This window comes from Aegilops tauschii, chromosome 3 (assembly GCF_002575655.3).
Source record: "Aegilops tauschii subsp. strangulata cultivar AL8/78 chromosome 3, Aet v6.0, whole genome shotgun sequence".
Classification (NCBI taxonomy): Eukaryota; Viridiplantae; Streptophyta; class Magnoliopsida; order Poales; family Poaceae; genus Aegilops; species Aegilops tauschii.
Genome location: NC_053037.3, coordinates 425,691,548 through 425,763,636, shown reverse-complemented (window position 1 = coordinate 425,763,636; position 72,089 = coordinate 425,691,548). Strand labels below are relative to the sequence as shown.

General features: G+C 45.8%; 2 protein-coding genes and 1 pseudogene across 2 annotated transcripts; all 3 read left to right on the top strand.

Moving 5' to 3' along the window:
* Positions 1-8,639: 8,639 nt before the first annotated feature.
* Positions 8,640-9,512, top strand: LOC109768743 (uncharacterized). Its single transcript, XM_020327475.3, has one exon. The coding sequence runs from the start codon at positions 8,764-8,766 to the stop codon at positions 9,268-9,270; it is 507 nt and encodes a 168-aa protein (XP_020183064.1). The 5' UTR covers positions 8,640-8,763; the 3' UTR covers positions 9,271-9,512.
* Positions 9,513-14,468: 4,956 nt separating this feature from the next.
* Positions 14,469-15,322, top strand: LOC109768742 (uncharacterized). Its single transcript, XM_020327474.4, has one exon. The coding sequence runs from the start codon at positions 14,486-14,488 to the stop codon at positions 15,143-15,145; it is 660 nt and encodes a 219-aa protein (XP_020183063.1). The 5' UTR covers positions 14,469-14,485; the 3' UTR covers positions 15,146-15,322.
* Positions 15,323-20,906: 5,584 nt separating this feature from the next.
* Positions 20,907-21,427, top strand: LOC109768740 (uncharacterized; annotated as a pseudogene).
* Positions 21,428-72,089: the final 50,662 nt, after the last annotated feature.

Below are 72,089 nucleotides of genomic sequence, written 5' to 3'. Positions count from 1 at the left end.
AGGAAGCAGTCCTTGACCGCAACATTCAGAAGCGACAGGGTGTGAACACGCGCGCCCTCGCCCAAGAGTAAAACCGGGTGATCTATGCCATGGTCGGACTGCCTCCCAAAGAGGAGAAGGAGGACAATGATGGGTCACACAACTCCGGCGATGAGCAAATTCGGTTTGATGCATGTTGCGTCTTTGAGCCCTTGTAACACCCCGCATGTAACTTGCCATATTTGTAACTCCGACTCTTGCCATTTCCGGCTATGTGTTATGATATTCCCTCCGTTGTCGGGTTGTCTTTCGTTTTGTATTTTGTCATGTCATGCATTTTCATATCATGTCATCATGTGCATTGCATTCGCATACGTGTTCGTCTCATGCATCCGAGCATTTTCCCCGTTGTCCGTTTTCCAATCCGGCGCTCCTATCTCCTCCGGTGCACCCCTCTTGTTTTCTTTCGTGTGCAGGTGTCAAACTTTCCCGGAATGGACCGAGGCTTGTCAAGTGGCCTTAATATACCACCCGGAGACTACCGGTCAAGTTTCGTTCCATTCGGAGGTCGTTTGGTACTCCAACGGTTAACCGGGCATCCGCAAAGTCCATTTGAGTATCCAGCAAAAACCCCCTCCAAAACTAGCCCAAAACCCACCAAACTCTCTTCCATGCTCTAGGTCGTTCGATCACGATCGTGTGGGCGAAAACCGCACCTCATTTGGAGTCTCCTAACTCCCTCTACCTATAAAACTCCATCTCCCCCGAAAAACGGAATCGCAGACGAACCCTAGAAATTTTCCCTCCGCGCCGCCGGACAACGTCCGCCTGCCGACGGACACGTCCAGATCCTCCACCGCGCCGGCCCGCTCGCCCCGCCGCGGGCCCGCCGTCCCGCACCGCCGCCGCCCGACGCCCGACGCCGCCTGCCCGCGCCGCCGCCGGCTCGGCCCCGCCTCGCCCCGCCGCCTCCGCGCCGGAGCCGCGCCGCTCCGCCGCCGGCCGGTCCCGCCGCGGCCGCCGGCCGCCTCCCCGCCGGCGCCGCGCCACCGCCGCCCCTCCGGTCTCCTCCTTCCCCGCCGGTGCTGCCTCTCGGCCCCGTCGTCGTCCTCCATCGCCATCGCCGGCCAGAGCCCCGAGCGCGAGCACGAACGGCTCGATCCGATCTGGTATTTTCCCCCGTTGACTTTCTCGCGACCCCAAAAATCTTCCAAGTCCTCATATTTTTACAGCATCTTGCTCTGTTCGTGATGCGATAACTTTTTGCATGAAGCTCCGATTCGCGCGTGTAATATGTCAAATTGTTCGTCTCGTGATGCTATTCATTTTTTTCAATTGCATCATATTCATTAGAGGTCATCTTGATGCCCAAATCTCTGTTAGAAGAGGGCTAGTTGTTGTTAATCTCTGGTTCTTAGCAGAACTTGGAGATTTGTCATTTTTGTATCATTTAATCTGTGCATCTTTTGGGTATGAGCTCTACATGTGTTTTGAACTATGCCATGCCATCTTTCCACTGGTGTAGTCCATGTATTTTTGTGATCTCTGTGGTGACTAGCACAAGCATGCAAAGTAGGCCCCGTAATATTTCTGATTTCAGGGACTTAGTGATTTCTCTAAGTCTTTGTCTGCTGTAATTTTATTGTCATGTAAACTTGATGCTACAGAGAGATCCATGCATATTTTGGAGATGTTCAGTAAGGATGTTTTGTAGCTATTGTTGCAATTGATCCACTACTGCAATTGTTTGCAATTATAGAGTGCCATAGCATGACTCAATCTTGCTCTACTTTTGCTATAAAATATTTCTGGCAGATTCTTAACATGATATGCAATTTTGCCAAGCTTATTGTAGTTGATTCATACATGCTATGCAATTGTTCTTTCCATGGTTAGCTTCATAAACATGCCATCTTGATGTAGGTATGCTTGGTTTGTCATGAATTGCTCTGTAGTGAGTGCATCAAGCTCACAAAGAGGCCTACATATTAATATTTCTGCCATGCTCTGTTTTCTGCTAAGTCTGAAACCTGATAACGGAACTTGCTATGTTTACATGCTTGCCATCATATCCTCTGATCCTTTTTGGCTTATGGTCAGTAAGGGACTTTTGTCATGTGCTTTTAGTAGAACACTGCCATGCCTTGTTTTGCTATGTTAAGTTCCTGTAGCATGTTGATTTCGTGCTCTAAACATTGCTACCTGATGCTGATTTCTGCCATGTCCAGTTTTTCACCAAGTCTGTGAACCTGTAATCTTTTGCACTTTTGCCATGCTTGTTTGAGCTTGATATGTTGTGAACTAGTCGTAGCTCAGTGTTCATATTTTGTCAAGCATCTCCTGTAGATTACTGTCATGTGCTTTGTTGCTATGTTGGGGTGCTGTAGCATTGTTACTTGTTGCATTTTAAGTGCTATCTTGCTGTTTATCGCAGATTAGTGTCATTCTTGTTTTGCTTGCCATTTGCAAACCGTGCATCCGATTCCGGTGATCTTTATATCGATTTCGACCGAAATCACCTCATCTTTACAGTGGCATGCTTGGTTTGCCAAGTTACTGCCATGTTCATCATTTTCTTTCCGGAGCTCGCACATGCATCGCACATCATATCTTGCATATCATACATGTTTTGCATCATGTTGCTTGCGCATTTCTCGTTGTTGATTGTGGTTCCGTTTGTTTGTGTTCTTGTCTTGGGTAGAGCCGGGAGACGAGTTCGTGAACGAGGAACCTGTCGAGTACGCTTACGAGGATCAAGATTTCGACAACTCTGAGAACCTTGCAGGCAAGATGACCACCCTCGAAATCACTTCTATCTTTGCTTTGGTAGTTGTTCGCTCTATTGCCATGCTCCGCTACCTATCACTTGCTATATCATGTCTCCCATTTTAGCCATGTCAGCCCTAACCATCCTTTCCTAGTAAACCGTTGTTTGGCTATGTTACCGCTTTTGCTCAGCCCCTCTTATAGCGTTGCTAGTTGCAGGTGAAGTTGAAGTTTGTTCCATGTCGGAACATGGATATGTTGGGATATCACAATATCTCTTATTTAATTAATGCATCTATATATATTTGGTAAAGGGTGGAAGGCTCGGCCTTATGCCTGGTGTTTTGTTCCACTCTTGCCGCCCTAGTTACTGTTATACCGGGATTATGTTCCTTGAGTTTGCGTTCCTTACGCGGTCGGGTGATTTATGGGACCCCCTTGACAGTTCGCCTTGAATAAAACTCCTCCAGCAAGGCCCAACCTTGGTTTTACCATTTGCGACCTATACCTTTTCCCCCCGGGTTTTCTAGAGCCCGAGGGTCATCTTTATTTTAAACCCCCGGGCCAGTGCTCCTCTGAGTATTGGTCCAAACTGTCAGTCGCCGGTGGCCACCAGGGGCAACTCTGGGCTGGCCTATCGGAAGCTTGGACAATCCGGTGTGCCCTGAGAACGAGATATGTGCAGCTCCTATCGGGATTTGTCGGCACATTCGGGCGGCTTTGCTGGTCTTGTTTTACCATTGTCGATATGTCTTGTAAACCGGGATTCCGAGACTGATCGGGTCTTTCCGGGAGAAGGTTTATCCTTCGTTGACCGTGAGAGCTTATGATGGGCTAAGTTGGGACACCCCTGCAGGGTGTTATCTTTCAAAAGCCGTGCCCGCGGTTATGAGGCAGATGGGAATTTGTTAATGTCCGGTTGTAGATAACTTGTCACTTGACCCAATTAAAATACATCAACTGCGTGTGTAGCCGTGATGGTCTCTTCTCGGCGGAGTCCGGGAAGTGAACACGGTCTGTGTTATGTATGACGTAAGTAGGTGTTCAGGATCACTTCTTGGTCATTGCTAGATGACGACCGTTCCGTTGCTTCTCTTCTCGCTCTCATTTGCGCAAGTTAGCCACCATATATGCTTTTGCCGCTGCAGCTCCACCTCACTACTCCTCTTTCCTACAAGCTTAAATAGTCTTGATCTCGCGGGTGTGAGATTGCTGAGTCCCCGTGACTCACAGATTCTACCAAAACAGTTGCAGGTGCCGACGATGCCAGTGCAGATGATGGCGTCGATCTCAAGTGGGAGTTCGACGAGGAACGTGGTCGTTACTATGTGTCTTTTCCTGATGATCAGTAGTGGAGCCCAGTTGGGACGATCGGGGATCTAGCTTTTGGGGTTGTCTTATTTTCATCTGGATTTTGACCGTAGTCGGTCTTTATGCTTGTATTTTGGATGATGTATGAATAATATTTATGTATTGTGTGAAGTGGCGATTGTAAGCCAACTCTTTATCCCATTCTTGTTCATTACATGGGATTGTGTGAAGATGACCCTTCTTGCGACAAAACCACTATGCGGTTATGCCTCTAAGTCGTGCCTCGACACGTGGGAGATATAGCCGCATCGTGGGCGTTACAGCCCTACTTCCACTACAAAGACGGAAAGGGCGCCGGCAAGAGCAAGAACAATCTTGGATGATCTTTTTTCATAGTTAGTATGTGTTGAACATGTCAATTTCTTGGTTGTTTGATGACATGTGTTGATGTAGTAGCCGGACGCTTTGTGGGCATCATAGAGATAGTTTACGATGCATATGGTTATATGAATTTGAGGATTTCTAAATGAGGTACCCTATTGTGGAAATGAAAATTTAAGGTGTGGCCGGTCGTTATCTGTGGACGCGAAAAGGCGGGGCTTGTTGTATCTAGTTGTAGATGCTCTTAGGGAGATGCTTAGTAAAATAAACCGAGTTTTCTTAAGCACCGATCCTTATTTTCATAGGAGATGTGCCTATTAAGCATCTATTCTCTATAAATAAGTGCTAGTTCCTAAAGAAAAAATAATTTATTTCTTTAAGCATATTGCCTAAGCACAAGGCCTTAGGCATCCATGCAAAGATGATAAACATTTGGGACATGACCGCAAACACCAGGGCTGTTCTAGACTGACACATCTACTACAGATAATCTGGATAATAAAAAAATTCATGCTTTTAAAAATAAAATTGTCATGCTATATACACAAGAAGGTGCCATAACCATTATACAGTTTTTAATGTATGACGGGACCATCTAGCCTGGCCCATGCAACAGAGGAGGCCATTGTACTTACAATGGAAAGCTTACGACATTTTGGTTCCTAAAGAAGCATGGCAAAAATTCTAACGACAACTTTTCTAATACTTGCACGGAAAATTTCAGAATTATTTGTTTCTATTTCCCTAAAAGAGCACACATTCTTAATATTTTGTAGTGCTCACATGGCAATTTTTGCAATGCTCAGATGGGAATTCATGAAAAAACATCCCTACTATCTTTACACCATGAAAAATATATTTTTTGTATAACTTTGCGGGCAAAACTAGATAGTGGACCAAGGCAACTTCAATTTTTTTTGTTATGCTTTTCATGTCATGACAGATTCACTTCCCTATGTTTTCTTAAATGATGACAATTAATGGCATGGAGAAAATCGTAGATTGTATACAATAAATTTGATGAGCTATGTTCCAAAAATGAATTTGCGATGGTAGCCACAAGTAAAAATGCCCTGGTCAATACAATAATTTTTCCATAAATACAATTATTGAAATGTAGTATAAACCTTAAATTGCCCATGGCAGAAAAATCGAAAAGTTTTGCCATGGCCAATTTATAGCTAAAAAGGAAGTAAATTTTCATGTAATGAACAAATATCACGAATTCAGATGACGTGGCAGAAACATCTTTAATTTTTTTGCCATGACATGTCTATATATGCATTACAAAACTTAAGTTGGCATGGCAAAAAAGACATTGTTTTTATGCCATGGTAGCTATATAGATGTAGAACAACTATGTAAGGTGCCATGCCAAAAACATATTGAAGTTTGCCATGACTATTATATAGATGTAGTACAAAGCTTGAACTGCCCATGAAAAAGGTAACATAAAATTTTGCCATGTAAAAAAATATAGCTAAAAAACCAAGTAAAATGTCATGTCACGTACATAGTTGGAGGTGAATAAAACATCATAAGTAGTTAAAGCCAAAAAATCACGATATAAAAAAAATGACAAATGTGTGTAAAAATTACCATCACACTACTTGCCATGATGTTGAGAAAAAACAAAGTATGGCAATTGTGTATCATGATATGTACGCAAATACGTGCTATCATACTCTTAAAAACAACGCACGTCATGGAAACTAAAGAATTTTGTTCTTTTAAAAAAGATGGCAAATTTAGGATTTTGTTATGGGCACATGACAAAAACTTAGGAAATTTGTTCTCTTGACAAATTTAGGTTTTTTCCATGCTACAAACGAGACATTTGCCACATGTTCAATAATTGCCAAGGTATCTATTAAAATTGCCATGGTTAAAAAAATAAAAAGATAACTTGCCATGGTAGCTACAATGATAAGTACAATTTTTTGCATTTGGCATGGTCCAACTCAAAAAAGAATACCTGCATTTGTCTTGGTCTGATTCAAAAAGAATACTTGCATTTTTCCATGGTCTGATTCAAAAAAGAATACCTGCATTTGCCATGTTAACATGTCGATATATGTTAAGGTGCCATGGTGGTATACTATTTGTTTTAACAATTGCCATGATTAGAAAACACAATTCGTTTCGAGAATTGCCATGGGATACCTATAATTTTGTTTCAAGAATTTGCCGTTATTTAGAAAACATAATTCGTAAAATTGTTGTGTCATAGTTACATCTTTCCCTAAAATTTGCCATGTGATGGGAAACATGATGTTCCGAGTTTGTTGTGTGGCTCATAGAAATTCTTTCAAACTTGTCATGTTATAGAGAAAACAAATTCGTTGACGAATGTCATGGACCACTACAAGACATTCTCAAAAAGATCGCCCAAGGTAGATACAGTTCAGTAGCGTACACACTACTTAAACGCTTCAAATGCTATTCGCAAAGAAAAGAAAAAAGCTTCAGATGCCATCTTCCTGTCAGACCCCCATGTTGGCGTGCCGCCGATGCCGGTAAGGCGAACCTAACCTAACTGAACCAGAATAAACCTAAATAGCGAAAAATGAGAGTATGCTCCCATGCTGACAGTACTACTACGCTTCAGATTGCAATCGATACTAAGAAAATGATGAGACAGATAAGGAGAGGAGAAGAGAAGAGAAAGTGCCGCATCCGCCGGCTTAGCTTATTCCATGGAGCTCCATATCCGTTGTCTCTCGGATGGTTGTTGGGAGGCGGCGGCACGACCCTGCTGGCTGCTAGAGAGGGACGAGGCGAGGCTGAGCGGGATGAGGTCGGGGAAGAGCTCGGGCGCGCCGGCGAGGAGGCTGAGCCGATCCGTCTCGGTATGGAGGGCGAGCTCATAGTCGGAGAACCGGTGTGGGTCATCCGGGTGCTTCATCCACGCGTTGAGGTTGTCCCGGAGGCTGCGCTCGAACCCCAACAACAGCCGCTTGGCCGGTAGGGGGTCCAGCATGCCGAGGCCGTCGGTCGCCACATGCTCCTCCTCCTGCTCCGCCCGCTTCCGCTTCTGCGAGGGTGAGGTGGCCTCGACGGTCAGCGGCGGCCGGCAGGTGCGCGCCAGCAAGCGAGACGGCCTCGGCGATGCGCCCGAGCGTGCGTTTTCTTGTTGTGTGTGTGTGCTGTTTGTGTGGCGACGGGGATGGGAGACGAATGAGGCGTGAGAGCATCTCCAACAGCCGCCCAATGCGCGGCGCCCAAAAAACGGGTTTACAGCACGCAAGTATTTTTGCTAGAAGACGTTTGCTCCAACAAGCGCTGCAAATATGCTGCGCGCGCGAGTCCGGCGGTCCCAATCAAGCGCTCCCATCTGCAGCAGCCGAGAGTTTGCAGCGCGCACGACCAGACGCACTAAATATGCTGCGCGTGATGCCTTTTTGATGCGCGCGCTGCATTAGTTATAGCGCGCGCGCTTTTTGTACGGCTGCTGGAGACTTCAAATCGGGTCTGCGCGTGCTAAAAACAGTTTTTATACCGCGCGTCGCTTATATAGCGCTTCTGTTTGGAGATGCTCTGAGAAAAAGAGCTATACAAATCAGATGGTACATGCAGTCCGACCTGTCTCAGTGGAATGGTTCGTCAATTCCCGTCATGCAGCGCCCTGCGCCGTTACCCCGCTATACCGGCCAAGGCCCATATATTAACTATCCACATTTTTAAACCCACTCAGTATTTCCATGATCAATTAATATCATCTGCATGTGGGCGTTGTACCACTGGTCCACGTACCAGGAGCAAGCGAGCTCGTGTGTACTAACGCCGCTCTTCGGTAGAAAAGTTTTATTGGAGTAGTACTACTATACAAGTATATATTTGCTGACGTCCAAAAAAGTATATATTTGCTGATCCTAAAAAAACTACTACTATATATTTGCCGGTAGAATTGTAACAGACACGCAAAAAACGGCTAACATGCACGTATGGATGCACATACGCAATGATTTGCTGGATCAAACATACGCAGCGCGTGCGAGTTGGCCAGCCGATCAACTTGTCGCTCAGCCCTATCCTCCAAAGTCAAAATAATTGCCGATTCTGACCATTTCCCTCTTATCCGCCGGTACATAAATCTGCGGCCCCACCGGATATATATGAACGCCAGGGCAAAAAGGTCAACACCAAGCGGCGGTGTACGCGAACGGAACGGGCAACGTCGACGGATTAGTGGAAGCGTATATATATCACGAGGTGATCGAGGTGCCATTGTACACTCTCATCGAGTTCAAAGGCAAGCTATAGCTCTCGATCTTGTGTTTCTCTGTGAGAAGCCAGCCAACACAGCTCCGGCACGCAGACAGAAGGATGAAGAAGGGTGGCAGGAAAACGAGCGGGTGCTTCTTCTGCCTCGGCGCGCCGATGCGCGCGCTGTCGAGGGCGTGCGACCTCTACGTGAGCGGCATGTCCGGATGCGCGCGCCGGATGCCGGCGGGGGCTGTCGTGGGTGGTCGCGGCTCGAACGGCTTCGGCGGGCCGGCCACGACCATGCACATGCGGGCGAGCTCGGACCGCGCGGACGACCTTGTCCGCGCCGCGTCGAAACAGCGCCGCGTCGCGCCCGAGCCGGCGGACGTCGGGGCAGCGAAGAAGAAGGTCCACCTTAGCCAGTCGCCGGCGGCCGTCCCGGAGCGCAGGAAGCGCCCGGTGACGATGGTCACCATCGCTGAGGACGGGCCGTGCGAGTTCGGCGCCTGTCCGCTGAAACGGCCAGAGCAGAGGAGTCGCGGCGCGGCGGTGGGCGGACTGGCCGCGCGCGGCGGTGGTTTTGGTGCCATCAAGGTGGGGAGCAAGGCATTCGAGAGCCGACCATGACGCGTGCGTACAATACACGCGGTGATAAAACTTAGCTTCTTTCTTCTAGGTGTCCATTGATTGATTCCACTAGTTCTCTATCCCTCTTGATCACTTCTTGTTGACAGATTTTTTTTTAAAAGATCAGATTTATTATAAAAATTACATCAAAATTCCGAAAACCACGCAACGACCACTTACTGTGAGAACGGATGCAAATAGAACTATCTCCAATCTCTCGCAGGACGCGTCGTATAAATGCTAGCTGGTCACGACGTTGTGGTGATGGAGCAACGGTTTGAAACTGGAAATGACCTTGCCTCATTGGTCGAAGAGAACTGAACTCTCACAAGATGAGCCCATATGTAAAGTTTCTCTCAAAATGTGATGAGCCAGTCACTTTACTTGTTTTATGAGCACATTGGTCAGTCTGCCATTTTTCATCGTAAGGGCATGTACAATGGTAGCATCACCTTATAGCTGCTCCATACTACACATAGATAAAGCAAACATAGCCATGGTCATTCCACAATGGAAGCAGCACACATCCCTTTTTCTTTGTTGGGCCCACATTCAACCTTTCTTGTCCCACATCCTCTCTTTACCTCCTTTCTTTTTCACCTTGGCCAGCTGCTTTTCATCGAGGAGACCGGTTCCTCTGCAAGATCCCGTCTCTCGGTAGCCTTTTTCTACCTAAAGTCTGACTCGTGCAGCTGCGCGAGCACACGCGCTCCAGCCGTCAGATGCGGTGATAGCGACAGCTAAGGGGACCGCGTCCCATAATTACGGAAGAGATACTAACGCGCATGCATGTGCTGACACACTCTTTATTCCGTTTCATTTTTAAAAAAAAGTAATAACTTTTCAACCGAGCGTCGAAACAAAGATCCGTTTTCACCGTTAGGTTTCTCGCGACGAGATCTTCAAAACTAGATCCCATATGAGCACGTTTTGATAATTTTTAAAAAAGAAGCAACTTTGATCCTAAACGAGGCAACTTTAGTTTTAAACATAAGCAACTTTTATTAAATTATATGTACTAATGAATTTATCAAGCAAGTATGTCATATACCACTTAGAAATCACGGCAAATAATATTTTTGACCGTATATGGGCAACTAAGCATCTTCGGCAGCCAACTTTGGTGATGACAACATATTTTTTGATAGGATAGTTGCATGGATTTGCCAGGACAGTTGCTTGGTTTTGTTATTGAAATTGTTTGTTTTTTGTTAAGATGGTTGCTTGGTTTTGTTAGGTCAGTTGCTTGGTTTGCTTAGACATTATGCATTGTGTGTTTTGATAATGTAGTTGCATGGATTTGCCAGGACAGTTGTTTGGTTTTGTTAGGATAGTTGCTTAGTTTTGTTAGGACAGTTGCTTGATTTATTAGGACAATCGATTGTTTTTGTTACGACAGTTGCTTGGTTTACTAGGACAGTTGCTTGGTTTACTAGGATAGATGCTTGGTTTGTTAGGTCAGTTGTTTGGTTTTTACACAAACCAAGATGATAAGAAGTCATATTAGACAAACAAGAAGAGTTGCTTACTGATAACACTAAAGTTGCCTATATACCACACAGAGTTGCTCAAAAAAAAGTTCATCGAAACCTATCCATATGGGATCTAGTTTTGAAGAACTCGTCGCAAGAAACCCAATGGTGAAAACGGATCTGAATTTCGATACTCGAATCAAAAGTTATGGCTTTTAAAATTTTTTGAAACTCAAATTAATGCATGCGAACTGATGTGGCAGAGCATCTTCCTAATCATGCGGGGGACAGCAGAGTGTGATTGTTTTCGCGCGCGGGTGGCTGATTTTCCGTTTCTGGCTGTCTGATCGCGCGCGGGTGGCTCCTTCCTTGTCTGGGAGAGCGCTCGGGGCTGCGATCGGGCGCCCGTGCGCCCGCGAGCCACGTCACATTTTCTAATCCATGGAATCTAGGCTGATGTGGAGTCTGGAGCACTAGTCCAGCGTGGCCCGTTGGCCATGCCCTAACGAGGCCAACACAGTGTGCGGCGTGGGGCCCATACTCGTTGATGTTGTAGGAAAAAAGGTTCACAGACAACACATGGGAGGGCTTCGCTTTTTACAATACAACCCTTAAGTTTAATCCGAGGGGTGGTCTTTTGTAAATAGACATTAGGGGTAAAAATCCTCAATTATCTCCCCGCTCTCACTCAAATCCCTAGCTCACATCACTCTCACTCCGCTGTCAAATCCCTTGCTTCAGCCCCCGCAAAAAAATATCCCTTGCTTGAGATGGAGGAAGAGGATTGGTCACGGAGAATAGGGAAGGGCACATCTTTTTCCCTGAGGAGTTCCATCTTTTGTGAACAGACGGACATTAGGGATAAAAATCCCCAATTCTCTCCTCATTCTTACTCAAATACCTAGCTCGCATTGCTCTCACTCTGTTGCCAAATCCCTAGCTTGAGATGGAGGAAGAGAGTTGGCGGGTGAAGAATAGGGAAGGGCACGCCTTTTTCCCTGGGGAGATCCATCGTCGCGGCGACTGGATCAGTGGTCGGAGGCTGCCTCGGAGTGGTAGTCTTCGTCGTCGGAGGGGGCAGAGGATAGGGTGGCCACAATGGAGGGCGTGAGGCATGACATTGCCGGGAGTTCATGCCGCAGCGGAGGATGGAGTGGGCCGGCTGGTTGGTCAAGTGATGTGCGGTAGGCGGCAGGGGATATGGACTGGCGGCCAACGGATCGGAGGACCAGTAGTGCTTTGGCTCGCAAATGGGTGCGCATATCCATCCAGTAGAAGAAAATACGACGGCCATGACATGGTTATTTTTTAAAGGTTTTTTTAGAAAGGTTCATTTTCTTTTTTCAAGAGTACGCCAAAGACGTACCATATTTTTTATAGAAAAGAGCAAGACAATTTACAAGAAGATCCCATCATCGCAAACGACGGCTAGCTCAAACGCCAATACCCACACCTATAGAAACTACAAGCTACTCTCTCGCTAACCGGTCTAAACCACCTGCTCCTTCTTCCACTCCTCAATCTCATTGATGATTTGGTTCATCAATTGTGTTGGGTTTAGTTGCTGTGTGATCCTTCCAAACACCTGGGTGTTCCTCTGCTTCCATAAGGACCAAGTGATGATGAAGAGTGAGTCAAACCCTCTCCTCTCTCCTATTGAATCTCTGCCTGGCTAATGTCCACCATTGCACTAGTGTGTTCTACGAGGAGGGGGCTTGTACTTCCAGTCTGAAGTTATCCAAAATGGAGTACCACGTCTCCCTAGCTAGGCGCACTAGATCAGAACGTGGTGATCAGATGTACACACTCCTCCAAAGTCCACATCTCCGTCTGTTAACGCTTCCGTCCCTAATTGCTTTGCTTAAGATTGATGTGTAATTTTTTTGACAAAGAGTGAATTTTATTAGCTCAAAATAGAGCATCTAGAGGATACATAACACAATGAATAGACATCCGGCCTCTGCATAGCTAGGATACACACAGACACACAAAAAATACGCCAGCAAAATAGCAAAGTCAGATAAGACCAAAGCTATGCGTAGGCGAGAAAAAAAACTCAAAGCGATTAGATCCACGATCGGCAAACTATAACAATGACCATATCCGCACCAATCATTTCATGAGATCACACGAACGACGATGTTCTTCAACAACGCCTTCAGGAAGGGAGGGGCGCTCAAGCGCCTCCGTCACCGGATCCAACCACTTAAAACCAGTTTATAGGTTTTCACCCTGAAGAACCAGTCTGAGCGTATCCGAGCAATACCTTCAACAAGGTAACGATGTAAAAGCATCACCATTGCCAGGTATATATAACCAGCTAGAGTCAAACCTAGGTTTTCATCCCGGAGCTCGAGACCGAAGTCAATCATGCATTGTCACCACCACTTTTCCACGATCTAGCAGCTGCATGCAATATATGGCCGCAACCACTGCACCACCATCCTCTGCATCAAGCCGTCATACGTAGTTTGCATCTTGCCCTGAAGTCACCACCGGATCTGAAGAGAGGAACTCCACTAAGATCTTTCGGTGGCCACTGCAATCCCGCGGTGAGGTCGACGCCGCAGACCGGAGTGGTCAACAAGGACAAGGGGGCCAACATGTAAGTCGCTGCATCTGCCACGGGGTAGGCGACGCCACCATTGCCGGCCACCGTTGCCGGACCCGGACAACGCAAGACCATTGGCCTGCTGACACCACCATGGCCTTTGAAGACGAGGACGAGCGGATGTCAACCACCTTAGGGCCTCGCGCCAACAGCCCTCCATGGCCGGATCTAAGCGAAACGACTCTATGGAGAAGGCAACCAAAGAACCGGATGCATCCCGCATGGATTCCTCCAACCATCACAGGAAGGATCTGCCGCTGAGAGGAACGGAAGGATGAGAAGATCTCCCGCCGCCACTGTCGGCCGCCACGGCTGTGTCTGATGCATCCGACCGACGGCGAGGAGGAATGAGAGGACGAGCCTGAGGCGGCGGGGTTGGGCGGACGCCCATGTCACCCAAGCGAGCGACGTGGGGGCAGTTGCGATTTTTTTCCCTGTGTGTAAATGTAACATTTTCAAAAAGAAGAAAAGGAAGAAAGGTTAATTTTCAAAGTTGACCCCGAGAAACAAGAACAATTACAGTCCTCCAAAGTGCACGTCTCCATATGTTAACGCTTCCGTCCCTAATTGCTTTGCTTAAGGTTGATGTGTAAATGTAATGTAATGGTGGTGTGTCCGGGTCGTCTGCTTTCTCTTTGGTCCTCTATATGCCAAAATTAAGGGGCAAGTTACCCACCAGAAAATATAAAATAAAAAGGAAAAGTGATGGCAGCTTCTATCAGGAGACATGGCTTACTATAGCAGACATTCGAAACAGTAGACGTCGCTGTCTTCCAATGGTTTACGTGCGTGAAACGAGCAACGGTAGAAAAGTTTTATTGTATATTTGCCGGCCGAATTGCAACACACGCACGCAAAAAACGGCCAACATGCATGCATGGTGGTATGCACATACGCAAATACGCAATGATTCACTGGATCAACAGATGCAGCGCGTGCGAGTTGGCCAGCCGATCAACTTGTCGCTCGACCCTATCCTCCAAACCCATGGACAAATTCCCGCGAATCCATCAAAATAATTGCCGATTCTGACCATTTCCCTCTTATCCGCCGCTACAGAAACCTGCCGACCCCACGGATATGAACGTGAACGCAAAAAGGTCAACACCAAGCGGCAGTTTACGCGGACGGAATGGAAGCGTGTATATATCACGAGGTGATCGAGGTGCCATTGTACACTCTCACAACGCAGCCAGCCATCGAGTTCAAAGGCAGGCAATCTACAGCGCTCGATCTTGTGTTTCTCTGCGAGAAGCCAACGCAGCTCTGGCACGCAGGCAGAAGGATGAAGAAGGGTGGCGGGAAAACCAGCGGGTGCTTCTTCTGCCTCGGCGCGCCGATGCGCGCGCTGTCCAGAGCGTGCGACCTCTACGTGAGCTGCATGTCCGGATGCGCGCGCCGCATGCCAGCGGGGGCGGTCGTGGGTGGCCGCGGCCCCGGCGGCTTCGGCGGGCCGGCCACGACCATGCACCTGCGGGCGAGCTCGGACCGCGCCGATGATCTTGTCCGCGCAGCGTCGAAACAGCGCCGCGTCGCGCCCGAGCCGGCGGACATCGGGGCAGCGGAGAAGAAGGTCCACGTTAGCCTGGCGCCTGCGGCCGTCCCGGCGCGGAGGAAGCGCCCGGCGACGATGGTGACCATCGCTGAGGACGGGCCGTGCGAGTTCCGCGCCTGCCCGCTGAAACGGCCAGAGCAGAGGACTCGCGGCGCGGCGGTGGGCGGACTGGCCGCGCGCGGCGGTGGTTTTGGTGCCATCAAGGTGGGGAGCGAAGCCTTCGAGAGCCGAGCGTGACGCGTGCGTGATAATACTCCACCAGTTTTTTCATTGATTTCTTCTTGTTGTCTAAACAGTTCGATAACGATCGCAAATCAGCAAATGGACCTGTCCGCGATGGCGCGACGGTTTGGAAATTAGAAATGACCTTATTTGAACATGTTTTTCTCTATCTCTATCTATACTATTTTTTTAGGTATCTTTATCCACAATCGATCAACTTAATTTACTTATCTTCTGAACCAATTTCATTTTAATTTACTTACCAAACTTCTAATCATATAAGGTAATTCACGGGCAGAATTTAAAAAACATTCATTTACACAATCGCATTATTATGGACAGTTAAATCACAAACTAACATATACTAGAATATTTATATTCCGTTGTAACACACGATCATTGTTCTAGTAATCTGAAAAGACATAAATCCTACGCAAGGAACGTTCTCGGTATGGTTTTCCAGCGTGATTTAATGCCTACCATTGGATTTGGCCCGTGACGTTGTGCATACTGGGATGTGATTGTTGCATGACATGGTGAAAGAAACTCCGAGCCAACATTCCGTGGTGCAGCCCTCACGCCGTAAGCAAGCGTTTTGTAGGATGTGCAGCTGCATCGGCCACGATAACGAAGTTTTTTTTTCTTTTGAGAAATCGACCGCGAAGATGGGGTGACCGCGTTGGGGAAGCTCCCTGGGCGGCGGCGGGAACTAACCAGGCCTTGGGCTCCAAATGGGCCTCAATGTGAGCGGCGGCGGTTGTGATGTTGCACATCTTTTGAGTGGACAGGTAGAGATGAAATTTTTGTATAAAAAGATCTCTACTACTTAAAAAGAATGTAAGGTTTCCATTTCAGCTTTCTTTTCACCACCCTTTCGTCATACCTTCCTATTTCTATCTATCTACTACTTAAAAAGAACGTAAGGTTTTCATTTCACCTTCCTTTCCATCACCCCTTCGTCAAACCTTCATATATGATAATCAATCAACTTAATTTACTTACCTTCTGAACCAATTTAATTTTAATTTACTTATCAAACTTCTGATCAAAATATAAGATAATTTACGGGGAAAATTTGATGAACATTTATTTACACAATCACATTATTATGACAGTTAAATCACAAGCTAACGTACTAGAATATTTATATCCCGTTGCAATGCACGAGCATTGTTCTAGTAATATGAAAAAGCAGAAATTCTACACAACGAACGTTCTCTATACGCTTTTCCAGTGTGATTTAGTGCCTACCATTGGATTTGGCCCGTGGATGTTGCACATACAGGGATGTGATTGTTGCATGACATGGTGAAAGAAACTCCGAGCCAACATTCCACGGTGCAGCCCTCATGTTGTATGCAAGCGTTTTGGCGGGTATGCGGCTGCATCGGCCATGATAGCAAAGTTTTTTTGAGAAAAAGATCGCGAAGGTGGGGTGACCGCGTTGGGGAAGCTCCCCGGGCGGCGGCGGGAACTAACCAGGCCTTGGGCTCCAAACGGGCCTCAATGCAAGCGGCGGCGGTTGTGATGTTGCACATCTTTGAGTGGGAAGGCAGAGATGAAATTTTTGTCTAAAAAAAGGCGGAGATGAAATTTTCTGAAATCACTGATTAAGACGTATCTCTGGTAAAAGTCACTCCATCTTTTCTCTGATGTTGACAAATGATACATTGTGTGTGCGCCAGTAGTCGCAACCTGAGATTTTTTTGGTGGAATCATTTTCTTAGAATGTTTTATGTTTTGAACCATGCATCTAAATCACGAACCGTTTTCATTGTTTTCTCACGCCGATATCTTCGAAACTAGATTTCATATTAATAGGTTTCAAGAATTTTTCTCACAAAAATAATGGAATAAAAAAAATGAAAACCAAAAAAAATAAACAAAACAAGCCAAAACCTAGAAGCACGGTTGTACTTTTTCAATTTTTTTGGAAGCACAAATGTGATTTTCACTTTTTTGCGAAGCACATGCTTTGCTTATTCAATTCCAAGGAAACACAGTTGTGCATGTTGCGGAAGCGCGAGCTGTGATTTTTCCTTTTTCGGGGAAGCACAATTGTGTTTTCAAAAGTTGTGCTTTTCTCTTTTTCGGGGAAGCGCAATTGTCCTTTACGAGAAAAGCATAGTTCTGCTTCTCATGCAGCACATCTATGCTTGTCTTTTCCTTTTCGAGAAGCACATGACTTGCATTACTCTTGTTTGGGAAGTATAGTTGTGCTTCTTGCAGAAAAATACTGCTTTTCGAAGAAAAATCCTAGTTTTTCATTCAAGAAAAAACCAGGCAAACACCAAGAAGCCAAACCATGTAAAGCCCGAAAACGTGTACCGAAAACAATCGAAATCTGAAGGTACAGACAAGCATGCGACATGTGAAGGCATCTAGACGCACCACTTAACACGCTCTCAGTCCAGAAAGTGACACTTATGGGAGCCCCCCAAGGGTAACCATGAGTTAGTTGCTCCCGGAACTTTCATGCTTCAAATAGTCGCCAGATCACACAAGCGAAGGAGATATGGGCCAGCCCATTTAGAGCAACATGTGAATTTTGGTTTTTTCTAGTTTTAGGATCCTGTTTTTTTGTTTTTGTTCTGGTTTTTCCCCTTCTGTTTGTTCGGTTTTTCTGATTTTTTATTTTCTTTTGTTTTTGTTTCCTTTTTTCAAATTCCAAAAAATATTCAATATATATTAAAAGAACAATTCAAAATTTCAAAATTGTTCACGTTTTCCAAAATAATAGTAATTCGAAAATTTGCTCGCATTGTCTAGAAATTGTTCATATATTCAAAAAATGTTTGCTAAGTAATTTTCTCATTTTTAATTTTTTTATTTTCTCCAAAAAATGATTGCGTTTTCAAAATTTGTTCAATATTTTAGAAAATGTTCACAAATTCAAAATATTTACGATTTAAGAAAATATTTGAGATTTCCAAAAAAATGTGTTTTAAGAAGTTTTTACATTTTTTGATAAAGTACGAGTTCCAAAAAATATATTTCATTTTAAAAAATCTCGTTTGAAATTTCAAAAAATGTTTGATGTGTCGGTGCTGATAGTTTCAACGTTGCTACACTGCCCAAGACACTGAAGTTCATCGCATGACATTTTTAGGATTTTCCACTGTTTGCGCTACAGAGTGCCACTCGCTACTGGGTCGGCCCATTGGGGAACCACATGTATTGCATGCGTCTATTTTAAACAAAGTGTCAAATAGGAGCTCCCACCACATATGGCAAGTTCTACGTGCGGTCTGGCCCGTGCGCACGACCGCTTGAGTGCATGTGGCTAGGCGCAGGGCACGGGAGGGGGAGGGTGGGTGGCAGCTCACAAGACCAGGAATATATAGGGAAATAATCCCTATCGGGATCCTCCTTTCTCGAAGGGACAAACAAGTCTAGTGTCGGGATTGACCGGGTTCAAATTGCATGGTGCCCATTTCAGGTACTAGGACTTCAGGATACGACTCCGACTGGCTCTAGGAGTTCAAGGTTTAAAATAGACTTATCATTGAAATCAATCTACAATGCACCAATACGTTACTAACTGCAATAAGTTTGAGATAGAAGAGAAACAAGACTTGCCCATAAGTGAGTTTTTATCCTTCGTGAGGGTTCCCCCGACCTTCTCCTTCACATGTGGCTCCGGCTGCTAGAGAGACGAGGCAGGGAGGCCTAGAGTCCCTCAAATATATGCATATTAGCGTAGGTATCCCGTGTTTGGTGTCGTTAGCCCTAAATAAAGTGACATGCAGACATAGTGAGTGCTTTGTGAGTGATTATGCCCCAGCGGAGCTTGAACTCTCCCTCATGAAGCTTTATTCTGAATCTGGCCTTCCACGACAAGCTTTATCTTCCAGAAGTTGTCATCGATCTAAGGGATAGACGAGCTTCCAGTGAATTCGTTCCCTCCCCCCATCGTCCATCGCACAACGTCGACGTTGGCCGGAGTTGAAGACCCGTAATATCATATGTCTACAGTGTGCATCGAGGCGTTCTTGGGTTGGCTGTTGTTGGAGTATAATGTCCGGCCCTCTCCCATAGTTCAGACTTTTGGATGAGTTGGCTGGAGCATGAATTCAATATGGTATTAGAGCCAAGAGGTCTTGAGATCAAGACCCTGCCAACGCAGTATTAAATAAAACAATTCTGGAGCCTACATCGATCCCACGTCTAAGGACTAAAATAGCCTAGACGTGAGGGGGAGTGTTGAAATATATTGCCCACCTCCCTCCATAGTTCGGACTGATGGGTGAACAGGTTAGGTGCATAAACTTACAACCAAGAGGTTCAGGGTTCAAAACCCAGTAAACACAATAAATAATTGCGGCCTGCTACCGCTTTCGCTGAGTATAATGTCCGGCCCTCTCCCGTAGTTCGGATTTTTGGATGAGTTGGCTGGAGCATGAATTCAATAGCTGTTGGCTTGGCACCGATCTGATGCACCTCTTACTTGAACCTCCAAGATAGGGATGTCCCAACCCTTGTTGCCCATAGTGGAAATTCATAGCAAGTCTCATGAGCACAGTCCCAAGAGTGATGACAAGGTGATGTTTGTCGGCATCGCCGGCTCCACTGACTCTGACAAGGTTGGCATCGTCACGGTGACTCAATTGTACTATTAGTTCTGCATCCAAGGACCTTTATGCATAAAGGAAGGACTAGTGCCTAATTTTATATTTCTATAGGGTCCTTGCAATGGATGTGCAGTAACCACTCTACCAAGTTCCTTGGGGACCCTCCATGATGTTAAAAAGGAGATGCATTACTTACTTGCATTGCACAAAACACCAGCGCTAAGTTCTTTATTACTTTTTTTTGCGGGGAATAACTTGATGACTTAACGCGACCAGTCTGTCTATTTTGCTTAAGCATTATGTATTGACATGACGGTGGCGGGGTTATTATCTTGCTATTTTCACTTTCTCTCTTTCTCGGTTGCCACCATTGTCATTAAAAAAATTGCCACCATTGTCCATTTCCAAAGAAAAATGCCACCATTGTCAGAGTTAACGGCTGACTGACGGCCAGCGCTTCTGTCAAGGAACACGATTAGTCAGGAAAAAGTCGCTATCTTTCCCGTGGTTGCTCGCTCGCCCTCGCCGGAAATCCTGAATCCTGAAATAATTTCAGGAATAAATGCGAGCACCAGGATTTGAACACTGATGGCCTGGTGATACCACAGTCCCTTTAACCATCTAATCACAGGTTGGGTCGCGCCGACTGGTTTTGTTAACAGAAAAACAAATGATATCAACTCCGGCTTACATATGCGTGCACCCGGCAACAATGGATCACCCGATGCAGCGCGTCTGCTCTCGTGGGACTTGGCCGGCTCAACTCCCCTATCACCCTATGGCCCCAAAATACATCACATACATGTGCATCCTGACCATTTCGCTCTTACCGCCGGTATTAAAACCCGCTTACGCCATGGTTAACCGAGCAAATCTCTAATATATTCAAAACCAGGCATCTGGACTGCACAAGCAACCCGGTGTGAACCCCATCATCGGGTGCTCGATTCTCAACCCAGAGATAACGGAGACGTCCGTCGAGTTGGCTCTATAAAGAGCAAGAAACCTCGACGACCTAGCTAGTACTCCCTTCGTTCGGAATTACTTGTCGCAGAAATGGATATATCTAGACGTATTTTAGTTTTAGATACATCCATTTTCGAGACAAGTAATTCCGAACAGAGGAAGTAATACCAGTAGCGCTCCGTCCGCTCCGTCTGTGTTTCATTGTCGGAAGCAACCTCCGCGCTCGTAGTACGCAGCAGATGATGAAGGACGGCGGCAGCCAGGCGGGCGGGTGCCTCTGCATCGGCGCGCCGATGCGCGCGCTGTGGCGGGTGTGCGACTCCGCCTGCGACCTCTACGTGCGCGGCATGTCCGGGTGCGCCACCCGCGTGCCGGCGGGGGCAGTCGCGGGCGGCCGCGGCTCCGGCTTTGTCAGATCGGCCACGACGGTGCACCTGTGGACGAGTTCGGACCGCGCTGACGACCTCATCCGCGCCGCGTCAACGAAGCAGCGCCGCGTGGTGACGGCCGATCAGCCGGCGGATGTCGGGGCGGCAAAGAAGGGCCGCCTTGGCCCGGTGGTGCCCACGATCGTGCCGGCTCGGAGGAAGGGCCCGGCGATGGCGACCATCGCCGAGAACGGGCCGTGCGACTTTGGCGCCTGCGCGCTGACGCCACCGGACCTGAGGAGGCGCGCCCCGCGGTCGGCGGGCAGGGCGCGCCTGGCGGTGGGTTTGTCGCCGTCATGGCGGGGATCGAGGCCTTCGCGGCTCGATCGTGACGTGTGCGTGCAAGACGCGCGTAGCGGCTGTGTACAAACCTAGCTTCTAGAAGTCCGGAGGTCGATTTCACCCGCGACACATTTTCTCTCACGTTCTCGTGATTTCTTCCTGATGTATAAACAGTTTGACAAGCGCAAATACTATTGTAACTAATAGAATGCCTGTGCGTTGCCACAGGCCAACAAATGAATTTATAAACAATGCCCATTTTCATCTCCACAAACGAGCACGTTGCTTGGAATATTTAATCATCACAACACAAATACAAACATCTTTTTTTTCCCTATTCTTACAAACACCACACATCCCTCTAGCCGCTCTTTCCTGTTGATTTAACTTGTCCTCAGTCATCTTTTTTGTCCATACATAATTAATCCACTTAATTTATTGCCCCTTGACGCTTCTCGATACAACATCTAGATAACAAAAAACTACTCTACAATTTTTTATATTAACTATCATGATCCTAACATATAAATAAAAATATTTGAACAAGAAATGAAGGTCCCATAATATAATGCTATACTCTCTAAATCATACATCCCATCTAGACGTGAGAAGCGGCAACACACACACACACGTGAATAGCGGTGCCCCTGCCAGGAGCGGCTGCATCTCCCCGGATCCATCATCTTCAACTTCCCTCCCTAATAATTCCAATTAGAAGAGAATGGGTCATGTAATTATAATTTGTAAGAATAAAGCTCTCACCTGATAAACCATAAATCCACAATTCTCTCTCCCTCTCTCTCCCCTGTAATGCCCCTGCCAGAAAAGAATGGGCCATGTAATTATAATTTGTAAGAATAAAGTCTTGCTGGTAAAAGGGAGATAGTGAAAAACACAAAGTCCTTCAATACTGCTGCCCCTAGCATAACATGGAGATATCTGGATTATAAGCAAAGGAGAACAATTAAGGAAAATGAATCACCAAAATGTGTTCATGCAAATTCTCCTTACAAGAAAGGAGGCTAGACCAAACCAGAAATGTATTTTGAGCCGAGTTAAACCTCACCAAAACCATGCCCTCTTACCTTGGTTAAACACTCTCCATATATAGGCCCTTCCTAGCAGCCAACACCATCTTGAAGGCACTTTCAAATGCAGAGGATAACTTATACCAAAAGCAACAATGGAGCCACCCTTTTATTTATTTTTCCCGTGGCAATAGGAGATGCAGACCATCAGTTGCATACATGGAACATAAAGACTAAAGACACCTATGTACGATTACCCTTGTACTGGAGTCATACGAGTCACCCGACAAATGTCAAGAAAATAACAAATCAGATGATTTGCTAGCTAGCCGATATGAGCCGTACACCTCTAAATGATGATCACAACAAAATCTGACAAAAACCCATAAAAAGCGACATACCTGCCAAAGAACCAACTCAAGAAGAGCATGTGCAGCTCACAAAAAATCCATATTCGGTTGCGTAAGATACCAGCTCTGAAGCAGGGCAATGACTTGAGTACATGCAGATGAACTGAAATTTGCAAATGAGCATATTAGCACTGAAGCATATTCTTCTACTCTGAAAACTATGACATCTAAAAATAAATGGCACAATTCAAAATTTTGCTATCATAGAAAGCTAATGACGTGTGTACACTGATCATGTTATTTATTTTGGATGGTAACTACTGAAGCTATAATGGTGCAATCGACAGATTACAACAAGAAGCTATGGTCAGTTTTGTAAGGAAGAGTAAGCGATCAATTTACCTTAACAATTAGCAAGAGTACTGGCTCCATATGAAAACCGCGGTATAGATTTTCTCATCCTATATAATACGCTCCCATGACACAAAAACCTACCTTATAAGGTACATGAAAGGGAAGCCCAACTAAATACAAGAGAGAACCTTTTAGACTTTCAATGAGGCCTCAACTGGAATGGATATGCAGAATGTGGTGGTGTTGATTGAAGCGGCTGAAGTGTGATCTAGATAATTATTTTGGAGAAGAAATCCTTGTAGTCACTATTGGGTCCAATTTCACACCCCAGCACTGCAACAGTTCGATGATGTAGCGGGACCTTACTTCACTGGCGGTAGCATACAAATAAAATAAATATGACGACTCCAATATAGGTTAGTGAGCAGCATTACAAATGCGCTCGTACAAACAGACTATAGTATGGAGAACCAAACACACGAGAACATAGTACCTGCACTACATTTCATCGAATATGTCACGTGCAAAAACTCTTATTCCTCATCTTCCATCATCCTGGTGCTTGCTCCACCATGGAAAAGGTGCAGCCCTGAAAAACATGGAAGCCTAAGCTAAGAATGTGCATCCAATGGAGTGGAGCGGGGAGGACCTTGGGTATTTACCGGGGAAGGGGCATGGTGAGGTGATTGGTGTTGATTTCAGTACCATGTGCCACAATCAGAGGCAGTCGACGGGAGAGGAAACATCCGTTGTCATCGCCTGCATGTGTTGCCCCTTATGCTCCCCGATCCAAGCGGCAAGACGGTAAGAGGCTCATGGGTGCGCGGATGCCGGTGTTAGCATTCGTGGTTGAGACACCGCTTTACCAGTACATATGTTGTTCATGCAATAAGCAGAGATGCAATCAGCTGTTCATAAGCAAGAAATGTGTAATTCGTTATTGTAAAAAGCAAGCAAAAAATGACTTCCTCAAGGACACAAATCAGTGGGAAACCTGCACAACCTAATACGTCAATGTTTTTACTAATGAGCATGGCATATTTAATCAGCAGATTATTGTTAAATATCATAGCATGGTGGCGCTTTATCAACATATTACTTTTAGTTACCTTTTAAAACTTGAAGGCTCACTGTTAGTTCTAATCCTCATGGCCTATTAAATCTGCATGCTACTATTCAATGTAACAATTCCAGCTTGCTTGTATATGAATGATGTATCTAAAAAGACAGAAGAGATGCATATGACAGCAGTGCAGCAACTGCTCAGACCTAAACTGCGAAGGAAACCACTCGACGCTACAACGCCGATGAGCTGAAGCTCACATGGTGGCATCCGCCATGACCGCCACCATGTTGGAGGCACCGCCGGCATAGCCGAGACTCCCACCATCAATTTGCTTGCTAATTTATTGCACAACATGATGGACAAAAAATTATGCTGCTAATTAAAAAAAGAAGTACGCCTTATTATCGAAACTCTAGCTTCTAAGAAATAAAGTTTCACGGAACCAAGCCTGTAAGCAAAAGGAATGGAGGTCGTAAAATATTCCATCGATAAATGCTAGTTACTGATGCAAGGATTGAACAAAAAATGAACAACTTATAAATTTGAACACAGGATCTTATGTTGAAGATGGTATCCAATTTGTAATTTAGAAGTTAATGATGTAGTCCATAATCATCCAAGGGAAAAAGAAGCACATGAGCACATGACCAAGCAATGGATTGAAATTGTGTGTAATCAGTACAAGATCAAGAAATTAACTATTGCATACTAATATGTATTTTTTGTCTCTTCAGCTTACTTGGTTATATACATCCACATAAGCCATATATATTCAGGCACCAAAATTAGAAAATAACATGTATAGTTGTTGCTTGATCCAACAAACACCACACGCAGGCACGCACACGCAACAAGCATCCATCGGCACCCAACAAGCAACAAACAGCACGCACGCACACACGATGAGTTCATACAAGCATCAATCGGTGGAGATCACGCACTCACACACGCTAGGAAGCCACACACAGAGCACGCCGATCACAATAATCACGAAGGGCACACACGCACACAACGCAGACACAAACACATATGTAAGATTTGGCGGAGAGGGGAATAGAGACATACCACCACAGGGCGGAGCCGTGGCGCCCAATCGGCGACTAAGTGGACGGTGACCCAAGATCAAGCAGCGGGCACGAGGCGTCGGCTGGTGGTCGGCGAGGCTGAGTACTTCCTCGGTGACACTGCCGACGTCATCAGATGCCAGCGATGATGGGGCAGTCAGTTGGGTGCCTTACAGAGCTCGACGCAGGGGCGGCCTCCCCTCTCTGTCTATCCGGCGAGGTGCACGACAAGGGTGGGGTCCCGACGGCTGCCCCAACCGCAGTGTTGCACGGCACCGTGCACTGATACGTCTCTAACGTATCTATAATTTATAAAGTATTCATGTCATGTTTACAACGATCCTATATGATTTTGGTATGATTTGATTAGAAATAACCCGGACTTACGATATTTTCAGCGGAACTACCGTGGTGTCGTTTTTTGTGCAGAAATAAAAGTTCTCGGAACGAGCTGAAAATTTACGGAGAATATTTTTGGAAAATATTAAAAAATACTGGAACGAAAAGATATCAGAGAGGAGTCCCGAGGCCACAACAAGGGCGGAGGACGCCCCCCTAGCCCCCCCAGGGCGCGCCCCCTGCTTGGTCATCGCCTCGTGGGCCCCCTTGACTTGTCCCCGACGCCAACACCTCCTATAAATCCCAAAACCTCCAGAAGTAAACCTAGATCGGTAGTTCCGTCGCCGCAAGCCTCTGTAGCCACGAAAAACCAATTGGGAGCCTGTTCCGGCACCCTGCCGGAGGGAAAAACCATCACCGGAGGCCATTTTCATCATCCCGGCGGTCTCCATGACGAGGAGGGAGTAGTTCACCCTCGGGGCCGAGGATATGTACCGGTAGCTATGTGTTTGATATATCTCTCTCTCTCTCGTGTTCTTGATATGGCACGATCTTACCGCGAGCTTTGCTACTATAGTTGAATCATATGGTGTTTCTCCCCCTCAATCTTCTTCTGATGAATTGAGTTTTACCCTTGAGGTTTCACCATTATCGGATTGAATACTATTATGGATTTGAGAACACTTGATGTATGTCTTGCATGGGATACCCGTGGTGACAATGGGGTATTCTATTGATTCACTTGATGTATGTTTTGGCACCAACTCGCGGATTCCTGAGGTGACATTGGGTGATCTATGCATAGGGGTTGATGCACGTTTTCGTCCTTGTTTCTCCGGTAGAAATCTTGGGGCACTCTTTGAGGTTCTTTATATTGGATTGAATATTATGAATCCGAAGTTGTTTGATGCATCTCGTATAATGGACCCGCGGATACTTTTGGTGACATTGGAGTATCTAGGTGATATTAGGGTTGATTAATGTGTGTCATATGGTGTTATTTTACTACGAACTCTAGGGGCTATTTGTGACACTTATAGGAATAGCTCAATGGATCGATCGGAAAGAATAACTTTGAGGTGGTTTCGTACCCTACAAGCAATTTCATCTTATGTTCTCCGTGTTAGGAACTTTGGAGTGACTTTTGTCGCACGTTGAGGGATTGCCATATGATCTAATTATGATATCATTATTGAGAGAACTTGCACTAGTGAAAGTATGAACCCTAGGCCTTGTTTCCAAGCATTCCAATACCGTTTTCACTCACTTTTACTACTTGCTACCTTGCTGTTTTTATATTTTCAGATTACAAAAACCTATATCTACCATCCATATTGCACTTGTATCACCATCTCTTCGCCGAACTAGTGCACCTATATAATTTACCATTGTATTGGGTGTGTTGGGACACAAGAGATTCTTTGTTATTTGGTTGCAGGATTGTTTGAGAGAGACATCTTCATCCTACGCCTCCCACGGATTGATAAGCCTTAGGTCATCCACTTGAGGAAAATTTGCTACTGTCCTATGAGGGAGTCCTGGATTATGGGGTCCTCGGGCGTCCGGGCTACGTGACGTGGGCCGGACTAATGGGCCGTGAAGATACAAGATAGAAGACTTTCTCCCGTGTCCGGATGGGACTCTCCTTTGCGTGTATGGCAAGCTTGGCGTTCGGATAGGAAGATTCCTTTCTCTGTAAACCGACTCTGTACAACCCTAGGCCCCTCCGGTGTCTATATAAAGCGGAGGGTTTAGTCCGTAGAGGCAATGATAATCATACAGGCTAGACATCTAGGGTTTAGCCATAACAATCTCGAGGTAGATCAACTCTTGTAACCCCTATATTCATCAAAGTCAATCAAGCAGGAAGTAGGGTATTACCTCCATTAAGAGGGCCCGAACCTGGGTAAACATCGTGTCCCTGTCTCATGTTACCTTCGATCCTTAGACGCACAGTTCGGGACCCCCTACCCGAGATCCGCCGGTTTTGACACCGACATTGGTGCTTTCATTGAGAGTTCCACTGTGCCGTCGTCGAAAGGCTCGATGGCTCCATCGATCATCTACAACAATGCTGCCGTGAAGGAGATTTTTCTCCCCGGCCAAATCTTTGTATTCGGCGGCTTCGCACTGCGGGCCAACTCGGTTGGCCACCTAGAGTAGATCGACAGCTACGCCCCTGGTCATCAGATTAGCTTTGAAAATCTGAACTATGTTGCTGATATCCGAGGAGACTTGATTTTCCAAGGGTTCGCGGCCCCAACCGTCGCTCTGGCCTTAGATCCGGAGCATGTCACCAGGTCCGAAGACGGGAGTCTAGAGCCCGCCGGACTCTCTGTAGCTATAGAGCCCGATACTGGAGAACCGGAGGGGATAGCATCACCGGCAGGCCTGGAGTTACGTCAGGCTCCCTCTATCATCACAAAGCCGGATTCTTCTCCGGACACTAGCTCCGAACCCGCGAAATCCGCGTCATCTGAGCTCGGCCAGGGAACTTCTGTCCCGCCCAACTCCACGGACTCTCGCTTCCCCGTCCAAACCTCGCTCTTAAATGAGGCTTTGGACTTAATGCGATCCCTCGCCATCACAGAGGAATCGCTTCTGAATTACGCCCAGCCCGGACTAGGGGCTGAAAACAGGGAGTTTTACTTCCCACCCACCACCCACTTCATAGCCACTGTCGAGGATTTAACCACATGCTCGATTACGCCTCCGAAGAAATCGACGGTATGGACGACGATGCCAGAGAGGAGCAGGCCCAAAACCCGCCGTTCACCGGACGCTGGACGACCACTTCCTCATATGACGTGTACATGGTGGACACACCTAAAGAAGGCGACGACGATGATGAGAAGGATCCAGTCGAGGACGAACCTCCTGAGATACCACCAAATCATCGACGTCAGCGGCATCGCTCTAAATCGCGCCGCGGAAAAGACTGCAATACCGGCACCGGAGACAATTATACTCCAGATAACGCCGAAGACCAAGAAGCCCCCATCGAACCAACATCCGAACAGGATGATCGGGAGGACGGGCAAGTTGACCCTGACGAGCCTGCAGGGAACGAGGACTCGGAGGATAGCAACTATCCACCACCCTCCGAGGATGATGTGAGCCTCGGCGATGAAGATTTCATAGTGCCAGAGGAACCCCTTGAACAAGAGCGCTTTAAGCGCCGACTAATAGCCACTGCAAGGAGCCTGAAAAAGAAGCAGCAACAGCTTCAAGCTGACCAAGATCTGCTCAATGACAGATGGACTAATGTCCTGGCAACCGAGGAATACGGCCTCGCACGCCCAACTAAGAGTTACCCGAAGCATAAACTGCTACCTCAATTCGACGATGAGGCGTTGGAGCCCATACCACCAGCGCGTAGCGCTACTAACGGACCTGATCGACCACCACGTGGTCGGGATAGAACGGCAAATCAAGCCGAACACCAACCCGCACCACCTCGCCGTAAAGGCAGAGAAATAACAGCTTAGGGATACACTTATGACCTACGACAGGACCTGGAAAATAGAGCCGATCAGACCAGATAAATCTACGGATCACGGGGGCGTGCCCCGGCGTGAGAACACGGCTATCAAGCCTGGCACAACAACCACAACCTCACCCGGGCCGAAAATCGCATACGGACCTCCTCCGAACTGCGTTGTGACGTGGCCTGATACAGAGGTGCCGCACACCCCCTATGCTTCACCGATGAGGTAATGGAGCACCAGTTCTCAGAAGGGTTTAAACCCGTGAACATTGAATCATACGATGGCACAATAGATCCCGCAGTATGGATTGAAGATTTTCTTCTCCACATTCACATGGCACGCGGTGATGATCTACATGCCATCAAATACCTCCCCCTAAAACTCAAGGGGCCAGCACGGCACAGGCTGAACAGCCTACCAGAAAACTCTATTGGTAGCTGGGAAGACTTGGAGGACGCATTCAGAGACAACTTTCAAGGTACCTATGTTCGGCCCCCTGACGCCGATGATCTTAGTCACGTAATCCAGCAACCCGGAGAATCAGCCCGGCAGCTCTGGACCAGGTTCTTAATTAAAAAGAACCAGATTGTGGATTGTCCGGACGCCGAAGCCCTCGCGGCCTTCAAACATAGCGTCCGAGATGAGTGGCTCGCCCGACACCTCGGCCAAGAAAAGCCGAAGTCCATGGCAGCCCTTACCACACTTATGACCCGCTTTTGCATGGGAGAGGATAGCTGGCTTGCTCGTAGAAGCAATAACACCAGCGACCCTGGCACCTCCGAAGCCAGGGATGGCAATGGCAAGCCACGACGCAACAAGCACAAGCGTCGAAACAATAACGAAGGAACCCAAGACACGGCGGTCAACGCCTGATTCAGTGGCTCCAAAGCCGGTCAACGGAAGAAGCCATTCAAGACAAACAGAGATGGTCCATCCAGTTTAGACAGAATACTTGATGGCACCCCCGATAAACCCGCCAATCATACCAACAGAAATTGTTGGGTTTTTAAACAGGCCGGCAAACTCAACGCCGAACACAAGGGGAAAGGGCCGCCCAGCGACGACGACGACAAGAGCCTCGTCAACCGAACATAGGGGGACAGAAGCAATTTCGCCCTGAGGTAAAAACAGTAAATATGATATATGTCACACATATCCCTAAGAGGGAGCGCAAGCGCGCGTTACGGGACGTCTACGCCATAGAGCCGGTCGCCCCAAAATTCAACCCATGGTCGGCTTGTCCGATCACCTTCGATCGAAAGGACCACCCAACCAGTATCAGTCATGGAGGTTCGGCAGCTCTAGTCCTCGATCCAATCATCACCGGATTCCATCTCACGCGAGTCCTCTTGGACGGTGGCAGCAGTCTCAATCTACTTTATCAAGACACTGTCCGCAAAATGGGCATTGATCCTTCAAGAATCAAGCCCAGTAAAACTACCTTCAAAGGAGTAATACCTGGTGTAGAGGCCTGCTGCACGGGCTCAATCACATTGGAAGTCATCTTCGGTTCGCTGGACAACTTCCGAAGCGAAGACTTGATCTTTGATATTGTCCCCTTCTGCAGTGGCTATCACGCACTGCTCGGCCGAGCCACTTTCGCCCGTTTTAATGTGGTCCCACACTACGCCTATCTAAAGCTTAAGATGCCCGGTCCACGTGGCGTCATTACAATCAACGAAAACATGGAACGCTCCCTCCATACTGAGGAGCATACCGCGGCCATCGCAGCCGAAGTACAAAGCGGCCCTGTCAAGCTGCACACCTCAGCGGCTATTAAGCCGCCGGACTTTATTACACAAGGCCGGTAATTCTGCATGCTGGCAGCCCGGCAATTCCAGAGCTGGATTAGCAGTTTCGCCTCCGTCGATTGCCACGTACGTCCGCAAAATTCATACCGCGCGTGCATAACTATGCACTCCAAATACCTTGGGCATCAGCGGAGGCACAATATGGACAGGCCTATAGTCCGGTTCGACCCTATGTGGCCTTCCTCTCTCCTTTAATTATTTCCTATCTTTTACCACAGGTGAATCAAAACCTATTCATCCTACGGACTTACAAGGACTCTCTCCGAGCCCGGTTTCGTACAAATAATCGAAGACCACTCCTCTCAAGGAATCTTTCTCACTAAGGCGAAAGCGACACAGACGTGCGGCAGGAGGTCCAAAGACCAAAACTTTATTTAAGAACCTGTACAGAGCTTTTCCCCTTAGTCTTAGACCCCCGGCATGTAAAATGGCCTCGGTGATTATGGTACAATCTGTAAGATTACGTTTGACGTATCAACCAGATTCCAGTGAACATAATTCTTATTCAGTATCGCCTTTATTCATAGACTGTATTCCGTCTGTTCAGTTGTCTCACGCACACACCTCGGCACAAATTGCCAGGGGCTCTATATGGCGACATATGTGTTGCAAAAGCCCGAGCAGCTTTATAGCACACTTCGGCGTCCCGAACTTGGCATTATATGCACCGGCTCCGAATCATGTCTTTGGTCAATAGTTGGTTGCCCGGCTCCTGTGTTTGCTACCTTACGTTCCGTCTTATCGGCTAGGGTAGTAAAGGGAAAACTACTGTGATTGTGTTTCTGGTTCGTCCAGTGAAGCACCTCAGTAGAGAAAGCCGAAAGCTGACTGTCATGATGCGGCGAGAGCTGGTCAGCCACTCGGCGACTTGTTAAAATCTTTAGCGATTTTTTTCGTATTACACGAAGGACTGTTTTCCAGTCACATATGTAACGCATCCGCATTCGGATAGCCGTGTACATACCAGGGGCTACTTTGTAGACCCATCGTCAAACTCCTATGGCTAAGTGAGAGTAGTAAAGCCTTATAGTCCAATTGCCTGGTTCGCCGCACTGACACCTCCTTTACGGACCAAGACGTTGGGTCAAGTGTGATCATGTGCTATTCTGAACACCCCCGTATTATGTACGTGGGGGCTGAAGCCGACGACTGGACAACTCTTAGGAATACAAACGACCGCACAGGAGGATAGAACTTTCAGATAATAGCACAAATATATCGCAAGGCCTTAGTACATAAAAAAACGTCCAGGCAGTTCAGGTACATTCATTCGAACATAATGTCCTTCGAGCACTGACCCTCTATCAAGCGGGCGCCCTCTAGTGTTGGGGATCGTAGCAGAATTTTAAAAATTTCCTACGCTCACCAAGATCCATCTATGGAGTATACTAGCAACGAGGGGAAAGGAGTGCATCTACATACCCTTGTAGATCGCGAGCGGAAGCGTTCCAATGAACGTTGTTGACGGAGTCGTACTCGCCGTGATTCAAATCACCGATGACCGAGTGCCGAACGGACGGCACCTCCGCGTTCAACACACGTACGGTGCAGCGACGTCTCCTCCTTCTTGATCCAGCAAGGGGGAAGGAGAGGTTGATGGAGATCCAGCAGCACGACGGCGTGGTGGTGGATGTAGCGGGGTCTCGGCAGGGCTTCGCCGAGCTTCTGCGAGAGGGAGAGGTGTTGCAGGGGAGGAGGGAGGCGCCCAAGGCTGTAATACTACTGCCCTCCCTCCCCCCTTTTATATAGGCCCCCTGGGAGGGGGGGGGGGGGCGCCGACCAGAACCCATCTGGATGGGGGGGCGGCGGCCAGGGGGTAACTTACCCCCCAAGTCAAGTGGGGCGCCCCCACCCTAGGGTTTCCAACCCTAGGCGCAGGGGGGAGGCCCATGGGGGGCGCCCCAGCCCACTATGGGCTGGTTCCCTTCCCACTTCAGCCCATGGGGCCCTCCGGGACAGGTGGCCCCACCCGCTGGACCCCCGGGACCCTTCCGGTGGTCCCGGTACAATACCGATAACCCCCGAAACTTTCCCGGTGGCCGAAACTGGACTTCCTATATATAATTCTTCACCTCCGGACCATTCCGGAACTCCTCGTGACGTCCGAGATCTCATCTGGGACTCCGAACAACTTTCGGGTTTCCGCATACTCATATCTCTACAACCCTAGTGTCACCGAACCTTAAGTGTGTAGACCCTACGGGTTCGGGAGACATGCAGACATGACCGAGACGCCTCTCCGGTCAATAACCAACAGCGGGATCTGGATACCCATGTTGGCTCCCACATGTTCCACGATGATCTCATCGGATGAACCACGATGTCGAGAATTCAATCAATCCCGTATACAATTCCCTTTGTCAATCGGTATGTTACTTGCCCGAGATTCGATCGTCGGTATCCCAATACCTTGTTCAATCTCGTTACCGGCAAGTCTCTTTACTCGTACCGCAATGCATGATCCCGTGACTAACGCCTTAGTCACATTGAGCTCATTATGATGATGCATTACCGAGTGGGCCCAGAGATACCTCTCCGGCATACGGAGTGACAAATCCCAGTCTCGATCCGTGCCAACCCAACAGACACTTTCGGAGATACCCGTAGTGTACCTTTATAGTCACCCAGTTACGTTGTGACGTTTGGCACACCCAAAGTACTCCTACGGTATCCGGGAGTCGGGAGTTGCACGATCTCATGGTCTAAGGAAAAGATACTTGACATTGGAAAAGCTCTAGCAAACGAAACTACACGATCTTTTATGCTATGCTTAGGATTGGGTCTTGTCCATCACATCATTCTCCTAATGATGTGATCCCGTTATCATTGACATCCAATGTCCATAGTCAGGAAACCGTGACTATCTGTTGATCAACGAGCTAGTCAACTAGAGGCTTACTAGGGACACCTTGTGGTCTATGTATTCACACATGTATTACGATTTCCGGATAACACAATTATAGCATGAACAATAGACAATTATCATGAACAAAGAAATATAATAATAACCATTTATTATTGCCTCTAGGGCATATTTCCAACATCTAGGACATCGTCTAAGTAGCGCTCCGGCATGCGGTGGTCCTTGCCTTCGGGCGGGCCCTTAACTGCAACATCGGTGGCCTTCATCTTCGCCCAGTACATCTTGACGCGAGCGAAGGCCATCCGTGCATCTTCTATGCACACTGACCGCTTGACGACATCGATTCGCGGCACTGCATCAACAAGTCGCCGCACCAAGCCGAAATAATTGTTCGTAATGGGTTCGGCTGGCCATAGCCGAACTATGACGTCCTTCATGGAAGCTCCAGACATCTTGTGAAGCTCGGCCCATTGCGCCATTTGGTCGTTTAGCAACGCCGGGCGCTCCTGTGCAGCGAATTGTGACCAGAACAGCTTCTCCGTCGCATGTCCTTCCTGAGCTTGGAAGAACTGCTCAGCGTTAGTGGCACTCTTCGGCAGGTCCGAAAACGCGTATGGATAACTCCACAGTCGATTAAGCAAGGCATATTTCGGATCACCGAACTTAGTCTGTAAAAGAAAGGGCTTACCAGCCGCTATCTGCCCAGCTTGCCGGATCTCCTCTCGAGCCGCTCTAGACTCGGACCACGCCTCTTTGGCCTCCTGAAGGGCCTTCTCGAGTTCGGCCGCCTTGGCTTTATTATCCTCCTCAAGGGATTTACATTTGCAGGCGACGTCCTTGAGCTCTTTCTCTATGGCAGATACCCGCTCCTCGAACTGGCGCCGGGTGGCCTGTTCGGCCTTCAAATCGGCAGCCGCTTTATCAGCGGCCGCATTGCTCACCCTGGCCTGCTCCTTGGCCCGGGCAAGGTCGGCCCGAAGCGTCTTGACCGTGGCAGCACCGTCTGCAATCATGCATATAACAATGTGTAATTTTTAGCCTATTATTCGTCATATAGGCACAAACGGGATGTCTGCAAATATACCTTGCGCCTCGTCAAGCTGCTTGTTAATAAGGACAATGTCCTCATCAGCCAGCTTCAGTTTCTGCTTTAGTTCGACAACTTCCGCAGCGAGGGCGGTCGCCGCTAAAAGTGAAGCGTGTTTTTCCAATCAAATAAATATGTTACTTCCTGAAGGTATCTATAGATCCTCTGTTCGCCTCTCTTTATGAGCCGACCAGAGTCTCAGGGGCTACTATCTATATACAGGCATATTTTTCATCTGGAAAGCGGCTAAGGACATTACATTGCATACCTTGAAGCCTGTTAGTAGGCTCGTGAAGGTGTCATTCAGTCCGCTTTTGGCGGACTGAATCTTCTCAACTACAGTACCCATTAAGGTACGATGCTCCTCTGAGGCGGGTGCACTTTGCAGTACACCCGTCAGAGTGTCCGGTGCCTTCGGATTCATGGAGGTCGCTGGGGGAGTAGGCACTCCCCTCTCCCCTGAAGGGGGTCGCTTACTCGACTTTGGGTCCGTCTCTGGAGCAGTATTCGGCTGGAGACCGGACAATTCAGGGCCCCCATCGCTGGTTCCCACGGGGGTCGTGCCCCCCATACCCTCGACGAACGAGGTATTACCCTCTGGCGCCATCTTAATCGTTCCCCGCACCTCTTGCCGATCCGGAGAAACCCTCCGGGATGACACCTCAAAGTCGTCCACCCTAGGGGGCAAGGAAGCTTGTGGAGGCGTCTCACTCTCCATCATCTCTGGCGGCAAATCACCCGATGAGGAGGATTGTTGAGGGAGATCGCGGGCCGGACTGCAACATGTAATTTAATGTTATTCTCGCAACTCAAAAGGAACTGGGTGTGTATAGAGCATCCTTAGTTACTTATGATTCAGCAAGGGGCTTGTCCCTGGGGCGGTGTTTTGGGATGGCTTCGGCTTTCGAATCCGAGCCATCCGACAGGGATATCTTTCCCCTCTTGGGCGCCTCCACCTCCAGGTCTTCGGAGGCAGCCCTTTCTTCCCTTGGGGAGGAGGGATAGCACCTTCTTCCTCCTCTTCGTCTTCGTCTTCGGAGGAGGGAGCCTCGGTCCCCCCGGACGTAGCGTTCGGTGCACCTTTAGGGTGGAGGCCACCTTTGGCCTTCTTGCTCTTCTTCTTCTTGTCCTTCTTCACCGACGCTTGGTACGGCGCCGGGACCAGCATCTTCATTAACAGAGGATCAGCTGGGTTTTCGGGAAGTGGAGCCGAACACCTGATCCGCTCCGCCTTCTTTATCCAGCCTTGATTAAAGGATGGAATTCTCAGTGCGTCACCTTAGATTAATGAACTAAGCTATGTTCGGAAATTGAGCACTTAGCGGGGTATCCGGATGGTTGCAGTCGAGGCCGATGTCCTGAGAAGTGTTCGGCCATGACTTTTGAGCCTTGAAGAGCAGTTTCCAGATCCCTTTGTGCGTTGTGCCGAAGAATTGCTGTAGGGTCCGTGGCCCTTCCGGATTAAACTCCCACATACGGAGGGACCGTCGCTGGCACGGAAGGGTTCGGCGGACGAGCATCACCTGGATCACGTTAGTAAGGTTGGTGTCTTTTTCATTGATGCTTTTGATGCGCTTTTGCAGCATCAGCACCTTGTCGGGTGATCCCCAGTCCAGACCCTTATTAATCCACGATGCGAGCCGCAGTGGGGGACCAGATATGAACGCAGGAGCGGCCGCCCATTTGGTGCCGCGGGGTTCGGTGATGTACAACCACTCCTGCTGCCATACCTTGACAGTCTCCACGAAGGCCCCTTTTGGCCAGGTAACATTGGCGAGCTTGCTCACCATAGCACCGTCGCACTCCGCGTGCTCCCCGTCAACCACCTTCGGCTTCACGTTGAATTTCTTGAGCCATAGGCCGAAGTGTGGGGGGATACGGAGAAAAGCCTCACACATGAGGATAAACGCCGAGATGTGGAGAAAAGAGTTCAGGGCTAGATCGTGAAAATCTAGCCCGTAATAGAACATGAGACCGCAAACAAAAAGGTGAAGAGCGAACCCTAACCCGCGGAGGAAGTGAGGGATGAACACAACCCTCTCACCGGGCTTTGGTGTGGGGATGACCTGCCCTTTGGTAGGAAGCCTGTGTAGGATTTCCGCAGTCAGGAACCTCGCCTCCCGGAGCCCCGCGATGTCCTCCTCGGTGACAGAGGAGGCCACCCACTTGCCTTGAGAGCCGGATCCGGACATGGCTGGGATGCTTGGTGGCTATGGGAGAAGTCAAGACTTGGGCGCTGGAGCTCGAGGATGAGAAGGGCTGAGGGAGAAGAAGGCGTGGGGGAAAAAGATGGGTCTTTATCCCTTTATAAAGGCAATGAATATCAAGCGCCTCCTTACAAGCCTTAAAACTCGCCTATTCCCAAGGGGTCGTGCAAACGGCTCGGTTGGGTTATCCAAACCCGTATTGATGAGAATCCCGTGATAAGGGGACATGATCTCTGCTTGGACAAGATGTGTCAATGTGGGCCGAGTCTCGAAACGTGAAGTGAGAGGCTAAAAACGGTTCAAAATAATAATGAGGCCGAGCTAACGTCTCGCCGAAAAGAGCTGCCAATAGACATGACTTATTTTTGAGTATTTTGTCCTTATGGTTTAGGGTTGTAGTTGGTAAACGGAGCCGGATACAGCTCTCATGTTGGAAGGCTACTTTGGAGTATTTGGAGGAGGAACCCGCCTTGCAATGCCGAAGACAATCTGCACGCCGGACACGTCGTCATTGAAGCCTGGTTCAGGGGCTACTGAGGGAGTCCTGGATTATGGGGTCCTCGGGCGTCTGGGCTATGTGACGTGGGCCGGACTAATGGGCTGTGAAGATACAAGATAGAAGACTTTCCCCCGTGTCCGGATGGGACTCTCCTTTGCGTGTATGGCAAGCTTGGCGTTCGGATATGAAGATTCCTTTCTCTGTAAACCGACTTTGTACAACCCTAGGCCCCTCGGGTGTCTATATAAACCGGAGGGTTTAGTCCGTAGAGGCAATGATAATCATACATGCTAGACATCTAGGCTTTAGCCATAACGATCTCGAGGTAGATCAACTCTTGTAACCCCTATCACTGGTGCGCGTCGGTCCTAAACAAATGGTTTAAAACCCCTTTCCGCGATGGCATTTGGAACCGTCGCCAAGTGAGTGTGGGCGATAGGGGGGTCCTTCCCACACGACCTAGAAACCATCGGGGATATGCCCTCCTGGCACACACATTCGGCAAAATGAGGTCGTGTGCGACCGGCGAGCGCTCAAATATAGAAATACATACAGTAGAGCTAAAAAATACAATTATACGGTGAAATTGTTTCCGGTCGCAAGTACATCCCACACAGTCAGTCCTCGCTAAACGTTTCCGTTCGTATGCACATCCCACATAGTCGCTCCAAGGAAAACGTTTCCGTTCACAGGTACATCACACAGAATTTTTCCCATTAAATCATTTGCATTATTGAATGTATCACACACGGTCCGTAGAAGAAACTGTGTGGCAAAGGCTGTCCATCACACAGAGTTTTTATGTGGTAAACGTTTGCGTAAGGTGGCCTAATGCAAATAGTTTTCAAGAGAAAGTCGTGTGTGATTGTTCATTGATCCAACACGGTTTATTCCTAGAAACTGTGTGCGTTGCCTGAGGTCATCGCCCATGGTATTTTTTCAACAACCGTTTGCAATAGCAAAACCTAATTAGCAGGCAAATTCGCCATTAGCAGGCTAATTATCCAATTATCATAATTCATTTATTAATCTAATTGACATTTCATATTAAGCACACAATACATTTCATTTCCATATTAAGGAAGCAGAATTTCATAATTGAAATACATCAGAGTACAACATGATATAGCTTCAGCACTCAGCTACCCCATTACACAACTGCACCAGCAGAAAGTTCCACATGCAACATGTAGAACCTTTCGAAATTAGCATCATAGACGGTATATAGACAGATGCATCTCATCCGGAAAACTGCTGAAGCGGAAGGCGAATATTGAGCCTTCATTCATGTTGAAGGTCTTTGCAACTTTAGGCCAGTGCCTGTGGATGATTGACCGTCCGTCCTTCGTCCTCTTCAGGAACACTTCAATATTGAACCGTGGGTGTTGTATGAAAACCTTCCTCGCCTCCTGACCATAGAGGTGGTTTGAGAGGTAATCATCAGTGAACTGCTTTGGAAAGGCCTGAAAACAAGGATGTGCATAAATATCTTCTCTATATTGAAAATGGGGCAAAGGAATAAAAAAAGGCAAGGTATAATAGTTAGTACCATCTTGTAGTGAACTGATGTCTTCTTCATTGTGCAGACAAAGATCTTGTTGTTTTTTGTCGCTAATTTCTTTATCCTAACAATCTTTCTGAGTTTCTTGATTTGATTGATATTCATGGACAACTCATTTCCCCATATGCAAAAAGGGTCGAACAGTGGGTCAAAACCTCTGACAGCAGGGCCTACATGTGCAAGACCAAATTGTTAAAAACCTAAATATTAGAATGGTTCCTGCAATTGCACAATAATGTGCTATTAGACAGCAGACCATGTATGTGCTAACCTCGATTGTAAACCTCAGTGCTTCCCATTGTTTCCCTGCAACACATGTAAGGTAGTTAGTCATCAGGTTAAGTAAGGGTTCGCATGCTATCAGTAAAATATGTTGGTGAAAAATAATCACATTGTAGATTCATCAGATTAATTCAAGCCACACGGAAAACCCATTTATCCAAACCAAGCATGATTAAGAACTAGGAAATATAGCACTTGTATATGTTTCTCATGTATTAAGTGCAGCCAAATTCGATTTATTCCTCACATGCACAACAATACAAAATTCTACCCATGACAATTGGACATCACATTGTAGAATTGAACCAAGTAGTTAACTAAACACCACAACAAATGAACCAAACATTAACTGAGCACCACATTGCACAATATAACATATTCCTAATAGAAGATCAGACAGTTAACCAAACAGTTAACTACAGCCAATTGTACCAATTGTATTTGTTTCTCATGTATTTACTATAGCCAAATTCAATTTATTCCTCACATGGTATACAATAACAGAATGCACCCACAATTTTGTAAAGATAAATTCGATTTATTTCTCACATGGAAGACAATACAAAATTGCAGCCTGAAGGATTGAACATCACATTTGCAGAATTGAACCAAACAGTTAAATGAAGACGACAACTAATTAACAAAACAATTAATAAGTGAGCACCATACTGCACGGCATATAGAACATATACACTAGAGCAACAGATTGCATGGTAAAATTAGATAGCATAATTCACTAGAATTTGTGAAGGAAAGGCAGGAGCAGCACACGCAATGGGTAAACCGAGCATGCTTAACCGGCGTAGCTAGCAAATGGCAAGGTGCTCCTTCAAGATCTGGGGGTTGGCACGAATGGCAGCCATCGCGACCTCATTCGCGCGTGCGGCTGCGATTTGCTTCTCCGCTGTGCCGGCGGTCGGGGCATGTGGGATGTGGAAGGAGGAGGAGGATGGGGGTCGGGTGTGGATTACCTGCCTGGATAGACGAGGCCGAGCAGCGTGAAGGAGGGTCGCCGACGAGGAGGCGGCGCTGCAAGCAAGGAGTGAAGGTTTCAACTTGGAAAGGAAGGCGGAAAGAGGGGAAATGTGGCTTTTGGTAAGGGGGAGGGGGCGGGGAGGTAGATATTTCCACGGAAGCCGAAAATTTGGAATCGCTTCAGCGAAAAAACTGGCACGCAAAGTGTCATCAGACACGGTCCCTTATTCAGAACTGTGTACGAAATGTGGACATCACAAACGATTCAGATAGCTTAACCCGTGTGTGATGAGTTTGAACAAAAGTTTTGGTTCGAATTTCCATGGTTACAGTGGTCATCCACGTCATTGCCTAATTTGGGTACACAAAGGAGACTACAACACACCCACACTTCTTAATCGAGCAAGTTCAGCAATTAAACAGAGCTAGCTGACCTTTACTCTAACAAATTAAAGACCGGCACTCTTAATTAAACAAAACAAAGAGTACTACTACGGCTGGTGCTCGTCGATCTCCGCCGCCGCCTCCATGTCCAGCTCGCGCCCGACGGTCTCCTGGGGAAGGGGCTCCATGGCATCCATCACACCATACTCGGCAAGCATCTCGCCATCCGCGTCCGCCATCTCTTTGGAAAAGGCCGCCACGAGCTGGGCGTGGGCGGACACGATCTGGGCATGGACGGGCTCCGCCATTGCAAGGTATGCGGCGGTGGAACAGACAGCTGCTCGAACGCTCTCGGCGATTGCCAGCTCTTCGGCCGTGGGTTGCTGACCGTTGTCGGAGAAGCTTCGTTTGATTTGTGCGGTGACCGCCAGGAGCTGGGCGTGGGCGGCCTCGACATGGTCATGGGCGGCCTCCATCAGGGCTAAGGCCGCCGCTGCGGAACGGACAACTGCTGTGCCGCTCTCGCCAGTTGCTATCCCTGAGGCAGATGTTGCTACCGCCACCTGAGAAGCAACAACGGCCGTTTGGGCTGCCTTTGCCGCCCGGTCGCAGATTGCGGCCGCGCTCATGCCCCTTGTTAGCACGCGCATGGCGGCTGGGGCCGCGCTCTCATCGGAGTGGGCCACCGAAGTTGCCCTCACGACGCGCGTCCACGTGCCCATCTTTCACCGGCGACGATTGAACAATGAAATGATATTTGGGGAGCGAGCTAGTGTGCTTGAGACGCTGGCTGTGGACTGTAGCCGATGCACCTTCTCGCATAAGCCATAGGCGTACTATACACCGACGGTGCTCCAGGATATTTTGTGCTGCATCTCACACGGTTGCTGATAATAAACTATGTGCGATCTACTTGATTTTTCATCTTGATTTGAATTACATAATGGGGTCACAGCGGCAATGGACGGCGTTTGAATTGCTAGACCTTTTATCTGGAGTGAACATGCAACTATATGTGTGTCGTAAAAGAATTGGAATTATTCAGGGTTCGTTTGAACATTTTATACATTAAATTGGTTTTCTAGCCATTTCAGGTGAACAATTCAAATTTGAACTACATGCACATGCTCCAGTGCATATAAATTGGTTGAAAAATCAAATCTGTGTCCTTGGGTGCATGCTTATAGGTCCCATGCAAGAAATGAGAATGAATTTCAAACACCAGGGCACCGTTGATTGCCAGCAAAACATTGAGATGCCTCGTTTTTAAATTCTAGTAAATCAAAAACTCGTCTGAAATTCATGAAACTTGGCATGCTATCATGGAGCGGCATCAACATGTCGTGGTAAATTTTTTGTCCCATTTGGGGCAGGTTTGGGTATATGCTTCTCACAAACCGGAGCTTCTCACAACAAGCATGATGGTTTTCGGTAGGGAACGTCCCACCTTTGGGGACGAAACGATATCCATTGCCTCTTATTGCTTTCAATTTTTTTTCTCGTGTCAACATAGAACAACAGAAGTGTTGTGTGAATTTTTGTGATTTTTCGGGGTTCGTTTGGACATTTTTATGCATTAACTGAGTTTTCAATGCATTTATGTGCATAATTCAAATTTGAACTACATGCACATGCTCCTGTGCATATAAATTGGTTGAAAAATCAAATCTGTGTCCTTGGGTGCATGCTTAGGTCCCATGCAAGAAATGAGAATGAATTTCAAACACCAGGGCACCGTTGATTGCCGGCAAAACATTGAGATGCCTGGTTTTTAAATTCTAGTAAATCCAAAACTCCTCTGAAATTCATGAAACTTGGCATGCTATCATGGAGCGGCATCAACATGCCGTGGTACAAATTTTGTCCCATTTGGGGCAGGTTTGGGTATATGCTTCTCACAAACCGGAGCTTCTCACAACAAGCGTGATGGTTTTCGGTAGGGAACGTCCCACCTTTGGGGACGAAACGATATCCATTGGCTCTTATTGCTTTCAAATTTTTTTCTCGTGTCAACATAGAACAACAGGAGTGTTGTGTGAATTTTTTTGATTTTTCGGGGTTCGTTTTGACATTTTTTATGCATTAACTAAGTTTTCAATGCATTTATGTGCATAATTCAAATTTGAACTACATGCACATGCTCCAGTGCATATAAATTGGTCGAAAAATCAAATCTGCGTCCTTGGGTGCATGCTTAGGTCCCATGCAAGAAATGGGAATGAATTTCAAACACCAGGGCGCCGTTGATTGCCGGCAAAACATTGAGATGCTTGGTTTTTAAATTATAGTAAATCCAAAACTCGTCTGAAATTCATGAAACTTGGCATGCTATCATGGAGCAGCATCAACATGCCGTGGTACAAATTTTACCCCATTTGGGGCAGGTTTGGGTATATGCTTCTCACAAACCGGAGCTTCTCACAACAAGCATGATGGTTTTCGGTAGGGAACGTCCCACCTTTGGGGACGAAACGATATCCATTGCCTCTTATTGCTTTCATTTTTTTTCTCGTGTCAACATAGAACAACAGGAGTGTTGTGTGAATTTTTGTGATTTTTCGAGGTTCGTTTGGACATTTTTATGCATTAACTGAGTTTTCAAAGCATTTATGTGCATAATTCAAATTCGAACTACATGCACATGCTCCAGTGCATATATATTGGTCAAAAAAAATCAAATATGTGTCCTTGGGTGCATGGTTAGGTCCCGTGCAAGAAATGGGAATGAATTTGAAACACCAGGGCACCGTTGATTGCTGGCAAAACATTGAGATGCCTGGTTTTTAAATTATATTAAATCCAAAACTCGTCTGAAATTCATGAAACTTGGCATGCTATCATGGAGCGACATCAACATGCCGTGGTACAAATTTTGTCCCATTTGGGGCAGGTTTGGGTATATGCTTCTCACAAACCGGAGCTTCTCACAACAAGCGTGATGGTTTTCGGTAGGGAACGTCCCACCTTTGGGGACAAAACAATATCCATTGCCTCTTATTGCTTTTAATTTTTTTTCTCGTGTCAACATAGAACAACAGGAGTGTTGTGTGATTTTTTGGGGTTTGTTTGGACATTTTTATGCATTAACTGAGTTTTCAATGCATTTATGTGCATAATTCAAATTTGAACTACATGCACATGCTCCAATGCATATAAATTGGTCGAAAAATCAAATATGTGTCCTTGGGTGCATGCTTAGGTCCCATGCAAGAAATGGGAATGAATTTCAAACACCAGGGCACCGTTTATTGCCGGCAAAACATTGCGATGCCTGGTTTTTAAATTATAGTAAATCCAAAACTCGTCTGAAATTCATGAAACTTGGCATGCTATCATGGAGCGGCATCAACATGCTGTGGTACAAATTTTATCCCATTTGGGGCAGGTTTGGGTATATGCTTTCTCACAAACCGGAGCTTCTCACAACAAGCATGATGGTTTTCGGTAGGGAATGTCCCACCTTTGGGGACGAAACGATATCCATTGCCTCTTATTGCTTTCAAATTTTTTTCTCGTGTCAACATAGAACAACAGGAGTGTTGTGTGAATTTTTGTGATTTTTTGGGGTTCGTTTGGACATTTTTATGCATTAACTGAGTTTTCAATGCATTTATGTGCATAATTCAAATTTGAACTACATGCGGATGCTCCAGTGCATATAAGTTGGTCGAAAAATCAAATCTCTGCCCTTGGGTGCATGCTTAGGTCCCATGCAAGAAATGGGAATGAATTTCAAACACCAGGGCCCCGTTGATTGCCGGCAAAACATTGAGATGCCTGGTTTTTAAATTATAGTAAATCCAAAACTCGTCTAAAATTCATGGAACTTGGCATGCTATCATGGAGCAGCATCAACATGCCGTGGTACTAATTTTGTCCCATTTGGGGCAGGTTTGGGTATATGCTTCTCACAAACCGGAGCTTCTGACAACAAGCATGATGGTTTTCGGTAGGGAACGTCCCACCTTTGGGGACGAAACAATATCCATTGCCTCTTATTGCTTTCAAATTTTTTCTCGTGTCAACATAGAGCAACAGGGGTGTTGTGTGAAATTTTGTGATTTTTCAGGGTTCGTTTGGACATTTTTATGCATTAACTGAGTTTTCAATGCATTTATTTAATTCAAATTTGAACTACATGCACATGCTCCAGTGCATATAAATTGGTTGAAAAAACAAATCTGTGTCCTTGGGTGCATGCTTAGGTCCCATGCAAGAAATGGGGATGAATTTCAAACACCAGGGCAACGTTGATTGCCGGCAAAACATTGAGATGCCAGGTTTTTAAATTCTAGTAAATCCAAAACTCGTCTAGAATTCATGAAACTTGGCATGCTATCATGGAGCGGCATCAGCATGCCGTGGTACAAATTTTGTCCCATTTGGGGCAGGTTTGGGTATATGCTTCTCACAACAAGCATGATGGTTTTCGGTAGGGAACGTCCCATCTTTGGGGACGAAATGATATCCATTGCCTCCTATTGCTTTCAAATTTTTTTTCTCGTGTCAACATAGAACAACAGAAGTGTTGTGTGAATTTTTGTGATTTTTCGGGTTTCGTTTGGACATTTTTATGCATTAACTGCGTTTTCAATGCATTTATGTGCATAATTCAAATTTGAACTACATGCGGATGCTCCAGTGCATATAAATTGGTTGAAAAATCAAATCTGTGTTCTTGGGTGCATGCTTAGGTCGCATGCAAAAAATGAGAATGAATTTCAAACACCAGGGCACCGTTGATTGCGGGAAAAACATTAAGATGCCTAGTTTTTAAATTCTAGTAAATCCAAAATTCTGTTAACCATTCACGTGACGCCACGTGTCTTGGTTTTAATGGCTGTAGGAGGTGCCGTGCGGACAGCTGCTTGACCCTGACTGAACGGGAGGCGTGCGAGCGCCGTCGGGTGTGCAGGCTGACCGAGAGGCGTGCATGCTGTCCTCGAGTGCGCAGGCTCACCGGGAAGCGTGCGAGCTGTACGTTGCACAGGCTCACTGGGAAGCGAGCCCTTTGACTTCCATGGCCGCCCGCCTTGCTCGCATCCTCTCCATTAATGGCGCCCAAGCCACAGTTTAATTCGCTTTTTAAATATAAAACACTCTTCGCAAACGTTTTAGTTAGGACACCCGTATGCAAATCGACAACTTCCCCAGGAAGCCAAGAGAAAATGTGCCGAGCAGGATTTCTGCAGCTCTTGATCGCAAACGTTTTAGATAGAACACCCGTATGCAAAGTGAGAGCAGCGCAGGATTTGTGCATCCCTTCAACGCAAACGGTTGTTTTGGATGACCCGTGTGCAACCACGTACAAACAATTTGGTAAGATTTGTCAATCCTTGTAACACTGCGATTTGTCAAAATATGAAGCTAAAAATCACTAGCAGTATCTAATTTTTGCAACTAAAATTCAGTAATTAAGCATAGATTTCATTCGTAGATTAAGCAGTTGTTCTTAATTTATACAAACAGTTCAACTCGACAGCTGAAGCGACCAAACTTTTCCCCAATTATTACCAACCACGTACTGAAATAGCTAGTTCAACTATATATATTCTAGCTAATTTTAAGTACGTTGTACAGTTCCACTACATCTATAGTCAGATGAACTAAACAAAATAGCCCCTAAATACTACTACCACTACTACTACTACTGCGGAGGGGCTTTGTACTACTTCCGGCTGCCTCTCCTCTGCCGAGCGCGCTCAGTAAGAGGCGGCGGAGGAGGAGCCTACTGACGAGCTGGGCAACCGCAATGCGGTGCCTGCCGCTAATGCAGCTTCAGTGACGCTCACCTCAAACGCCCTCTGCCGCTCCAGATGACCCCTCTCGAAGCGGTGGTTCTCCTAGTAGATCTCCTGATTCCTCGCCTCTGAGGTGGCGTGTGCCGCGGCCACGGCGGTGGTAAGGCTCTTTGCGTGCTCGACGAGGCGCTCCTCCTCCTCCCGTAGGAACTCGGTGTAGCGCGCAAGGTCGCTGACGCACGTGCGGGCATCCACCTCCGCCTCCCTCCTTCGGGCGGCGGTGGCAGAGCGGGTGATGACCCCGGCGGTCGACGGTGGGCTGGCGGCCACGGAGGCCGACAACGGGGTGGCGGCCACGACCACCACCTCCCGCCTTCGGGCCGCGGTGGCAGAGCGGGTGATGGCCACAGTGGCCGGCAGTGGGGTGGCGGCCACGACGGCCACCTCCCGCCTTCTGGCCGCGGCGGTGGAGCGGGCGATGGCCCTGGCTTTCGACGCTGGTGTGGCGGCAATGGCGCCCGGCAACAGCTACCGACGGGCACCGGCGGCGGAGCGTGTGGTGGGTGTTCCGCGCACACCCAACAGGGACGCCATGCGTACTACACTACGCCGGGGACTGCACCGCCGCCGCGGTGTAGCCTCCCAGCTGGAGCTGTCCTCTGATGATGGCAGAGTGGCTGAGCGACGACAGCGGACCGATGCCATTGGCGATTGTGGGAGAAGCAGGTGAGATAAGCTACAGGGATGGAGGGGAAAATGCGACGCAGGACTCGCCGGCCATGAGGGTTTTTATAGCAGGCCGGTAAGCATTGGGATTTTGGGGGATTTCACCGAGTCGGGCGGGAAGCTTGCGCGGGAACCTGCGAGGTTGCGCGGGAACGGGCTCACCGACGATTCATTGGCGCCACCGTTTGGCGAAAAGAACGCCCCCGCGCGCTGCGCAAGCTTGCGCTGTAAGCCGTCTGCGGCAGCGGGGTGACAAGACGTCCGAGAGGAGGACGAAAGGCCAGGCCACGTACACATACGGTTAATAAAAAAACGTTTGCGATTTAATTACCTACTATACCACCATCCTGGTTTATAAGTATGATTTAACTAATAAAATATGAATGCATGTCGCCAAAGATTATATAGTTGGATTTGTATTTGAACATAGTTTCCAATTATATAATTTTTAAAACATGCATTAACATTTTGTTGGTTAAATTTGAGGGCAAAGTATGGCACGGAATATAAAGGAGACTATAGACTAGACAGAGGTGGTACCACACGGCCGCTCTCTACGCAGCAACGCAACTGTCAGCCGGCTTGTAGGCGACCATTTCCTGCGTGTTCAACTGCTCTATACGTGTGGTTGCTTGCGGTTCAGGCGGCCGCGGCGCGCTCTGCTCGCGTCCCTCCGGGTGCTCTGCCCTCGTCCCTCCACACGCGCCGCCAGTGTTTGGGGCCGGCGCACGATCACGCACGTTCGTGTGCAAGCGGTTGCGCCAGGTGCGGCGCGACGATGCAGTTACCCGCTGCAAAAACTGCCATGCGGACGCGCCGAGAATCCACGTCGCCCGGCCTCCTTTTATTCCTGCGGCCATTTACCTTCATCTCTCGTCTCACACGACACAATAAGCACACCCACGAGGACACATACAGAGAGGATATCCAGCGGTTCCAATGGCGCCCCCCGTGGCTCCAATGGCACTCCCAGCGGCCGACGACGACAACGGCGGGCAATTCACCACGCATCACGTAGTGGACACCCACGTGAGGGGGAAGACCCTCTCGGTGGTGTACACGAACGATCCGGTCTTGGTGGAGAGCTCCATCCAAACTATGGAGCAGTTCCTTGCCGAGGACAAGTACCGAGTGGTCGGCTTCGACCTCGAGTACACCATCGGTCGTGCCGGGCACGATCAGAAGGTTGCCGTCACCCAGTTATGCATGCGACATGACGTCCTCGTCTACCACTTCCACCTTGCCACAAGGCCTTGCGAGTGTTTCTCCAGGTTTATCAACAGCTCCGACTATAGTTTCGCTACGGTGGACACCACCAACGATCTAAAAGCGCTCAAGGTTTCGGACATGAAATGTCCGAATCTTGTCAACATCCAGCACCACTACAAGGTCTGGGGCAGCGAAAAAAACAAACTGAACTCCCTGGTTGACCTCGCCTCGGCCATCATCGACCCCTACTACGTGAAGATGAAGAATGAGAGCAATAAGGACAAGAACGCCTGGCACAGTGTGTGGCATAAGAGACTGGATGAACAACATGTCAAGTACGCGGCCATGGACGCGTACACAAGCTACGAGATGTACATGCGGATCGTTGACATGAGGAAGTTTCTTCTTCCTGACAAAGACGAGGGATCGAGCCACATAGCAGTGGTGGGAGCGTCACAAGAAGTAGATGACTAGGCGATCGTTTCTCCTACTTTAGAATGCATGCAATTGTTTATTGAAGTGTGTGCGAATGATCTGTATAGTCACTTATGTAATTGGATGTTTATTTTAGTTATATATATATACACACACACATGTTATTCTACTGTAGACAGAGCAATTCACACGGCTTATTAGCAGCAATCGTCTATGTTATTATTGGTCTTCGCACACATTTCAGATTAAGGACCTGTTTGCCGCGTATCACACACATCTTGTTCAGTTGAACCGTTTCCATTGTGTTGCTAATCACACACAATTCATCCCAGTGAACCGTATACTGTATATCGCACAGGCCTTCATCTGGCTGCCTATTTCTTTTGTTCCTCCTCATCCCAAACAGTTAATTAAGCTGAACCGTATGCCCTGCATCGCACACACAACTAAATTCTGAACCGTGTTTGATGCATCCGTCATCGCAAATGTTTTGCACCTTTTTTGACGGTTTTTTTTACACCACCGTTTGCGATTATGGCATCGCACACAGTTTCGTCGAAGGGTCTCTGATTGTAGTGTCGCGTTTGGACCATCCTGCAGTAGTGTATATTCATCAAAGTCAATCAAGCAGGAAGTAGGGTATTACCTCCATTAAGAGGGTCCGAACCTGGGTAAACATCGTGTCCCTGTCTCCTGTTACCTTCGATCCTTAGACGCATAGTTCGGGACCCCCTACCCGAGATCCGCCAGTTTTGACACTGACATCCTACAAAACTATGCGCTTGGAGGCCCAACACGAGTCTACAAGAAGAAGGTTGCTAATAGACATCAAGCTCTTTTCTGGCGTCGTTGCCGGGGAGGTTAGTGCTTGAAGGAATATCTTAGATCTTGCAGTCGAATATTTTAGTTTCTTGTTTTATCACTAGTCTAGTTTATAAAAGAAAACTACAAAAAATGGAATTGAGGTTGCCTCATATGGTTCATCTTTTTAATATCTTTCGTGAAAATGATGGAAAGGAAAATTGTGCTCAAGTGTTAGAAGAAGAAGTCTATAAAATGTTTGGCACTAAATATTTGAATGATGAGCATGATAGCAATGTTGTTAGTATGAATTCCTTGAATATCCATGATGCTAATGATATGCAAAGCCACAAGCTTGGGGATGCTATGTTTGATGAAGATGATATTTTTAGTCCCCCAAGTTTTGATGAGAATATTTATCATGATGAAAGCATGCCTCCTATTTATGATGATTATTGTGATGACATGTATGCTATAAAGAATAATGATAACCATGAAAGTTGTCATATTGATTTTAATTTTCAATTGGATTATGCCTCGCATGATAGTTATTTTGTTGAGTTTGCTCCCACTACTATTCATGAGAAAAATTTGCTTATGTGGAGAGTACCAAAATTTCTATGCTTGAAGATCATGAAAAAGTGATTTGTATGATAGTTATATTATTGAATTCATTCATGATGCTACTGAAAATTATCATGAGGGAGGAATACATGCTTGTAGGAATTGCAATAATATCAAGTTTCCTCTCTATGTGTTGAAAATCTTGAAGATATGCTTGTTTTGCCTTCCTATGATACCTGATTCTTGTTCCCATAAATTATTTGCTCACAAAATCCCTATGCATAGGAAGTGGGTTAGACTTAAATGTGCTACTCATAGGCTTCATGATGCTCCCGTTATATTTCAATTCTTATCTTTCATGTGAGCATCATTGAAATCTTCATGCCTAGCTAGAAATGCATTAAAGAAAATCGCTTGTTGGGAGACAACCCAATGTTTACCCCTACTGTTTATGTGTGTTCACATGATTAAGCTACTGTAGTAATCATGTTTTATAGCTTTTGTTTCAATAAAGTGCCAAGTAAAGCCTTTGGGATAGTGTGGATAATAGTTGACTTGATTCTGTGCAAAAACAGAAACATTTGCTTCCAGTCACAGAAAATTTTAAATTCGCTGGAGCGCGATAAAATTCTGAATTTTTTACACATTATTTATATACAAATTGCCTACGTTTTCCTAATTTTTCAGAATTTTTGGAGTAACAGAAGTATGGTTGTTGTTCAGATCATTACAGACTGTTCTGTTTCTGACAGATTCTGCTTTCAATGCATAGTTTGCTTGTTTTAGTGTTTCCATAGCTTATATTAAGTGATATAAATTGTGGAAATGATAAGGTACAGTATGAATTGTGTGTGAGAACAATTATGAATCTTATCTTGACAGTACCAAAGTGAATGATTTGTCTTTGTCATACTAACCCATCTCACGAAGTTCCGTTAAGTTTTGTGTGATTGAAGTTTTCATGTTTTGGGTGAGATATCGATATGAGGAGAATAAGGAGTGGAAAGACCCTAAGCTTGGGGATGCCCAAGGCACCCCAAGGTAATATTTAAGGAATACCCAAGCAACTAAGCTTGGGGATGCCCCGGAAGGCATCCCCTCTTTAGTCTCCAACATTATCGGTAACCTCACTTGGAGCTATATTTTTATTCGTCACATGATATAAGTTTTGCTTGGAGCGTCATTTTATTTTATTTGGATTTTCTTTCTATTATTTAGAATAATGTTTTCCATCTTTTAGTTCAATAAAAAGGTCTAGTATAGCCTGTACCATGCTTATTTTGCAAGTCCATATGTTGCTGTTTTGAAAACAAAAAGTTTTCCATCATTGTCTGAATTGTTTAAAATATCAGAACGTGATAAAATCTTGAAATTTTTACACAGTATGCTATGACAAATTATCTACAGTGTGGTAATTTTTCAGAATTTTTGGAGTTAAAGAAGTATGGATATTCTTGCATTCTTTACAGACTGTTCTGTTTAGACCGATTGCTATTATGTTTGCATTGTTTGCATATGTTTGCTTGTTTAGTGATTCTATTTGAGATAGGAGTATTAAATATGCAGAGGCATTTAGTGTGAAATGTTAAATAATAATTTTAGTGATTTGCTACTGTGGCACCCCGGCTAAGAGCAACCGGTTTACCTTGCATTGCCAGCCCAGAGATCAAGTCTTCTGGCAATACACAACAACATGGTACAGAAACAACCGCTTTATTGATGCTAGCGGAATACATAAGTATGATATTACATCGAGATACGAGGCCAAGCGGCACGCACGGTGCTGCTGAACCGTATGTACATTATTTAATGAACATGACGAGGGCCTCGATCACACGAACTACGCGGCAGCGGAAGAACGACGAAGTGGAACTCCATAGCACAGGGACACCGACGTGGACACGGCCTAGACGCGAGATGCGCTCCAATGTGAACCGACTTGCCTGAAAGCTGGCATGACATGCCAGGTCAGTACATTGAACGTACTTGCAAGCTCACAACAAACATAAGCATGGTGACAGACAATATCATGACAATTAATCAAATTAATGCAAGGCAACAATTACTAAACATGCACTAAAACCAGTACGCGCACTGAGTCCCATAGACTCGCTTACCAGACGGTTACCTCGTAACCAAAAGGGGACCATACCGGGGTCACAACTGAAACCAACCACTCATGAACAACTCAAGAGTCCATGAATCACCACGAAACACAATGCATCGCAACAACCATTTAGTTTGCAAGATTAATTATAAAAATTGATCCATGGTGTGACTTATTTCCGAGCTATGCCCATAATAGAGGACGCGGCTATCGATAGATTAAATACACTCTGCAGAGGTAGCGCACTTTTCCCACACTACGGAACCCCTGGCCTCGCACACCCATTCGGGTGGACCGAAGTGTTCCGACGAAACCCTCCCTTTGTCATGGCACTCTCCCGGCCACTCCGACCAACTCCCTCTCAGGGCTAGGTCTTGGGTGGCCCCGTGCCTACCAAAGGCACCAACGGCCACCGTCGTGGCAAAACGGTCCCAAATGGGGACAAGGTACCATAAAAACAAAAGCGAGCACACAAGGTTATGACTGCTTACCGGGCCAGGGTATGCACGCCCATAACCTTCCCTCACGGGAGGCACCGGTGAGAGGCACAACAAAGGACCGAATTAAGACCTTCCCACAAGGTAAATGTGGTCGCACTGAATAAAAACCCGATTCAGTGGCACCATGATGTGATCAACATCATATTCAAATTGAACTTAATCAAGTTTAACTTCGACAAAAACATTTTATAAATAACAATGATACTTTGCCATAATCAAGTAACTAGTTGACATACAAAGCAAACAACACATGGGTATGGATCAAACTTATCAACATAATTATCTTGCAATGCTCAGGGTGAAAACTTCACTGGTTCTAGTTCATTTTTATTATCAAGCAATATTTTTATTAGCTCATCATTTATATGAAAATATCACTTATTAAAAGAACTATCATTATCTACCATAGCAATATACTAATGCAACATTTTATTCTACTTGACCAAACAAGTTCATGCAATTTACCAGTAACTAAAACAAGCATATCAAGCATGATAAAGTAACTAGCAATTAACAGAATTTATTTCTCAATTTTTTTAATTGCAAATAAGAACTCATATTCAAGTAGAAAATCATAGACATTGAAATAACACCATCCAAATGCTGGTGTGGCTTGCCTTAATGTAGGGGAGGATCACACCCCTCTTGGTTTGCTTCAAGACAAGCTTCTCCTTCTGAAAATAATTAATAACCACAAAAACAAATATAAAAAACCTCTCTGAAAAGCACCAGAAATTCTAGGCAGCAAGGAAAAATCCACCTTTTGGTGTGCTGCTAGAGCTTTCTGAAACAAAGACAATGCAAAAAGAATCAAATCATTTGGACTTATTGTTTAGAAATGGTGGCTGGTCAAAGTTTGGGTCAGTTTTTGATTAAATTTGAATTAAACAGAAATTCCTTGGGGGGTGATGTCAAAGGCGTAAACGGAAAGTGCGCCTCCACTCGTACCGCTTCGGGCGCGAGTGGTGAGGCTGACGGGTGGGCCCCGCACGTCAGGAGAGAGAGGGGGAAAACGAGATCAGAGGGGGACGGCGATTCATCGGAGCTCACGCCGGCGAGGAGGGGGTTTGGGGCTAGATGAGAGGGATAAAAATGAAGCTGGGTTCACGGCGCACCTGCCCGTACCCGTGGCTTGCCGTGGGATGGCCGGAGCTGCTCACGGTCAAGCTCGCAAGCCGCGGTGGTGGACGGGATTCGCCGGAGTGGAAGAAGACAACAGCTAGAGGCGGCTTCGAGGTATCAACAGCCTCTAGGCAGCACCAAGGGACCTCCAATGCCACGCCCGAGTGGTCGGTCGAGCTCGAGAGGCACCAAAGCGAGGTGGCCGAGCTGCGGAGGTCGCCGGAGTTCTCCGGTCGAGACAGACGGCCAGAGGCCTGCCCGACCGGGCTGTGGCCCTTCTACGTGTTCGTGGAGGTGGTGAGGAGTGGTGCGTGGCTAGGAAACAAGGAGGGAGGCCCTATATATAGCCGGAGCGAGGGGGTATCATGTCCCTGCCAGAGTTCTGTGGAAGCCGGCGAACGGCGACGAAACGCTCCAGTGCGAGGGGGCAAGGTTTCAGTGTCAAGGCGGAGGTTGTCCATGCTCGCGGACGAGCACATGGAGCAGGGGGATGAGGACAAGGGCACACGCGCACTGTGGCTTTTGGCCGCGACGTGCCCATGCTTGCTGCGGCATCTCCGGCATCAGCGAGCGCCAGGGAGAGGTCAAGGGCGATGGGTCATGGCTGGTGGCGCGGCGCGGCAGTCGTCGGCGAGCACTGGCTCGAGCACGCGCCGAACAGAGGTGTTGGCGCTACCCAGAGCGCGTCGAACGGATGCCAGGCGCCGTGTCCTCATGCAGTCACTGCCCTGGCATGGTCAAGTCGACGTCCAAACGCTGCCAAACCTTGTCTACGCTTTAGTCCACGAAGTGTTTAGTCTAGGAACGTTGAGAACACATAGCCAGGCCGACCTGACTTGACGCAACCAAGTTGGCAAGTTTCTGACCAGAAACTTGGTCGCCAAGTTTGGCTAGCTTCTAGATGGCCATTAGGGCTGATCTCCTGGGGTTTAGGTTTTCTTAGGAGGGTAGTTAAGCTCAAGAAAGATCAGGGCCAAAAGATCAAGGAAAAATGTACTTGCTGTACAAACTGGAATTTTGGGCCAGAAGAGAAATTATTTTCTATAGCAAAAAATATTACAAAAAGTCATGCAATATTTTCGCTTGGGAAGGTGTGCCAAGGTCCAAAGAATATGCAGGAATTATCTCAGATTTTTGGGAGCAATAAAAATGAGGGTTGCTTTGGAGCACTAGTTTCTGAATAGAGTTCAGAGAGGAAAATGAATATTTTTCTTTTATGAAAAATATTCATTTGATTATTTTGGGGATTTAACAAAGAAATAAATTTGAATGAGAAGTAGATGGGTCACTTGGGTGAAATTCAAGGGTATGCCCAAGTGGGTCCATTTGAAATGATTCCAAAATCCAAATCAATGCAAGGCAAAAACCAAGTCTGGAAACAGAGAGAAGGCAAGTCCGGGAAAAGAGAGAAGGCAAAATCCAGGCTGTCACAGCTACAATAGAGATTGATAAGGTTTTGCATTGATTTATACTAACTTATGTCATGAGTTCTTGTTGAGTTTTGTGTGGATGAAGTTTTTAAGATTTAGGGAAACCGCGATATGAAAGGAAATAAGGAGGCACAAGAGCTCAAACTTGGGGATGCCCAAGGCATCCCTAGTGAATATTTCAAGAAGTCTCAAGCATCTAAGCTTGGGGATGCCCCGGTTGGCATCCCACCTTTCTTCATCAACAATGTCCGGTCAGTTTTGGTTGAGCCTAAGTTTTTGCTTCTTCACATGATATGTGCTATCCTTAAAATGTTATTTTATTTTGTTTTGCTTGACGTTTGAATGAAGTACTTAAGATCAAAACTTTCTTTACGAGGGAGAGTCCGCACATAGCTAAATAATTATTTCACTACTCATTGATCTTCACTTATATCCTTTTGGAGTTGTTTGTCATTTACTCATGTGCTTCACTTATATCCTATGAGTAAATGGTTGAATGAATTGAATATCATAAATCTGAATTTATATATGATTCATATGCTTATCCCATGGGGAGTAATGACTTCACATATAAGAAGTACAGGTGGGAAATTTATTGAAAGTTAGCAAACATAGTATTGGTCACTTGAACAGTTTATGCAAGAATATTGAAGGAAGAGAGATTTCACATATAAATATACTATCTTGGACATCTTCTATGATTGTGAGCCCCATTAATTATTTTCAAGCCTGAGCAAATTAGTTGAAGTTGGACAAGGAAGACAACTTAATGAGTTATGCTTGGGTATATTTGTATAGAAGTTATATTGTTATGGATCCTCCAACATGTGGTGGTTGCTATTTAGAATCTTTTGCTAGCCAAAATTTCTGTGCTAAGCGGGAATACTGCTTGTGCATCCAAACTCCTTGAACCAAGTTTCTTCCATGAGTGTCCACTATATCTACCTATATGTGGTATTTACCTGCCGTTCCAAGTAAATTTGCATGTGCCAAACTCTAAACCTTCAAATAATAATCTGTTTTGTATGCCCGAATCGCTCATGTAGTGACTAGGGGCTGTTAGTATCTTCCATGCTAGGTGGGTTATTCTCACGATGAGTGTTTATTCACTTATCATTCACGAGAGAGTGGCTGGTAATTGGGATGCCTAGTCCTATGATCAAAAGATCAAAAACAAAATCACAAATAATTAAACAAAACTCCCACAGGACCGTTGTTTGTATGGATGGTACCCGTTGTTTTGGGTCAGCCGTGGAGTGTGACTGTTGGTGGAGGGGGAGTAGAAACTTTACCTTTCTGTTTGGGAACCGCCTATAATGGGGAGAATATCATATGAAAACCAACATTCGGTGGAAACCGGTGAAAACCACGAGAAAAAGATGTTTTGAAGCTTCAAAAAAATTTGGAAAAAATACGGGATGTTAAGAGGATGATGTTTTATTGCCACGCAAAATTTCAAGTTGAAAACCATTATGAGATGTGAGCTATAAAAAAGACAAAATCTGCATTGAATAGTGCCGAATAATAATGTCACTATTCAGGGCTGAATTTGTCTTTTTCATCTCGTAATGTTTTTCAACTTGAAATTTTGTGTAGCAATAAAACATCACCTTCTTAACATCCCACATTTTTTCAGATTTTTTTGAAACTTTAAAATATGGTTTCCATGAAGTTTTCATTGAATATTGGTTTTCGTATGATATTCTCCCCCTATAATGTATCTAGTATGGAAGATATTGGGAACTCTTTGTTGTTATGTTGACAATGAAAGCATACATCTCAAAATTATTTTCATCTCTGTTTTAAAAGCTTCGAGCTCTGGCACCTCTGCAAATCCCTGCTTCCCTCTGTGAAGGGCCTATCTTTTACTTTTATGCAAGAGTCAGTAGTATTCCTTCTCATCCCAACCTACACTTTAGTTGGCAGGCATCATGTGATTGGGAAAGATCTAAGCATATATGGCCATTCAAATATATTTGATCAGGAATTATTATTGTTGACAATTATCTATATGATAAATAAGTTGGGAGGTGAAACATTAAGCCCCTATCTTTCTCCGTGTTCAATGGATGCTATTTGTTCTAAAAATATGCTTTGAGTGGTAGCAATCATGGAAGACTATATGATAGTTGAGTATGTGGGATTTGCTAAATCATAACTCTTACATAGACCCTTCCTGAAAATAAGATGAATTGCAATTGTTTGATGACTGAGAACCTAGTTTGTTAGTTTTCAAGAAAGTTTATGATCTATGCTTTAACATGTGAATATTTTGCTACTTGATCATGAGAAGTTTTATGAGATGAGCTACTGTTATGATATATACCGATGCTAGAAAAAGTGATTGAAATTATCATTGATCAAACTTGTGCACTTGCTAGCATTCACACTTCATAAATTATTTCTTTTATCACGCACCCGCTGGACGCCCTTGGGGAAGAGCACGACTACAACTCCAGGTTGTGCATGTGATTGGAAGGGAGTAGAAACCCCCGACCGCCCATCCCGCATAACCTAGCCGAAGGCCGATCCCCAATTTGGCAGCGACGGAGGACCAGCACAACAGAGAGAAGCGACGTGATTGTCGACTGCGGGGTGGCGTTGGTGCGGCGGCTAGGGTTTGCAAGGGACGAGGTGATGGGGGGGTGCGTGCATAGCGTCCGTCGGGTTAGCGAAAAGGAAATGTCAAATAAGCGCGCCTAGTGCGGGATCGAAGGAGCTAAGTATGGAAGGGGATCGGTGGGAATAATAAATCGGAGAGAGAGGTGATCTGTTGGGAAGGTGATCTCATGTATATGGTATTATTTCTGAATTCGTAGTTACCAAATATTTACATGATTGAATTCAATTGACACCTGCCCAATCAAGCACGAATAAATAGAAAGAGGATCGGACACGATTCAGTTTTAACGTGGGAGAGATGGTGGCACGGGGACGAAAAATAACCGGTTGAAAAACTAGACGAAAGTGGTGGGACGAAAAAAAACCATGGAGGCTATTCTACCAACTGAGACATTAGGAGTAGAGATCCGCACAGAATATAGTGCAAACATAATGGCAAAGTCTGTTTTAAACCATGCCTTTGTAGTGAACTAGTGATAATGTGACATGAACACCAATCTCCTAATCCGTGAAATCAGGATAAAGGTTGTCAAAAACATGATTATATCATGTGGTTCTACATCTTTAGGATTTAAGTTAATTGGGGTTATTTGCGATCTTGCCATATGATTCTAATCTGAGGAAGAATGTGCAAACATTCTTATCTGACAAGCTTAGAATGTAAGGGCATCTACACCACCGTCCATAATAATGGATACATCAAACGTCCAAGGGCACGTCAGGACGTGTGCGTGGATTACAGATAGGGGGACGTCCATCCAACACTTATATATCAATGTTCGTACCTGTTTTGTTCTCCTATATTTGGAGCACTTAAAATATTAAAGATAAATATCATCTTTCATCCATAATCATGTTGTACAAAAAATTCAATACAATAATAATTCAAATATAATTATAACAATCCAAACATGAAGTTTTTCAATAATATAGTTTAAATTTAAATTCAACTTATTCAAACATTTTTTTAGTTTTCCTCTCAACCAGATCTAAAGTTGCTCATGAGTTGCCCGATGTCGAATCTGTTGATGCATTTGGATAAAATCCTCAAACGTCGCCAGGTTCTGCTCTGGAAGTTGTATAGAATCACCCACATGCTTAAATTCCAGACCATGGCGAACTCCGTCACCCTCATCTTTCACAATCATGTTGGGCATAATCACACAAGTTGTCATCACCTTCCACCACCTTTCAGGACCCCATATGTAGGTTCAGGAACAACTGCAAAACGGGCTTGGAGCACTCCAAATGCCCTCTCGGCATCCTTTCTAGCACATTTCTTGTCTTTGGACAAAGTGAGCTCTTTTCTCACCCATTGGATCAGATATGGTCTTGAGGAAGGTCGCTCACAAAGGGTAGATATCATCACAAAGATAATAGCCCATGTTGTACTCATGACCATTGATGGTGTAGTTGCATGAAAGAGCTTGTCCCGCACACAACCTTGCAAACAATGGAGACCGCTGCAGCACATTGATGTCATTTTGAGACCCAAGCATCCCAAGGAAAGAGTGTCAAATCCAAAAGTCTTGTGATGCAACTACTTCAAGAATGATGGCGGGCTTTCTGCAATAGGCCTAATATTGCCCCTTAGAGAATATGGGCAAATTCTTCCATTGCTAGTGCATGCAATCGAGGGATTGTAGCATACCTGGCCAACCTCTTGCTTACGACAGTGCCATGAGTCATGCGGTGTCTTTGTCAATTGGTTTTCTCAAGTACTCTGCTCCAAACACCTTGACCACAATATTAGCAAAATGGACCATGGATTCAAGATATGTGGTTTTGGACTAGCTTTGGCGATGTTGGAGTGCAACCCCATCATGAAGAAATACATCATCCAAATTGTGTCATCTCCAACTAGTCGCATGGCATGCTTCACTTGGAGGAAGTATTTGTCGAGGAACTTGGTTCGTTGTGTAGTGTGTTCCAAATAGCGACTAACCAGTGTAAAAAATGTCGCCATTTGATAGTACATGCTACATGCCCGTTCGAAGAAGAAGATACTCTCCTTGCTTTGGCCACTAGCTTGAATGTTGGGAAGCTTTCAGATGCAATGTGGGAGGAGTGGTCGATCCCTCGCAAGAAAGAGGTTGCTATCTTAGTCCTGAAGTGGTCATTTCATGTTCTTTTGAACAAAATGGAAGTGGTGTGATCCATGATATTTCTTCTCATCTGTCAAATTTGTAACCTCCGGAATGATGAGGTACACGGCAAGCAAATACCACCGGTGCACATCTCGAAGGAATTCCTTTGTAGCTATCTCAAAGCGGTTCTACAATTAAGACATCAGGCCATGAAGGAGGTACTGAAGGGTAAGACAATCATTCAATGGCCTCGACCTACTTTGTCAAAGGTAACAATGGTGTCGGATCCTTGACCTCGGCCAACGACGGGATGGATGTCTTTGTTTGTTGATGGGTCCCTTTTTTAGGCCGATGGAATGGCATAATCTGAGATGGTGTTGCATGATGAGGATGGGAATGTCATTTTTCAGCATATAGGCGCTTGTTTTATTGCAATGACACCCTCAAATTGGAGATACACGTAATTTTGGAGGGCATTACTCTCAACTTGCAATGACGGATCACCCCATGATCATTCAAGCAGACTGTGTCGCTCTTCTTCGAGCTCTCACTAGTACCTCGATGGACAGGTCCTTGTAAGGTCATCTGCTAATTGAAATCAAGGTTCTACTTGAAAGTCATGGGATTATTCCCCAGAAATTACTTTGTTCAAAAGTAGGGTTGCTCATTGTTTAGCTCATCATTGTAGAACGGGTGTTAGCACTCATGTTTGGTTGTGCCAAATCGCATAATGTATTAGCAGACGGAAATCTGTTAACATGGTCCCCGCAAAAAAAACCTGTTACCATGGAATAAAACTCAATATTTTCGTTGAAAAAACACACTCTTAACAATTACCTTCCCTTTCTAAAGAAAATAATAATGCATTACCTTCCCAATCATCCACAGTATTTTGCGCGCGCACACACACACGACACTACAATGATATAGACCGATCATGGGTGGAGCCAGGGAGAATATCTGGTACTCCCACCCCTAGGGTGCTCACGGTGCTCCAAACTCGGTAGCATATTTTTAAATGGTCGAAAAATTCTGAAAAAAATCTAGCACATTGACACAACATCAATATATGTTGTCAAAAACAATTCAAATCAAAATTCAAAACATTGCTCGAGATACAAAAATGACAAAATCGACATCAATGTGATAATGGCCAAATGTAAAGCCCAACTTATGTTGTTTACTATTTACTATCGAATTTGTCATTTATGTTTCTCACGCTATGTTTCTAATTTTGATTTCAAATTTTGTGACAACATACATCGGTGTTGTGCCTATGTGCTGGATTTTTTTAGAATTTTTTGAACATTTAAAAATGTGCTACCGAGTTTGGAGCACAGGGAGCATCCTAGGGGTGGGAGTACCAGATATTCTCCCAGTGGAGCCACACCCTGGGCGGGAAAATATCTGATGCACCGGAGCTTGTCGTGCTACCGGTGCACCGAACTCATATTGTGCTTTTAAAATGTTCAAAAAATTATGAAAAAAATTAGCACACTCACACAACATCAATGTAGGTTGCCACAAAATCTCAAGTCAAAATTCGAAACATAACTCGAAAAACAAAAATGATAAATTCAACACTGAATAGTACATAACATAACTTGGGCTTTAGATTTGGCCCATTATCACACTGATATAAAATTTGTCATTTTTGTATCTCAAAAAATATTACAATTTTTTATATGAAATTTTGTGGCATCATACATTGATGTTGCGTTAACGTGCTAGATTTTTTTTCAGTTTTTTTATAATATTGTATGACATCCGGTGCACCGGTAGCACCACAAGTGCGGGTGCACCGGATACATTCCCCGGCCCTGGGCAACTAGGGCCCTGCCTTGCTGGGTCGCCCAACAAAAGCGAAGTAGCTCGCTCGGCCGGATTTCCTTCTTTCAATAACCAATTAATGCAGTGTGTCGTTGAGCTCAAATCAACTTTTATGGGAAAGTTAATCGCTAATCAGTTGGCATTTAAAAAAGTTTGTAGATTTTAAAAAATTTCACTTATTTGATAAAGAATTCACAATTTTGAAAAATGTTCATGAGTTTGAAAAAGTCATGAATTTCGAGACTATTCAAAGATTTGAAAAAAATGTGATTTTGTAGAAAAAAATGTTCATGAATTTTGGAAAAAAAAGTCAGGATTTGAGAAGTTCATGAATTTCGAAAAAGAATCATGGATTCTGGAAAAAATCATGAATTAAAAAAAAATCGATTTTGAAAAACAAAGTGGGAAAAAATTGAAAAAACATGATTTTGAAAAGAAGTTAGTGAATTTGGAAAATGTTCACGATTTAAAAAAAACTATCACAAATTTGAAAAAGTTCGCAGGTTCAAAAAACATGATTTTCATGAATTTATGAAAAACACGAACTTGAAGATAGTTTTTGGATTAGAAAAAAAGTCTGCACAAATAATAAATGAGAAAGAAAAAATAAAAATAAAACCAATAGAATAGGAAAAAGAAAAAAGCTAAAATAAAAAGAAAAGAAAACAAGAAAATCCAGTGAGAAAACTTTCAGAAGCTTCCCAAAACCGACCTAGGAAGCATTACAAAACCGGATAAAAAATTCCCTCTCGTGCGCTTGGTGGGCTGGCCAATTCAGAATTATAGGAAGGAAGGGGTGCACTCGTTTGCACAATAATCCTTGTCGGGAGCAACTAACCAAGGGCTACCCCTTGCAGGAGCCCTATAAGGGTCATTTTTAGTGGGCTCAGAACGCGCCAGGTAGCGCGCTCTCAGCCGCCGCAACGTGTCCCGTGCTGGGCGCATCCTTAGTAGTTTGTTGTTTTATTTTTATGTACGTGTTTTCGTGTTTTAGATGGGTTTTTTTCTTGCTTTTCGGTTACTGCCTAGTTTCCCCTAGTTTTTGGAGGAAAATTTTCAAAAAGAAAACTGCATAAAAGAAACGTGTTTTTTTCTTGCGCGAGAAAATCGCGGATTTGCCTCTTATGGAGGCACAGATTTGCTTCCGCGAGAGGCACATCGAATTTTTTTTTGCTTCCGCCAGAAACGTATATTTGCTTCTCGTGGAGGCACATGTTTCTTTTGCGAGAGGCACAGTTGAGCCTTTCAGAAAGAAAAAAAAACTCCTTCCGCAAGGCACAATTTGCTTCTCGTGGAGGCACATGTTTGCTTCTCGCAAGAGGCACAGTTATGCGTATTAGAAAGGGGAAAATGAGTTTTTTTTTTTGCTTTTCGAGAGGCACATATTTGCTTCTTGTAGAGGCACAGGTTTGCTTCCACGAGAGACATAGTTGTGCCTCTTGAAAAGTAATTTTTTTTTTGCTTTCACGAGAGGCACAGTTTTGCTTCTGATGGAGGCACAAGTTTGCTTGCGCGAGAGACACAACTGTGCCTCTTGGAAAGTGAAAAAAGGTGCGACAAATTGTGCTTCCGGCTCATTTTATTTTTATTTTTTTGGAGGGAAGGGGGGTTGTGAAAAATAATGTTTGTCAAAACTTATTAATATGGGATCTAGTTTTGAAGATCTCAACGTGAGAAATCCAACGATGAAAACAGTTAGAAATTTGGATGCACGTTTAAAAAATAAAATATTTTGAGTAAATGAATTTACGAAAGAGTGAAAAATTCTAGAGCGCGACAAGTGGCCTGCATGCATCACTTGTCGCAACCTGGCAAATTGGGAGTGACCTTTGCACGGGTGTTGAAGACACCAAATAGGCTCCAGCGATGACAGTGACGCATCATGCATGTGCCTGCGAGCGCTCCCACGCTATCGGGCCAGCCCAATGTGGCTGGCTGGGTTTTTTCTCCCACCAGTTTTTCTTTTATTCTTCTAGTTTGTTTTTATTTTATCATTTTCGTTTTTTTCTTTTCAGTTACCCTTTTACCCGGAACTGTGGGTATTTCTTATCACGGCCGATTTTTTATATTTTTTTGTTAAGAAGTTTGTACAGAAAAGAAAATAGAATCGAAAAACTGTCTCTGAGCTTTCTGAGCTACTGGTGTTACAATAACCAAACCAAAGCAATTCCTGCAGGCAGCCTCAATTATCTACATAGAGGAAGTGGAGATAGCAGTCCTTCTAGCTTACTTGCCAATGGCAGCATGAAGAGGTTATCTGAAGTTTTGGACCCAGGCAGGCAAGCCCTCATGGGACTATTTTTTTGCTCTGTATGTCAACCAATGAAACTAATATTGTTTTAACTTTTTTTTCAAATTTGTGAATTATTTATCAAACTTGTGGATTTTTTAGAAATTTGTGAACTTTTCCCTAATCCGCGAAGTTTACTAAAATTCGTGAAATTTCTTGAAAATTGCCAAGATCTTTCAAAATCTTGAATTATTTTGGAAATCGTGATTTTTTTTCAAATTTATAACTAATTTTCGAATCATGAATATTTATGGAAATACGCGAACATTTTTAAAATTAAAAACATGTTTTAAAATCCGAGAATATTTTACAAATCCGTCAACATTTTTTGAAATCCTAGAACTTTTTTGAATTTTGGGAACAGTTTTTACATTCGCAAACATTTTTTAAATTTGTGATCAGTTTTTTTGAGCCAGCGGACCTTTTTGGAAATCTGTGAACAATTTTGAAATTCCTGAACATATTATATTTTGATATTTGTTTTATATTTTGAGTATAATTTTTCGAACTTTACAAGCATTTTCTAAATTCATGAAAATCGAAGACTTTTTTAAATTAACAAAGATTTTTTAATTCGTAGATTTTTTAGAACAATTTAGACATTAATTCAAAAAAATTATGAACATTTTTAAAATATGAAAACATTTTCCAAATTCGTGATATCCTGGGATTACAAAATGAAAAAACGAAAAAGAAAGAGACGAGAAAAGAAAGGAAAAAAGCAGGGGCACCAGGCGCCGCGTACATGGGCCGGGCCAAATCATGCGCTGGAGGGAGACGGTTGCGTGTTTGTGCGTTGTCTTCCGCGCAGTTAATTGAATAGGACGACTCATAGGCAACACTCCCTCCGTTCCAATAAATAAGGGACGCACGTTTTTTAAAATATAACTTTAATCGTAAATTAGATTATACGTATTTATGACATAAAAATTATACCATCAAAAACTCATTTTCAATACGAATAATGGTGTGTCTTTTATCATATATAATATAATTCATATTTAGTTGGTCTAATTTATGATCAAAGATGAATTTTTGGATGTGTGCACGTCTTATTCATTGGAATGAATGGAGTGCACAAAACGACCTTCTCGGCTGCACGGGCACGCACACCTCCCTGCCCGGCTCCTCCTGTGATGTCGCTAGCCGTCGTGCAGACCTTCCTAGCTCCCATGTTCCACGACCCCACCATCCTGCGCAAGCGCGCTGCTTCATACTCGTCGTTCTACGTGTCACCAAGCCTCGCCCTAGCCGCCGTTCTACTGCCCCTATTCATCGCGGAGTCGGATCCTCTGACCTGCACAAGGGAAGTCAGGGAGCTACAATGTTCTTCTTGTGTAGAAAAGAGAAGGAAAGTCAGGGAGCTTGCGAAATTAAAGTAGAGCTTTAAAAAATTGAAACAAGTCTTTTTAAAATTGAAATGAGCTTTGAAATTGAAATTGGTATGTCATGAATTGAAATTGATCTTTTAAAAATTAAAAACCAGTCTTTTTAACATTAAAATGAGCATGGACCTAGAGGGAAGGGAAGTCAGGTTAGTGTAGTTTACCTGACTTTTCTTCGTAGGTCAGAGAAGCCACCTCCATTCGTCGCCGCACACCCAGCTACTCCCCGTAGTCCTGGCCATGGGCAGCCCGACCCGACCCGGCCCGGCTCGATGCTGCTCCTGAGCCAGGCCCGGGCCTAGATTTTGAGCCCGAAGGAGCCCCAACTACTCCCCTGCCGTTGCCTGCATGACCACCGGCTGGCCGCTGGCTGCTAGCTGCTTGTTAATTTTTTTGCTTTATAATGTATTCATTGCTGAATTTATGTGCATAATGAACAATCGTGTGTATAGAGGAATTCCGTTGGTTGACGGACAAGTAGTGAACAAGAACAACCACTAATTGTCTGTGTGTGCAGTTCCTTTGTGTGCGCAATGCGTAAACAAGACAAGTAATAGTGAACATTGATGTGAAATTTAAATGAAAAACTCTGTGTTTGCAGTCTCTCTGTGTTTTTTCAGTCCTATTTGTATCATTGAACTTAGACTGATGTATTTTAAGGTTTAGGGTAGTTATAAGTGTCAAAGTTATTCCATGTTGTTGAATATATTTTTTTCGCGAATACGTAAAGCTTGTGTATCATTTCATTGATAGAAGAAAGAGAAGTAATACAAGAGAGGATACATCACATTACACGGACGCAAGAGAGCATGAACATGGTGCTCGGAGTAGAAAGACATGGGATGCTCGGCCCAAAACAAGAAAACACAGCTAACCCCCCCTAATCCGGCCTCTAGCCATAGAAGACGAGGAGGCGGGACACAGGAACTCAGACCGCGTTGTGACCTCACGAGAACTTCCGCCCCACATCCACTGCTCCAGACTCGACCTGATCAACGTACCCCCACCAATAGTGCCGGGAGATCGAGAGGTGGGCAGGAGGACCCAACCTAGTCGGAGCCAGAAGACATGGGAGAAGCACTGTGGAAGTCGTACATAGCGCCCTGAAAAACCACGCCTTGAGCGGCAGCCCAAACCAACATGATGTCCAACATCTCCAAAACAAATACCGGAGACACCGCGAGCCAACAAGACGACGCCTTCAAGAAGGAGGACGACGTCGTGGCGCCGCCGCCGTCCGATCCGAGGAATCGGACCTAGGGTTTCCCCTAGTGCTCAAAGAGGGGCACAGAAAGGGGCCATAGCAAGGCCTCCAAGGAGGAAACAACGCTCGCAAGCGTCGCCGCTGCCAGCATCGGCAAGCCAAACGGGGATTTCACCCCGGCCCGAATCTGAGCAATCCCATAGCCGCCGGATCATGATAAGGAGGCGTGGAAACCAAACGTTGGTCGAAACTGACACCATAAGAAGAGGAGCCATGCCCGGTGCAACACGAAAGCACCGGCGTCGCTGGACATGCGAGCCTTGGACATGGCGCCGGGACAAGGCAGGAGGTGACCGGGATTGGGGTTGGGGAGGCGGCGAAGCGTAGGAGGCCAACACGAGGGAAAGCGACGACGCTAGCGATATCAACAAGCCCAAAACTGGAGAGATGCGGATCTGGACCGTCGGAGCCGCGGCCATCAGGACACCGACAAACTGAAGAGGTTGGAGCATGCAACCTCTAAAGCGCCGGGGACCAGAAAAGCACCGATAGAGGACAATGGCAAGCCGACTATACCGAAGAACGCGGTCCAGGGCTGCCGTGGCTAGAGCTGCCTTGGCAGAAGGCCCACCGTGGGTCTCAAACGCCCGCCTTGCCGCCAGGCCGGCCCGCTGCAAGAGTAGCCGCCGCTGGGGAGCACCACCAGTAACTAAACGTGGCTGTAGTCCCGTAGCCATGACCGAAGCTCGGCGAAGACAACCACCGATGTGAAACCACCATAGGAGAGGTGGGAGGGTCCGAGGCGGCCGAGGAGGCCCTGTGTCTAGCTCGGCCAGATTTGACGGAGAGCAGGAGGGGACAGAAAGCTTCGCTGACGCCAAGCACAGGTAGCAGTCGGCTGACCAGAGGGGAGGGAGGCGAGGGGGGAGGGGGGAGGGGCGGGACGGCCAGATCCACACCGGCGCAAGCAGCAGCCGCTGGCGGTGGCCGAATTGCGTGGGAGGCCTGGCCGGTGATAGGAGGCCACGGCGCCGAGGGAAAGGCCTCGCCGCCGCCTTCACTGGTACCAGCACACGCTGATGTCACTTGAAACTGCATCGGTATTTCCCCAAAGTGGAAGGGATGATGCAGTATAGCTACGGTAGGTATTTCCCTCAGTTGTGAAATCAAGGTATCAATCTAGTAGGAGAACCAAGCAACACTATGTAAACGGTACCTGCACACGAAGAACAAATACTTGCAACCTGACGCGTATGAGGGGTTGTCAATCCCTACTGGGTAACGGCGCCAGAAATTGTCAAGTTGACGGGAGAATAATTGTGGTAGATTGGATAAATAGCTCTTGATAAAACGCGAAATAAAATAAGTAATAAAAAAGTGCAGCAAGGTATTTTTGGGTTTTTGGAATAATAGATCTGAAAACAAAAGCAAATAAAATAGTTCACAAAGCAAATATGATAAAGAATAGACCCGGGGGCCGTAGATTTCACTAGTGGCTTCTCTCGAGAAATAGCACACGGTGGGTAAACAAATTACTGTTGGGCAACTGATAGAAGATTGAATAATTGTGACGATATCCAAGGCAATGATCAATATATAGGCATCATGTCCAAGATTAGTAGACCGACTCCTGCCTACATCTACTACTATTACTCCACATATCGACCGCTATCCAGCATGCACCTGGTGTATTAAGTTCATAGTAAAATGGAGTAATGCAATAACAATGATGACATGATGTAGATGAGATCTATTCATGTAGGAATAGCCCACATCTTGTTATCCTTAATAGCAATGATACATGCGTGTCTTGCTGCCCCCTCTGTCACTGGGAAAGAACACCGCAAGATCGAATCCATCACAAAGCACCTCTTCCCATGGCAAGAAAAAATGATCTAGTTGGCCTAACTAAATCAAAGATTCGAAGAAGAAGTACGAGGCTATAAATAATCATGCATATAAAATATCAGAGAAGACTCAAATAATATTCATGGATATAGATCTGATCATAAACTCAAAGTTCATTGGATCCCAACAAACACACCGCAAAAAGAGTTACATCAAATAGATCTCCAAGAGACCATTGTATTGAGAATCAAAAGAGAGAGAGAGAGAGAGAGAGAGAGATAGAGAGAGAGGAAGCCATCTAGCTACTGCCTACGGACCAGTAGGTCTATGGTGGACTACTCACGCATCATCGGAGAGGCATCAATGAGGATGATGAACCCCTCCGTGATGGTGTTAGATTAGATCTCGTGGTTCTGGAACTTGCGACAGCTGGAATTGTGTTTTGCCGACTCCCCTAGGGTTTCTGAAATATTTGGGAATTTATAGGGTGAAGAGGCGGTGCAGAGGGTCTCCGTAGGGGGCACACCCCCTGGGCGCGCCCTGGTGGGTTGTGCTCCCCACGGGCCTCCCCTCTGGTACTTGTTTGGCCCACTGGGTGTCTTCTAGTCCAGAAAAAATCTCCAAAAAGTTTCGCTGCGTTTGGATTCCGTTTGGTACTAATATTCTGCGAAGTAAAAAACAAGCAAAAAATAGCAACTGGCACTAGGCACTATGTCAATAGGTTAGTCCCAAAAAATGATATAAAGTTGCTATAAAATGATTGTAAAACATCCAGAATGATAATATAACAACATGGAACAATCAAAAATTATAGATACATTGGAGAGGTATCACGCGCTTCGCCGGCTGGGCCTCTGGTGGCGGCGCGGCGGGGGAGGGGGTGGCAGCGGGGGAAGGTGCGGCGGCTAGGGTTGCCCCCGAGCCGCCAGAGAGGCGACGTGGGGAGGGGGGGCTAGTGAAAGTGCTAGTTATCGACTAGAGGGAGGTGAATAGGTGATTTCTATGAAAGTCTTCAAAACATGAGGTCTTTAAAGACAAATAGATGCAATGAACCTATTGATATGCAGCGAAAGATAGACTACACTAGACAAGCCATAGTCAAGTAAGCAATGTAGTGAAAGTACGAAGACTATCAGCAGCTAGGTAGTATGGATTAGGATGGAAGACAGTATGAAGCCAAACAGGTAATAGTCTTCACACAGTGAAGTCAAACAAATCAGACAGGCAAGCAATGACTTCATGAAGACAAACAGTAAAGTAAAGGTGAGAGAGGGATAAAACCAGTTGCTTGACGAAGACAAGGATTTGGTAGACCAGTTCTAGTTGCTATGACAACTGTATGTCTGGTTAGGGAGTCTGAGATTGAACTCAGAAGACCGCGTCTTCACCTTATTCCCCTTGAGCTAAGGACACCCAGTCCTCGCCCAATCACTCTGGTAAGTCTTCAAGGTAGACTTCCAAACCTTTACAGACTTCGTTCACCGGCGATCCACAATGACTCTTGGATGCTCAGAACGCGACGCCTAACCGGCTGGAGGATTCACAGTCCTCAAGTGTACCAAGTCTTCAGGTCACGCGGACAGAAAGACTGCAGTGATGCCTAACACTCTTTGGCTCTGGGTGTTTTTGGGCTTTGTCCTCACAAGGATCTCTCTCTCAAAGGCTTCGGAGGTGGGTTTCTCTCAAACGACAAAAGCCGTGCACTAACTCTGAGCAGCCACTAATTTATGTTGTAGGGGGTGGGCTATTTATAGCCAGGAGGCAACCCGACCTGATATGTCTGAAATGACCCTGGATCACTAGGGAACCGACACATGTCCAACAATCGGATTTCAAACACACGCGACAACTTTACTTGGGCTACAAGTAAAGCTGACTAATCCAGCTCTGGATAAGATTTGCTCTCATTGTCTTCGCTCGAAGACATAGGATTTTTGTTGAGCATCACATCAGTCACTCTGAATTTGTTCACTTGGACCCCACTTAACAGTACGGTGGTTCCTATGACTCAATAAAGAAGAAAAGGAAACTACGAAACAACTATGTCTTCGCACTCCATAGTCTTCAAGTGAATGTCTTCACATGTCATAATCTTCATCGTGACTGTCTACACGAACCACCTTTGTTTTCAATGTCTTCATACATTTTTAGGGGTCATCTCTGGTAGGTAAACCGAATCAATGAGGGACTACTACCTGTGTTATCCTGCAATTCTCACAAACACATTAGTCCCTCAACCAAGTTTGTCGTCAATACTCCAAAACCAACTAGGGGTGGCACTAGATGCACTTACAATCTCCCCCTTTTTGGTGATTGATGACAAAATGGTTGAAGTTGTCAACGGGGATAAAAGTATGTGAAAGTTAAAGATCAAAGTCATTGTCTTCAAAAGTTACAAAAGGCTCCCCCTGAAGATGTGCATATAAGTAGTTTGCTTTTGAATGCAAATGCACATGGCAGGTTTTACTTTGTGGAGATCCTCTTCAACTTGTGAAGATCATGCATATATAAGAATAACGAAGATAATGACATGCATAATGAGAAATGGGCGTCTACAGAATGACTTCATGCGGAATTTATCATCGCATCACAAAGTAGCAGATGACCATCAAGTTTATGTGTTACAACTCAAGAGCCAAATAGTTTCAAAATTAGAGTTGTAATAACTTAGCAAAAATAATGCAAGCACCCCATATGGACCCGTTTGAAGACTATCAACCTCATATGCTTCTCCCCATTCTGTCAGTAAGGACCAACAAGGTTTGAAGACATAGAGGATCTACTCGTTCCCAGTTGGAGAAGATGTCGGAGCAGCGTAGACGTTGGAGTTGGGTGGTGCAGATGGGCCTGAATCAGAATCGTGGTGCAGTGTAGCCAGAGTTGGGGAAGTGGCATCATCTTCTTCATCGACGACTCTCACAACAACAGTTGCAGCCGAAGACGAATGTTCAGAATCTTCAATTGAAGGTGTGCGACGCCAACTTGCAGATTGCGGAGGCCTGGAGTCAAACTTGAAGCTCTCGGTGAAGCCATCTTCGCGAAGATCATCTTCAGAGCTGAGCAATGTGAGGCTCTTCCAGGACCGCCGACAGGCTTCATGCGCGACGAATGAGTTCTTGGTGGCCAAGTTGCGAATGCAATTAACATCCACCAATAGACTCTGCATTTGATGCTTCAGCCAGTCATGATGCCTATCCTGCTTTTGATTTAGAGAAACCAGAGGCTCATGTTCGTTGAGGACATGGGGATGCTTCTGAGGCCTTTGAGCAATGGTGCTGGCAGTGGCTTCAGTATTGGCACGGTGCGGTAGAGGCAAGTTGCCAGCCAAAGGATAAGCAGGTGTAGCAGAATTCGGCACATGAATGCCTTCAATTGGCTGCGTGAAGCTTTGGAGTTCTGCATTTTGAAGGTGGAGTGGCTTCTTTGCTGGCTCAGGGTAGATGGCTTCAATGG

What these genes read in the sequence shown, in the direction of transcription:
- LOC109768743 (XM_020327475.3), top strand. Translation starts at nt 8,764, where the DNA reads ATGAAGAAGGGTGGCAGGAAAACGAGCGGGTGCTTCTTCTGCCTCGGC.
- LOC109768742 (XM_020327474.4), top strand. Translation starts at nt 14,486, where the DNA reads ATGGAAGCGTGTATATATCACGAGGTGATCGAGGTGCCATTGTACACT.